The 72089-nt window shown below is 46.3% G+C and overlaps 1 protein-coding gene across 1 annotated transcript; it reads left to right on the top strand.

Moving 5' to 3' along the window:
- The first annotated feature begins 2742 nt into the window (after positions 1-2742).
- LOC149470667 (uromodulin-like) lies at positions 2743-58551 on the top strand. Its single transcript, XM_089661613.1, has 18 exons — positions 2743-2854; positions 9058-9135; positions 10059-10214; positions 11084-11322; positions 18457-18579; positions 20384-20561; positions 23450-23587; positions 26667-26681; positions 31545-32333; positions 36513-36605; positions 38970-39178; positions 41548-41711; positions 45241-45483; positions 47627-47789; positions 50602-50695; positions 52235-52255; positions 54740-54763; positions 58093-58551. The coding sequence occupies exons 1-18, from the start codon at positions 2770-2772 to the stop codon at positions 58152-58154; spliced, it is 2874 nt and encodes a 957-aa protein (XP_089517739.1). The 5' UTR covers positions 2743-2769; the 3' UTR covers positions 58155-58551.
- Positions 58552-72089: the final 13538 nt, after the last annotated feature.

The following is a 72089-nucleotide window of genomic DNA, read 5'->3' on the forward strand; positions in this document are numbered from 1 at the left end:
TGATCTGGCACAGCGGGGCCACTCCTCCACAGTAAAACTGAGGTATGCGGTACTTAAGCAGTTAATAAACCATTGGAAGATTTTTACTTGTACATTATATTGCCCAAAGTATTGCCCCCCCCCCCCAATCATGTGATTCAGATGCTCCAATCCCCTCCATGGACACAGGTGTATACAATCAAGCCCCTAGGCATGCAGACTGCTTCTACAGACATTGGTGAAAGAATGGGTCGCTCTCAGGAGCTCAGTGACTCCAAGCGTGGTCCCGTGATAGGTGGCCACCTGGGCAATAAGTCCATCCGTGACATTTCCTGGCTACTAAATATTCCACCAACTGTTAGTGGGATTATAACAAAGTGGAAGCCACTGGGAACAACAGCCACTCAGCCACCAAGTGGTAGGCCACGTCACATGACAGAGCGGGGTCAGCGCATGCTGAAGCGCACAGTGCGCAGAAGTCGCCAACTGTCTGCAGAGTCAATAGCTAAAGACCTCCAAACTTGGTGTGGCCTTCAGATGAGCCCAACAACAGTGCGTAGAGAGCTCCATGGAATGGGTTTCCATGGCCGAGCAGCTGCACCCAAGCCTTCCATCACCAAGTGCAATGCAAAGCGTCGGATGCCGTGGTGTAAAGCATGCCGCCACTGGACTCTAGAGCAGAGAGGACGTGTTCTCTGGAGTGACCAATCACACTTCTCTGTCTGGCAATTCGATGGATGTGTCTGGGTTTGGTGGTTGCCAGGAGAACAGTACTTACCTGACTGCATTGTGCCAAGTGTAAAGTTTGGTGGAGGGGGATTATGGTGTGGGGTTGTTTTTCAGGGGTTGGGCTTGGCACCCTAGTTCCAGTGAAGGAAACTCTTAAGGCGTCAGTATACAAAGACATTTTGAACAATTTCATGCTCCCAACGTTGCGGGAGGAGTTTGGGGATGGCCCCTTCCTGTTCCAACATGACTGCACACCAGTGCACAAAGCAAGGTCCATAAAGACAAGAAGGAGCCAGTTTGGGGAGGAGGAACTTGACTGTCCTGCACAGAGTCCTGACCTCAAACCCATAGAACACCTTTGGGATGAATTAGAGTGGAGACTGCGAGCCAGGCCTCCTCCCCCGACATCAGTGCCTGACCTGACAAATGTGCTTCTGGAAGAATGGTCCAACCTTCCCATAGACACCCTCCTAAACCTTGTGGACGGCCTTCCCAGAAGAGTTGAAGCTGTTATAGCTGCAAAGGGCCAACTTAATATTGAACCCTATGGACTAAGACTGGGGGGCCATTAAAGGTCATGTGCATGAAAAGGCCGGCGGCCCAATACTTTTGGCAATGTGTGTCAGGGTCCTGTCCATGGCAGGAGTTCTGGAAGATCTGGCATTTCTGCCAGTACTCTACATGGCCGTAGAAGTACACATCAGCCTCAGTGTGGTGCCAGATGGCCTTTATAAGGAGGCTCATCACTTCCCCTGGTTGCTGGATGATCTCTAGCTCCCCGTGCCCTGTTCCTGTTTCCTGTGGTTCTGACCTGTGATTTCCTGTTACCGACCCGGCTTGCTCCTGGACCCGTCTACTCTGCTTTACCCCTGATCTGACCTCGGCCTGGCTTATGGATACTCTCTCTCTCTCTCTCCTCTGTGTATGACCTCGGCTATCCCATCTGACTACGTCTGCTCTGATTCCTACCTGGTACCTGACCCTGGCTTGAACCGACCACCCAGTAAACATCCAAATCCCGGAAGGGCTTGCATACCACGCACAGGCACCTCCTGTCTGCAGACCTATCTCCGCGCACCAGCTGTGCTCCTGAGTGGACCACCAACCAGCCCTCCTACAGGCGACCTGTGCAACTTTGAGCCTGACTCCCGCTGTCCCACTCTTAGGGGAGTCTGGAACTTAGCCACAAGGGAAGCCCTCTCTCCATTGGCCTCCATCACCAGGCACGTGATAATGTGTTTGATCCTGCCAGTGGTATTTAGCAAATGTCACTAGACAGGGCTGACACCACTCCATCCCTAAAAACATTGTGTTGTCAGCCCACAACAGGACTTGGGATCTGAATGCATTTATGGCAGGTCAACGGATAATTTCCATACTTGCAGGGCCTTTAGAGGGAAGAAACACAGTAAATATACATGTATTGAAGAGATTTATTATATATTATTTTATTCCTTTTTTTGTGCATTAACATATGTTTTTAGTCAAAATGGAATAGTTTGTTTTGAAATGCCAGCAGGGGCACGGCTCTTCTGATAAATAGTTTAGTCTGGGCTTCATGGTTTCCGGCATTCAGAGACTGCTGGACCATCCTTCTTGCTGCCTCTTTATACCAACAGGCAAATAAAATGCTATTTTTTGCAGCCTTTTTACTTTATAGAGGTCACAGCCTTTCTTCTTATTGTGGCCATTTACAGTAAACAGAGACAGTCTATTCAGGAATGGCACCTAAAGGATAATCTGACAACTATAAACTCTAAACAACTTTACACTTTCAATAGATAATCAAAGGCAATAAACACCCACATTGGATGGAAGGCAACACTTTACCACATGGAGATAAAAATAGGGGAAATCATATTTGGCAATAAACACGATCAAATTTTTTCAGGTTATAAGATGAAAAATGGAACTTACGTGAGACTGTAAACGTGGTCATCAACATCAAGTGACCTGAAATTTTACTTCCTTCTAAAAGGATATATAAAGGCTGGGTGAGATGAAGACATTGTCATATTGGCACCTCGCGAAAGGGAAGACGCTCCAGGTTCCAGAACCACCATGTGTAAGCCTCTCGTGATCTTGCTGATCTTGTCCTGTACATCAGTGGTGACCTACACAGCAGACCAAGCAAACGAACAGCATGGTATGTAACCTACACATTATATAAAGGGATTACCTAAACCTGTTCCAATGCAGTTCTGTGTTTTCTGGTGTCTCCTACCTACCTTGCTTTATATTTGTCCCTTGGATCCTCAGCCCAGGCTTTACATGGGGCCTGGAATTTTGCCAAGGGATGAATGCAGTGGTTTTAATTAAATAGATTAGGTTTTTGGCAAAATTTCACAAAATTGGTTTCTCTTTTTGGTGAAGAACAGGTCCAAGAGAGGTGAAAGGAGCTTCCCTACCCCTTCATGAACCATTAAAGCTACTTTGGCTGCACAGTTCGTACTGCACTCCTGTGACCTGTTTTCTGTTGGGTGAAACTCTGCTGTTGGGTGAAACTCTGCTGTTGGCTGATGTCACTAAGCTGGCCCAGGCTCTGAAAAGATCCTGACCAAGAAAAGATCCTGACCAAATGGTCAGAATCCACCCAGAGGCCTGGACCGGCATCTAGCACCTGGCTTCAATGAGAGCCTGAGCCGGTCGTTCTGCCCCCTCCACAGCCCAGCTCTCCATTGAGTACTGGAGGGGCAGAGCAGAGAGCCTGAGACTGACAGTCACTGCCTTCAGCTCAGAGTGGAGGGGACAACTGAGCAATCAACGGTGTTTGATCGCTCAGCTCTCACTGCAGAGCTGGAAAGGGACAGATGCAGCATCAGAGAGTATCATTTTTTTTTTTAAGTCCAAACTTCTCTTTTAATACTAATAATCCCTCTACGGACCACCCAAAACCCCGCCTTCATTTTGCCTTTCCTATTGACTCTTATTCATTGCGCCAAAATGGCCAGATCCCTTCATTTTTTCTGGAATTTCATGGAAATGGAAACTCATTTCACTCACCCCCATATCTGACTGAGTAAAATGAATTCCCATTGATCTTGGAACCCTCATCATTCTACTGTCAAATGCCAGAACTTCAGTGGGCCGTGTAGGCTCTGGAAATGAATGGCTGAATGCTAGGGGGGGGGGGGGGGGGTGTATGTCAACTTGGAGGTTGGGGCTTCATGTACAGCCTGGGTCTAGGATTTAAGGGACTCCACTGAGACTCCTAATTTATCATTTCTCTTTTTTTCTTTTGTTCCAATAAAGTTTTATTGAAAAAGAGCACAAAGCAGTTTCGGAGTAAACAAAGAAGCAATTGACAATCAGGGAGACATGGTTACAGCAGGTGGTTTGAAGTGGTGAACTGTTGCAAAGGGTCTTCAGGAAGATATATGGAGTGGATGACAGAGACCGGGTCTGTAGAAGGGGCAGATACACAGCAGTGGAAACATTTAGATGTATGAATTCTGATTGTAATACATTTCAAAGGGTGTCTATGCAAATGTGATTAATAATCAATAAGGAGGGGTAGCCTGACTTGTCAGGGATATATAGCCAGGGCTAGGCAAGGTTTCAGTTGACTCAATTGGGAAGGGAGGTGTTGATTACTTGGGTAAAGGAGAAGAGTAGAAGATGATGGAGGGGGGGGAATCATTTCTAAATATTGTTAGATATACTGTACATGTGGAAGTGATCACTTTATTGTATAGAATTGTATCAATGCTCTCATGTCCCTTCACATACGGTATATTCATCACCAGATAGAAATGTATACATAATCATAGCATATTAGTAGTGCTGAGCAGGGGCGGACTGACCATTTGGAAATTCGGGCACCGCCCGAGGGTCCGGGGTCAGTAGGGGGCCCCATGAGATGCCCCTGGTGCCTTTTTCATAGGCTTTTTTGAGTTTGGACAAGGACACAGGGGCCCCATGATCCCCTATTGCCCGGGGGCCCCATGAGTTGTCAGTCCGCCCCTGGTGCTGAGCAATGGATGCACCTTGCTGATCCTCCTGCACACCCACCAGACAGATTAAAATGAATGGCTTCCCACAGTCTCGAGACATTTGAAACACATAACATTTCAGCTATCCAGAGACCATGTGATCTTTGACAAGCTGCGATCACATGTTTCATGTTTTCTATACCAATGTTTTGCCATATGGAACTTTCCCTTCAACTTCTCGCAGATCTAACAAAGACATTCTCATATGCGTCTCACCTTCTTTCAGAGCTTTTCAAACTTTGGCTTTGGAAGTGGTTTTGCTAGAAGTTTCACAGTTTTCAAGCAAATTTTGTTCCATGAGGTCTCTGAGGTATTGAAACTCAACATCAACGTGCTTGCTTATGGCATTGATCCTTTCAGTCTTTGAAAGCTTTATACATCTTTGATTGTCTTTATATAAAACTGTTGGGCGAGACATGGGTTCTCCAAGATCTTCAGTCAGGGCCATTGTGGTTAGGTGATTTCAGGTAGGGCCATTGTGCTTAGTTTATTGTGGTCAGGGCCATTTTGGTTAGGTCATTGCAGTTAGGACCATTGCGGTTAGATTATTGCAGTTAGGGCCATTGCGGTCAGGGCCATTGTGGTTAGATTATTGAAGTTAGGGCCATTGCAGTTAGATCCATTGTGGTTAGGTCATTGCAGTTAGGGCCATTGTGGTTAGGTCATTGCAGTTAGGGCCATTGCAGTTAGAGCCATTGTGGTAGGTCATTGCAGTTAGGGCCATTGTGGTTAGGTCATTGCAGTTAGAGCCATTGTGGTTAGGTCATTGCAGTTAGGGCCATTGCAGTTAGAGCCATTGTGGTAGGTCATTGCAGTTAGGGCCATTGCAGTTAGGGCCATTGTGGTTAGGTTATTGCAGTTAGGGCCATTGCGGTTAGGTCATTGCAGTTAGGGCCATTGTGGTTAGGTCATTGCAGTTAGGGCCATTGCAGTTAGGGCCACTGCGGTTAGGTTATTGCAGTTAGGGCCATTGCAGTTAGGGCCATTGTGGTTAGGTGATTTCAGGTAGGGCCATTGTGCTTAGTTTATTGTGGTCAGGGCCATTTTGGTTAGGTCATTGCAGTTAGGACCATTGCGGTTAGATTATTGCAGTTAGGACCATTGCGGTCAGGGCCATTGTGGTTAGGTGATTGCAGTTAGGGCCATTGTAGTTAGGGCCATTGTAGTTAGTTTATTGCAGTTAGGGCCATTGTGGTTAGGTGATTGCAGTTAGGGCCATTGTAGTTAGGGCCATTGTAGTTAGTTTATTGCAGTTAGGGCCATTGTGGTTAGGTGATTGCAGTTAGGGCCATTGTAGTTAGGGCCATTGTAGTTAGATTATTGCGGTCAGGGCCATTGTGGTTAGGTGATTGCAGGTAGGGCCATTGCGGTCAGGGCCATTGTGGTTAGGTGATTGCAGGTAGGGCCATTGAAGTCAGGGCCATTGTGGTTAGATTATTGCAGTTAGGGCCATTGTGGTTAGGGCCATTGGTTGCACATTTCTGAGCATGGGATCATCTGCCCAATATCTTAAGAGTTCTGGGTCACCATTTGTATATAATCTCAGGTGCATGTCTTGAATATGTTCTAGGTGCTCAATGGGGGATTCGGTGGAGCAACTGTTTTCTCCTGGTGGGGGGGGGGGGGGGGGATAAGGGGGCCATCCGTGCCGGGAAAACACAGTGATTACTGCTAGTGGCTATAATAGCCTCTAGTAATAATCACATGTACAATCAAATAGGCTGGTTGCACCCACATTGTACATTCAGCCTGCCCATACATGGTCCGAATCTCTGCTGGTCCCTGCTGAACCAGACAAAATGTATGGCCGGCTTTCGTGTAGTAGATGCTACAAAATGTATGAAAACAGCAACAATTAGCAAGTCACATAAGGATGAATGTAAAATGCTTGTCGTCACAGTCAGGAAGGGGTCTAATCCAGAAAGGGGCAATAGGTGGAGTAGGAACACTGGCAGGAAAGACACCTGTAGTAACTGGGAAGACAGCAAGAGGGCACCAATCTAAGTGCAGTGGATAAGGGAAGTAAAGTCACACCCAGGGGCGGACTGACCATTCAGGCACTCGGGCACTGCCTGGGGGCCCGGGGTCAGTAGGGGGCTCCATGAGATGCCCCTGGTACCTTTTAAAGGCTTTTTTGGGTGTGCTTTGAGTGTGGGCAAGGACACAGGGGCCCCATGATCCCCTATTGTCTGGGGGCCCCATGAGTTGTCAGTCCGCCCCTGGGCACACCAAGCAATTGGCAACTCACTCTGATAGTGTAAGAACAGCTTGTATGTAGTCCTATGAAGGTTTTGTCCTGGGTCAGTCTGCTGCTGCAGTTTCTGGATCCAAGGAGGTAGCACTGCTGCTGGGAAGTGGTGGCATGGTGTCTTAGGAGGCCAGGAAGACTTGGGTAGGAACTGCCTTGTCTTCTAGGACACCATGCCACCACTTCCCAGCAGCAGTGTTAACCCTTTGGATCCAGAAACTGCAGCAGCAGACTGACCCGGGACAAAACCTTCATAGGACTACATACAAGCCATCTTTACACAATACGAGTGAGTTGCCAGTTGCTTGGTGTGAATTTACTTCCCTTGTCCACTGCACTTAGATTGGTGCCCTCTTGCTGTCTTCCCAGTTGCTACAGGTCATTCTGCCTATGTTACTACTCTGCCTATTCACTGATGCCCCCTCTGGGTAAGACCCCTTCTTGACTGTGACGACAAGAATTTTACATTAATCCTTTTGTGAGTTGCTAATTGTTGTTGTTTTAATTAATTTTGTAGTATCTACTGCTGTCACGCTTACCCCTAACACAGGTGGTCAGACACTATAACTGGATTCTGTGTTCTTCACCTATACCAGCCCCCTTTCCCATAAGGCAAGCAGGACTACCAGTACTCGATTGACCCCCAGGACTAATACAAAATGCTATTGTTCCTGGCTACCATGCTGGAGCAGGTGCAAACTGAGCAGAGCAGATAGGTACTTGCAGCTGGCAGACAGTCAGAGTGGTCCAATGACAGTCCAGGTACAAGGCAGGCAAGGTTCAGGATAGTCAGAGTCAGATCCATAGTCAAAAGGCAGGCAGAGTTCAGAGAATAGTTGAAATGCGATCCGAGGTCATCAATGAGGGAATCCAAACAGCTGAGCAGCGAGGACACACAGGGAGCTTGCAGCATGTTTTACAAATGCAATATCACAAGTATGAGACTGCAGGCTTGGCTGGCTTAAATCAGGCTTGGTCTCCACCCAGAGACTGGCCACATCAATCACCTTGAAGGTGGACAGACAGACAGGGATGCAGCATAGTCAAAACTTGGATGCAGGAATGAGATCATCAGCTGTCAAAGAACAAGAACGTTTACACGCTCCTGAAAACTACACTTAGTCTGCGCACTTTACTGTGTTGACTTGCTCTTTTAGAGAAGTGTGCTGGATGTATGACACCATGGGCTTTACATTACAATCTCAGTTTCAGAGAACCATGTTTGGTTCCTTTTCCCACAGTACTGATGGGGCTGCTTGCTCAGGCTGTTATTCAGGTGGTGCTGACTGTGTCACTTCATGAGGCTTTTGATACATTGTTTCATTAATAATTACACTGCTGCCAATTGTTACCTGATTGGTGTCTGGATATGGAATTCTGTAACTATTTAGAGACTCACCTTAGCTTACAAATATAACTTCCTTGGCTCAGGTTTCCATTTGTGCGATTTTCTTTAGTAACACTTTGGAAATCTTTGCCTACCAAGATTTGAATGGTTTTCAGGTCAGGTTTCCTTTAATTCGGGGTTGCCTACCCTACAACTTTTTTTCCTGACAAAACCTGGAAAATTTACTAACAGATACATTTTTTTCCTGATAACCTACAATAAGTGAACTGCCTTGTATTATCATTATTCTACAAGATACATACACTCACCAGCCACTTTATTAGGTCCACCTGTTGTTCAGTCCTTGGTAACACAAATTGCTGATCAGCCAATCACATGGCAGCAACTCAATGTATTTAGGCATCTAGACATGATGAAGACAACTTGCTGAAGTTCAAACTAAGCACCAGAATGGGGAAGAAAGGGGATTTAAGTGACTTTGAATGTGGCATGGTTGTTGGTGCCAGGCGGGCTGGTCTGAGTATTTCAAAAACTGCTGATCTCCTGGGATTTTCACACACAACCATCGCTAGGGTTTACAGAGAATGGTCCGAAAAAGAGAAAATATCCAGTGAGCGGAAGTTGTGTGAAGAGCCACACAACTGGAGAGCCCAGGGCAATCAAAATCTAACAGAAGATGCAACCTTCTATTACTTCAAGCAAACTAGAAAAAAAAAACAGTTTTGGGTGAATTTACATTTAGATGTTTTGTATCTTTATAGGTCAGGACGGACCTGATGGACCAGATGGACCTGATGGACCTGATGGACCTGATGGACGTAGTACATGCATCAAAGAAGGTAAATTCCTGCTGAGAGAGAAAGAAAGAGAGAGAGATAGAAGGATGGAGGCAGAGAGGAGAGAGAAGGAGGAGGGGGAGAGAGCAGGAGATAGAAGGAGAAAGAGAGAGAGAGATATAGGGAGAGAATGGGAGATAGAAGGAGAAAGAGAGAGAGGGGGAGGAGGGGGGGAGAGAGAGAGGGAGGAGGGGGAGAGAGGGGGGGGGAGAGGAGAGAGACGGAGGGGGGGGGGGGGGAGAGAGAGAAACAGAGAAAGAGAGAGAGAGAGAGAGGGAGGGAGGAGATATAGGGAGGAGGGGGAATCAGAGCTGGAGTCAGAGAGGAAAGTACAGAACTAGAAGAGATATTGAAGGGGAGAGAGAGACAGGGAGGGGAGAGAGAAGAGGGGAGTGAGAGAGGGAGGAAGGTAGAGACAGAGAAAAGGACAGCAAGAAATAGAGGGGGGGGATGAGGGAAAGAAAGGTGAGTGAGACAGAGAGAAGAATGAGAGAGAAGAGAGGATAGAGAGAGGAAGGAGGAGAAGAGAGGGGAAGAGAACGAGAGAGAGAGAGAGAGAGAGAGAGAGGGGGGGGTCAGAGAGAGAGCAAAGTAAAGAACTAAAAGATATATTGAAGGGGAGAGAGAAGAGGGGAGTGAGAGAGGAGAGAGAGAGAGGAAGCTGGAGAGAGAGACAAGGACAGCAAGAAATAGAGGGGGGAAAGGGGGGGATGAGGGAAAGAGAGGTGAGCGAGACAGAGAGAAGAATGAGAGAGAAGAGAGGATAGAGAAAGAGAAGGAAAGAGCAAGAGAGAGCAGTAATGGAGGAGACAGATAGAAGGAGGGGGACAGAGAAGTAGTAGTCAGAAAGGGACTGAGTACACCGGAATAAAACACAAGGATCACTTTTTGGATAGTCTTCCACTTGAAGCTTTTCTTTCCCCCAGAGTCTCCCTCCTTGACCTATGCAGTGGACACCACAGGAAGCATGTACGATGACTTCATGGAACTTAAAATCGTGAACAAGTGGCTACTTGAACGTGTGAATCTCAAATTTCCATGTGGTTTCCGGCAGTATACCATGGTGGAGTTCAATGATCCTGGTATGACTTTATTCTTCATATCATAACCAACAGAAGCAAAACATTATCAAAGATCCCTCCCAAATGTACTATTTTGCATTGAGAAGAGTTAGATTAATGTTTACACTTACCCTAGGTATGGACTTACCATAGGGGTCCCCTTTGCGAAAAGCAATTCTTCTCTTCTTCCCACCCCCACACTCACGATGCTCTTCATTGGTAGTTACAGTATTAGCACACATGGCCTCTTAGCATTGTGCCAATCAAAGTCTTTATCTGTCAGAACGTTCACAGCCTTATATACTTACAAATACAGCCATCCAACTGGATTGCTCCCAACTAAAGCCCGATATTCAGCACTCCACTTACTCCAGCTGCACGTAAATGCCACAATGCCCAGCACCATCTTCTGAGGTCACCATCACAAGTGGACCAAAGCCATTAACCCATTAAAGTAAGAATACACTCAGTACACAGTGTCCCAACGACCCCTCCAGCCCTTCTGATCATATAAATGCCAAGGCCTTCCCTGCCCCAAGCTTCAGCTTGGCCCACAACCCTTTAGTGGCTCTACTCCCCCAATAAATGGAAGCAGCCATAGAATTGAGTTTTCTAAGACTGAAGAAACAATAGAGACCATCTATTCAATTAGGAATGAACCATGCAGGGGGATTCTCACCGTTGAAAGATGGGGAGTTTCCGGATGAAATTGATCTCAGTGGATGAAGGTGGAGGTCAAACTTGATGAATAAATAGGGAAGACAATTCCCATTACGATCGGAGTCTGCACACTCCACAACAGCTGGTTCTAGCCGCTTATTTAATAGAAGTGTTTTAGGTTCTTTATATCTCGGTACAGAACTAAACTGATTGATATTTCATTTTTTCAGATGTGGGACCGGTCAGGATCACTAACTCAATGGCTGAATTTGGTCATTTCTTTGACAATCTGGAAGCCATAGGCGGTGGAGACTGTCCGGAAATGTCAGTAACGGGAATCAAGCTGGCTCTCCAGTTCTCCCCCGACCAGTCATTCATCATTGTACTAACAGATGCATCATCTTTAGATTATACAAATACAACCCTGGTGAAGGAAGTCTATTCACTGCTATCGGCCACAGAGTCCCGGGTATGGAACTCATTTATTATTATTAATATAATACAGGATTTATATGGCACCAACAGTTTGCGCATCGCTTTACAATATAAAGGGGGGCGGTACAATTACAATACAGTTCAATACAGAAGGAATATCACGGCCCTGCTCATGGAGCTTACAATCTACAGGGAGGGGGAGGTCATTTATTAAAGCTGACAAATAGAGATGAGCGAATTATTCAAAAATTCGATTCGGCTGATTCGCCGAATTTCAGGAAGAAATTCGATTCGATGCGAATTAATTCGCTACGAAGTTAACTTATAAAAAGGGTTTCTAGGCTTCAGAGAGCCTTTAAATTAGTGCAGAACACTGTACCTTTAATTTAAATGCCCTTGGAGATGAGGAAGGAGAAGGAGAAGGATGAGAAGAAGGAGAAGGATGAGAAGAAAGAGAAGGAGAAGGATGAGAAGAAGGAGAAGGATGAGAAGAAGGAGAAGGATGAGAAGAAGGAGAAGGAGAAGGAGAAGGAGAAGGATGAGAAGAAGGAGAAGGAGAAGGAGAAGGAGAAGGATGAGAAGGAGAAGGATGAGAAGATGGAGAAGGAGAAGGATGAGAAGAAGGAGAAGGAGAAGGATGAGAAGAAGGAGAAGGAGAAGGATGAGAAGAAGGAGAAGGATGAGAAGAAGGAGAAGGAGAAGGAGAAGGATGAGAAGAAGGATGAGAAGAAGGAGAAGGATGAGAAGAAGGAGAAGGATGAGAAGAAGGACAGTTCTGTGACAGTTTCTGTCTATTTCTGACAGTTCTGTGACATTCACTCCATACAGCGGTTGAAACATTGTATCTATTTGTTTCCATAAATTGATCCATTTATGGAAACAAATAGATACAATGTTTCAACCGCTGTATGGAGTGAATGTCACAGAACTGTCAGAAATAGCGGAGCTCTGCAGATACACTTTTTGCCGGCTTGGAATTATTCTTATTTTCATCCTACTTCTTCTTCTTCTTCATCCTCATCCTCAGAAGAAGAAGAAGAGGATGAAGAGGAATAAGAAGAAGAAGTAGGATGAAAATGAGAATAATTCCAAGCCGGCAAAAAGTGTATGTGCAGAGTTCCTCTATTCTGCAGATACACTTAGAGAAGCTCTGCAGATACACTTAGAGGAGCTCTGCACATACACTTTTTGCCGGCTTGGAATTATTCTTATTTTCATCATACTTCTTCTTCTTCATCCTCATCCTCATCCTCTTCTTCTTCTTCCGAGGATGAGGATGAGGATGAAGAAGAAGAAGAAGAAGAAGTAGGATGAAAATAAGATTAATTCCAAGCCGGCAAAAAGTGTATCTGCAGAGCTCCTCTAAGTGTATCTGCAGAATAGAGGAGCTCTGCAGATACACTTTTTGCCGGCTTGGAATTCTTCTTATTTTCATCCTACTTCTTCTTCTTCTTCCTCTTCATCCTCATCCTCATCCTCTTCTTCTTCTGAGGAGGAGGAGGATGAAGAAGAAGAAGAAGTAGGATGAAAATAAGAATTCCAAACCGGCAAAAAGTGTATGTGCAGAGCTCCTCTATTTCTGACAGTTCTCTGACAGCTTCTTCACATGTACAGCGGTTGAAACATCTGTATCCTAAATGGAAACTAACAGATACAATGTTTCAACCGCTTTACATGTGAAGGAACTGTCAGAGAACTGTCAGAAATAGCGGAGCTCTCTGCAGGAACACTTTTGCCGGCTGATCGGCAAATTTTTTCCTGAAATTCGTATCGAATTCCGGTTCACCTGGTTCGATTCGCTCATCTCTACTGACAAACCTACCAAGTTCTAGTCAGTAATTCATTTAAAGTGATATTAACCCCTCCCCCTCCAGAGGATTTACCCCCCTTAATGACCACGCCTCTTTTTGCTACTCGGCGCTGCACTAATTCAACTGATAATTGCGCGGTCATGCAATGCTGCACCCAAACTAAATTTACGTCCTTTTTATCACACAAATAGAGCTTTCTTTCGGTGGTATTTGATCACCTGTGCGCTTTTTATTTTTCACGCTATAAACATAAAAAGGCCAAAAATTTTGAAGAAATACAATATTTTTTACTTTCAGCTATAAAAAATATATAGTAAACTCAAAGTTGGTTATAAATTTAGGCCAAAATGTATTCTGCTCAATGTTTTTGGTAAAAAAAATCCCAATAAGTGTATATTGATTGCTTTGTGTTATAGCGTCTACAAACTATAGTATAAATACTGCAATTTACGCCATTTTTCTGCTATACAGCGCTGCGCTAGTTTAACGGACAATTGCGCGGTCATGCAATACGGTACATAAATGAAATTTACAACCTTTTTTCCCCACAAATTGAGCTTTCTTTTGGTGGTATTTGATCACCTGTACGGTTTTTATTTTTTGCGCTATAAAAAAAAAGGCTGACAATTTTGAGGAAAAAAAACAATATTTTGGACTTTTTGCTATAAAACATGTCCAGTAAAAAAAAATGCAAAAATCAAATTTAGTCATAAATTTCTGCCAAAATGCATTCTGCGACATGTCTTTGCTAAAAAAAAAACCAATACGTGTAAATTAATTGGTTTACATGAAAGTTATAGCGTTTACAAATGGCGGGAAAGATACTGGGATTTTTAGGGTTTTTTTTATACTAATAATGGCGGCGATCAGCGAATTATGATGGCGATCAGTGACTTATGGCGGCGACCAGCGACTTATGGCGGGACTGCGGCGGACATTCTGACATTGGGGGGTACTGACTTGGGGTCACAGACATTCCCAAAAACACTAATACAGTGATCAGTGCAAAAAACTGACACTGTACTAATGGCACTGGGGAGGAAGGGGTTAACTTTATTTTGCAGGGAAGGGTTATAGGAGTGAGGGGGAGTGTTTTACTAGAGGGCGGAGCGGGGGTGTACTGGGCGGGACAAGGCTGATCGAGAAAGAGAAACTCTTCTTTCTCGATCAGCTCATCCTCGAGCTGTCAGGGAAGTGACAGACAGCACAGCTACTGCAGCTGTGCTCTCTGTCACTGTTTGCCGCCGATCGCCGGGACATAGCCGCTAAGGAGCAGCTGTGACCCGGCGACTGACATCTGCGACGCAGGACAAATGGGGCGGCGGCGCGCCTCATGCGCGCCCCCTATTTGTTTAAAACGTGGTTTTGCCTGTGAGTGCCGCCCTGCCGCCGTATATGTACAGTGGCTGGGCGGAATGCGGTTAAAAGCTTATTATTTTTTTTAAATAACAAACATATTATGCTTACCTGCTGTGTGCAGTGGCTTTGCACAGATTCCCTCCCCAATGCTCTTGGCCCCTTCTTCCTGTTAGGTGCCCCCACAGCAAGCAGCTTGCTATGGGGGTACCTGCTGCTCCAAGTATCCATTCACACACAGAGCTGAAGCGTGGCCCTGCCCCTTCTCTCTCTTCTCATTGGCTTACAGGCTGTAATTGGCAGCAGGAGCCATTGGCTGTCTCAGACAATGAGGAGAGGGAGTCCCGGGATTGCTCATACTCCAGTGCACATCGCTGGATCGAGAGGGGGCATAGGTGAATATTAGGGTGGCTGCTGCACAGAGGAGGTTTTTTTTACCTTTAGGCATAGAACGCATGAAGGTAAAGAAACCATGAGCCTTTACACCAACTTTGAGTTGATAATATACCTGACAGATGCAAAACACATGGGGTACTGGAGCAACAGAAAGGCTCACATAGGACATTCTGCTTGTTGACAAGATTACTGTTAATGAGCCAACATGTGAGCATGTCGGCGACACGGATCACACAGAGTAAAGAAGTAAAAAGAACCGTCTATTGTAGAATGTCCCAACAAGGTACAACCAGGTCTGGTGGGTGAGGACAACCCTTCGGAGCCACTTACAGGATCCTTAGCAGATGTTCTGTAGCTTGAAATGCTGCCAACATCCTCTGCTACATGGACCGGGAATGTGGCCTGGCTGGTCTGACCCAATTGAGGGGCTTCCTAAGTGGAGATAGCATAGCCCCTGCACTTTTCCTATTCCTATGGAACCTCTTCCTGCTACTAAGTGCTGTCCCTGTCAAAAAGGGGGTACCTGTCCCTACACGAACCACTCACAAAATGCGCTCCAAATCAGGGGGCCAGGGGCTTAAAAAACTCTGCCTTCACTCAGGATGGCCATGGAGGTCCCAAGGAGCACCAATGTCCAAGCGGACAGCTGTTCTCCTGGTGACCACAGGAAATCATAGAGGAACTAAGTTCCTCACCACTTCCTTCCCCTTCTTTATTGCTGTTTTGGTCTAGCGCCACCTACAGCAGGGAGTACAGGCTGCACCTGCCTACACACACATTTCAGGGGTTATACGGAACCCCTATATCAGTGTAGTAAACATTGGGGATGTGGAAATACTCAAAGTGTTGGGAAGTCAGATAACCTTTAACAGAAAGTAGCTTTGATCCAGCAACTAGTTTGTTAACCAAATGCTTTCACCATGAGTGACCATTCTTTGGGGAACATTTCATCAGAAAGTCTAATAAAGGTACTCCGGTCATTACTCTACCATCAGATAAGCATCATGGGCAACATCTAGCTAATCTCCTCCTTCCCTCACCCTAAGGAGGGGACGAACACTGTCATTTCAATGAGTTGATGGCTAGTGGATGTAGTAAAATTGGCAGGCACCGGTCTCTGGGGGTGTTTGTATTGCCTTCGTATCTCTAACCACACTTACATGTTCCTTATACCCAGGTATAGACCTGTTGTGGTCCACAGACTCAGCACCTACAATGTTGATAGATCTCTTCATCCTTTCCCAGGAAAGCTATGTTTATGGATCTATTGATTCATCCTTTGCCAGCAACCATGAGACACATGTAAAGAATTCAATTTAACTCATCATTCATATAGCACCCCCCCCCCCCCCCCAACATTTCTAGCTGCCGCCATCTTGAGTTAGGGCAGAGGATTCATGTAGCCACTACTTCCTTAAAACCATCTGCCCTTAGCTCAGGCATGCAGGCAGGAGGGTGTGCTTAGCTGAGAAAGCCCCTCCTCCCACTGCCATAAAGACACCTGAGATGCATGACATCATTACTCACTAGGGAAAGAATCTTTATTATTGTTAAAATTCTGAATTTTATTGCATTTACTTGTAAATGTAAATATTATCAAGGACATTTTGGGGAAAAAAATAAATGTACTAAATATTCGGCCTGCTTCCCTATGCATACCTTTATCAGGCCCTTGGGGCACTATTCCTCCCACTGACACCAATAATGGGGCAATGATTCCTGCACTGACACCAACAGTATGACACTATTCCTCCCACTGGCACTAGCAATGGGGAACTGGATCCTCTCACTGATTCCAGTGAAGGGGCATTATTCTTCCTACAGATAGCAATGATGGGGCACTATTCCTCCCACTGACACCAATGATGGGGCACTATTCCTCCCACTGACACCAATGATGGGGCACTATTCCTCTCACTGATACCAATGATGGGGCACTATTCCTTCCACTGACACCAATGATGGGGCACTATTCCTCCCACTGATACCAATGATGGGACACTATTCCTCCCACTGATACCAATGATGGGGCACTATTCCTCCCACTGATACCAATGATGGGACACTATTCCTTCCACTGATACCAATGATGGGGCACCATTCCTCCCACTGACACCAATGATGGGGCACTATTCCTCCCACTGATACCAATGATGGGGCACTATTCCTCCCACTGACACCAATGATGGGGCACTATTCTTCCCATGGATACCAATGATAGGGCACTATTCCTTCCACTGATACCAATGATTGGTTACTATTCCTCCCACTGATACCAATGATGGGACACTATTCCTTCCACTGACACCAATGATTGGTTACTATTCCTCCCACTGATACCAATGATGGGACACTATTCCTCCCACTGATACCAATGACTGGTTACTATTCCTCCCACTGATACCAATGATGGGACACTATTCCTCCCACTGATACCAATGATTGGGTACTATTCCTTCCACTGATACCAATGATTGGGTACTATTCCTTCCACTGATACCAATGATGGGACACTATTCCTTCCACTGACACCAATGATTGGTTACTATTCCTCCCACTGATACCAATGATGGGGCACTATTCCTTCCACTGATACCAATGACTGGTTACTATTCCTCCCACTGATACCAATGATGGGACACTATTCCTCCCACTGATACCAATGATTGGGTACTATTCCTTCCACTGATACCAATGATTGGGTACTATTCCTCCCACTGATACCAATGATGGGACACTATTCCTCCCACTGATACCAATGATAGAGCACTATTCCTTCCACTGACACCAATGATTGGTTACTATTCCTCCCACTGATACCAATGATGGGACACTATTCCTTCCACTGATACCAATGATGTGTCACTATTCCTCCCACTGACACCAATGATAGGGCACTATTCCTCCCACTGACACCAATGATAGGGCACTATTCCTCCCGTTGACACCAATGATGGGGCGTTATTCCTCTCACTGACACTAATGTTGGGTTACTATTCCTCCCACTGACACCAATGATGGACACTATTCCTCCCACTGACACCAATGATGGGGCACTCTTCTTCCCACTGACACTAATGTTGGGTTACTATTCCTCCCACTAGCACTGACAATGGAGTAATATTTCTCCTATTGTCACCAAGGAACCAAGGATTTTTCCCACTAACACCAAGGCACTAATGCCAGGACATTTTCTACTCCCACTGGTCACAGTCCAGCCAGAAACACAGTAAACTGGCTCTTTGTTTAGGAAACTTTGGAGACCCCTGTCCAAGAGGATAAAAAAACAAGTTTTCTTTGTTGGAGCAAATTGATCCATGCTTGATAAGGTTTGTTTTCCTTCCTCTGGATTGAGTGCAGATTTAGAGTTCTGTGGATGCAGGTTTCATTTATTTATTTTTGTCGGATTTGATGAACATAGACGTCCTGTCCTGGTGCCTACATTGTAAGAAATAGATCCTGATGGGTGTCCCACCTGATCCCTACTCCAGAACCAAAGGTTTGGGGTGGCTGAACACATTGAATACCAGCCGGTACTAGAAAATATCTTTTCAATGTTGTCACCCTTTAATCATTACCTACATTGTGTTTTCTTCTCACTGTAGGTACTTATCCTTGCCACTGGAACGTGTGGAAGTCAGAGCACTCCCGATTACACCATATACCGGGAGATCTCCTCACGAAGCTTCGGACATGTGTTCAGACTTACCCTCCCTGATCTGAATAAAGTAAGTCATTTACCAGGTCAGTGTCATCACACAACATACCTATGAGAACCTTCCGGCTCTGTAGTTCCCTCAAGGGTTAGATTTTTACATCTCTTCAGCACCAAGATATGTCTACCAAAAATTCCCTGTCCTGTCCAACTGTCACTGCAAAATCATAGTATGGCCTTATTCCTCTCCACTGAGTTCTCCATCATTAATAATAAGCAAATAACAAAGGAGTCCGGCTATGGAAAAACAATACAGTTTTTAAAGGAGGAGTATGGCCAAATCTCTTTTGGTCATACTTCTTCTGTGGGTCACAGGCTTGCACTTAGTTCTGCACTCCCATGATCCAGATTCAGACAAAAACAGGATAAAACCTGCTATCAGCTGATGTCACAGAGCTGGTCCAGGCTCTGCTGGGATCCTGACAATAATGTCGGGATCTGCCTAAATGGCTGACTGGGAGCTGGCTCAGGCTCTCAGTGATGCCAGTTGATCCTGCTTCCTCCACTCCAGTGAGTACTGGTGGGGCAGAACAGAGAGCTGGTGACTGACATTCACCTTTAACAGACATCTTCATTTGGAGTATATTTCCTCTACTGTGCATTTCTTATAGTAACAGCTTGGTGAATACTCTTTTCTATTCCATCATGACTGTACCCCTGTGTACAAAACCACATCCAGGAACTCAAGTTTCCTGCACAGAGCCCTTACTTGAACCCTACCAAGGACCTTTGGGATGAATTGGAACCCCAACTGTGAGCCAAGTCTTCTCATCTAAGATCAGTACCTGCCCTCAACCCTACTGAAAAGCTTTGGGATCAGGTCTTCTCTTCCCTAAGGCATTCAATAGGTTTGAGGTCATGGAGGAACTCAAGTGTCATGTACAGAGCCCTGACCTGAACCCTACAGAGCACCTTTGGGATGAATTAGAACCCCAACTGTGAGCCAAGTCTTCTCATCTAAGATCAGTACCTGCCCTCAACCCTACTGAAAAGCTTTGGGATCAGGTCTTCTCATCCCTAAGGCATTCAATAGGTTTGAGGTCATGCAGGAACTCAAGTGTCATGTACAGAGCCCTGACCTGAACCCTACAGAGCACCTTTGGGATGAATTGGAACCCCAACTGTGAGCCAGGTCTTCTCATCCAAGATCAGTACCTGCACTGAACCCCACTGAAAACCTTCAGGATCAGGTCTTCTCATCCCTAGGGCATTCAATAGGTTTGAGATCATGGAGGAACTCAACTGTCGTGTACAGAGCCCTGACCTGAACCCTACAGAGCACCTTTGGGATGAATTGGAATGCCAGTGGGGATCCAGGTCTTCTCATCCAAGATCAGTACCTGCTCTCAAAACTACTGAAAACCTTCAGGATCAGGTCTTCTCATCCCTAGGACATTCAGTAGGTTCGAGATCATGGAAGAACTCAACTGTCGTGTACAGAGCCCTGACCTGAACCCTACTGAACACTTTTGGGATGAATTGGAATGCCAATGGTGATCCAGGTCTTCTCATCCAACATCAGTACCACACAAATGGGCACAAATTCCCACAGACACCCTCCAAACTTGTGGAAAATGTTCTCAGAAGAGTGGAGAATGTTATTGCTGTGGGAGGGACACATCAGGTCCTCTAACATTTGGCCATTCATTCTATAGACAATGCAGGGAGAGCTATAGCATTGGATAATATCTAATATAATTTGACCTAAAGGCAAACTATTATATTGACCAGGAAAGTTTAGTCTAAGTTCCTTAGACAGACAACCCCTCCAAGGAAGATACCGTATACTGTATATGTAATTTATTTTTGCATTCTAGGCATTTCATTACTTGGATTACACCCTTTCCATGGCAGTTAACAGTTCAAAGCGCCTCTTCTCTGGCGACTATACAGACTCTGTTCACAGTGAATATTTCTCAGTCGACGATGTTTTCTGGTCACTAATGATCACCACAGATGGCATGATTAACTCTTTCCAGCTTGAAGGACCTGGCGGTAAGTCAACAATTTTCTTTCATTATCAGGATACCCGGGGGAGGGGGGAGGGATATATGTACATTTGTGGGATAAAGCACATGACGTGTATTGTTGAGCACCCATAGTCTTTGGTTGAAACAATTTGTGATGACATTTTCACACATTGACCTTCATGTATTTATATATATGCATGGTCTTTCCCCCTCCCCTGGACTCTCGTTATTACGTAACAATTTTATACTGTGTACATATGTGAACTGTCAGGTTTTAAAAGCTAAACAGCACTACTCAGAGGAAGGCTCTCCACTGCTGCAGACACTCTAAGTGCCAGCAAAGGTGCCTGACCATTACACAACCCCAAGGATAGGATGGACCATGGGCAGGGCCATCCTGTATCTTGTTAGGCTTTTAGAGACTGAATAAAGGCCTTCGAAGGAGTTACACATCCCTAACAAACTCAGATTTCCCAGCACACTTACCAGTCGGCTTGCAAAAAAACTAATTGACCCTGTCCAACAATTCATGGTTAAAACAGAGGGTTCAGTTGCACAGATTTGTACATACATGTATAAGCCGCAGTGCCTATATCAAGGCACCTCTGCCTACTGTGATCCCAACTCTATAAATTTCAGAGTCTCCCAAGTTAGAGCACATATAGGAGTGGATTGATTAAGGGCAAGTTTGCCTGGAGGAAGCCCACCCCTCCTAAAAGGCACAGGGAAGCATGGGAGGCCCAGCAAGAGCACAATGGTAGCTGAAGGTATCCCATGTATCCCTGCATCCAATTCATCCAACTGTGCAAACAAGTGGCAACCACCCAAACCTATAATCAACCTTTGCAGTAAGGTGTCCCTGTGCCTTTAAAGAAGGGAAGGGCCCCCTCCAGGGAAACCTGACCTTAATCTATCCACTGCTATATGTGCTCCAACTTGGGAGACTCTGAAAATGACAGAGTAAGGACCATAGTATACAGAGGAGCCTTGACATAGGCACTGCAGTTTACACATATATTTGGAAATGTGTGCAAACTAAACCCTGCTTTCAATGTGAATTGTTAAATAGGGTCAGTTTGGATTTTCTTTGCAAGGTGACTGGTAAGTGTACTGGGAAATTTGTATTTGTTAGAGATGTGCATTGCCCTTCCATGTGCACCTTACTACAAAGGCTGGTTATAGGTTGGGGCGGTTGCCATGTTTTTTGTACAGTTGGTTGAATTGGATGCAGGGATGCACTGGATGCCTTCAGAGACCATTGTGCTCTTGCTGGGCATCCCCTGCATCCCTGTGCCTTTAAAGAGGGGTCAGCTCCCTTAAGGCAAAAGTGCCCTTAATCTATCCACTGCTATATGTGCTCCAATTTGGAAGACTCTTAAAACCATAGAGAAAGTAAAGTAAAGTGTGCTGGGAAGTTTGAGTTTGTCAGAGATGTGCATTGTTCTTCCATGTGCACCTTGCTGTAAAAGCCAATGATAGGTAGTTTTTTGTAGTTTGAAGGGGTTGACCTTATCAGTGTGCAACACTTAGGGATCTATTTGTAGCTCCCTCTAGTGTACTGCAGGTAAATCTATTGTGTATGACTCATGGTACCTGTGTGAGTCTGTAATTAGGTCAGGTTACTGCAGGACAGGCTGGATGGCTTAACAGGCTGGGACTCTATCGCCTCCACCTGGCTCTGGAGGACCATGGAACCTTCCAGAAGCCAGTGGGTGGAAGGGGTGGAGACCTAATCTGCATGTTTTTTGGAGTCTAACCAATCCCAGGTTTGGAGGCACTTATAGAGTGGTGAGACCAACCCATAAATGTGGGAGAACCAGGCTAGCAAGTGGAAGATGGAATGCTGAAGAGGCTGTCAGTGACCTGGGAGAGGTTCACTAAGTCTAGGGTGAGCTTGGCCTCCAGGCTGGGCTCAACATGGCTCAGGAAGATACATTCAGCATCACGGCATGAACATGATCAAGGCCTAGGAGCAATAGGAGCAAACAGGAGAGAGTGAGTAGATCAGCACACCCAGGGATTTACAAGAGGGAGCCTCCCATGTGTAGCAAGCTTTCTAAGGACAGCTCTGGGCTCAATCCTTTAACCTTGTCCTGGGAGATCTTCAGAGCAGCCAGGAGGGCTGGTAGTGTCTGCAGGCTGTGGAGCTGGGAGCAGTTCTACAGGGTAGAGGAGATACTTCTGCACGTAGTTTGCAAGAAACTAAGCTGATTTTCGAAGGGGCTGCGAGTCCCTGTCCTGTAAGGGGCTGTCCACAGAGACTGACCACATTCAAGGAGAAGAACAGTCCTGGATCTGTTTCTGTAAATAGGAAGGAAGTTGTCCCGGTGCATTGATTCAGTCAAATTGGGCATCCCATAATCCCTATCACCCCATCCAAGTTAATTCCCCTAATAAATAAAAAAAACCAAGCACACGGACTGTTTACTGACTGCGGATGCAAGTGTGGAAAATGCGTGTTGCCTGCCTGTGCAGAGCTTAGGGGGACCTAGAAACACAGAGGCCCTCACAAGGGTAGCGCTACATATTTCTTAGGATTCACATATTTATTCCTAATTGGATTACATTGAAAAATGTGTGAATCTTAGGTGAAAGTTGTGTTATTGATTGAAAGCATGAAAAAAATTGATTAAAAAAACCTCTTAAAGTTAAAGCAGATTTTAGTCTATTTTCTCCATACCTAGAACCTGAAGAATGTTGGTGATAAAGCCATTAGGGTACCAAAACAACCACTGACCAAATTTTGTCAAACTTTTTGTTAAACTCAAATGTAAAAATGGCCTGTGGGATGATGGGAGACAAAGAGCAGAATTATCGAGATATTTGGCTTGAGAGAGAAGAGCTGGAGACTTGGCCAGCATCTAGGAGCAGACGGTTGGTTTCATGATATTGATCCCTTTGTTTTTGGCGCAGGTTCTGTTCTTGGCCTGGAAGAGCTGGTGTCAGAGCACTGGGGCTCTATGCATCTCCTGAAATATCCTGTAAAAGGAAATTATACAATTACTATAAATGCAGGAGGCGTTCATGCAGTTCGCATACAAGGATTCATAGGTAACAGCACTGGGCTACCATTGCCCAAAATATCAGATGTTGATTCATGTTTTCTTTTTTTTTAGGTTCATGGTTTGTACAGTAAGTTGTAATTATGATTTATACTATTTATTAATATTATAAATAAACATTTTAAACAGGCAGAGTATGCTAGGCTTGCTAAGAAAGCCCAGCACGTCCTTCACAAGAAATGGCAGACTTGTGTACAGCTGACTAATCAGAGATTAGAGGGGAATGAAGTGTGTTCTTCCTTCGATTCATTTAGCTGTGTGTCAGTAACACGATGTCCTGCTTTTCAGGTCTAGGCACAACAAAGGCAGTACATAAATCAGTGGACCAGCATGGATCTAGGGGGGTGCTGGGGTGGGCCACACCCCTCCAGATTTCACTGCACCCCCAGGTTACGTATGATGCTGTGTGGTGCTAAGTGCTCCTACACCTTCATATGCTGCAGATCACCTCACTGCAGACCTCCCCTTAGACTCAGGAACATTGCTAGCTTTGCAATCCAGACCACTGGACCAACACACCTAGGCAAGGGGAGTGGGTACCCAATGCTACCCCCCAAAAAAATATGTGTCAAAGATGATGGGGGAGGAGGTGGAGGAACAGCGGAACTTCCTCTTTTGGATGAAGCTCCATTTTACTTGATGGGATATTTGGTTTTAAGATCCCAGGGCTGCATACCTGCTGTAGCCATTAGGAGGGGGTGCAAACTTTTGCTCAGTTGTAAATGTATCCTATAATATGTAGAATAGATCAAGAGGACCCCCCCCTTCCTTTCCCAAGGCAGGGCACCTCAGAGTCCAAGGTAGGCTGGAACAATGCAAGGGACTATGGCTGATGTCTTGGCTCATGGCAGATCTCTTGTAGCAGGGTAGACTTTCACTACTTCATAGGGGGACAGAATCTAAGGAGAGCCTGTTTGCCACCTTTGAAGAGGGTTATAAATGTGGCTCTGAGGCCCCTTTGGTGACAATCAGGAATCAGGAGACAAGTGGCAGAGACCTGGATAGTGAAGCACCTGATTTCCAAAAGCTGTTACAATTTGCCCCCTTAAGGAGGATCATCGCCCTGTAAACAAAAATCCTGTTGCTGCTGAATTTTAATAACACACACTTTCCTGTCTCTGGATCGAGTGATGTCCTCACCTGACCCATCTCTTTGCCGGTCTTTGGATCCAGGTACTGGGAACTTACCTGTGGGCAGCCAACTGTGACTCCTTGCAGCTTCCCAATCGGCTGCCCACTGCTCTTGCTTGAGCCACGCTGCACCCGTAACGTGTCCCAAGAAGCCACAGGGGAATGAGGGGAGGTGAACCACCGCTCCAATCAACTAGGTGGTCAAAGTAGAAGTGTCAAAATCAGGTACCTGCTCCCCCCCCTCCATGGTCCAAACACATTGATAAAAAGAAAGGAGCTGCTGAGCACCCATGATGTCACTGTGCTCAAGGATTATTAGTCTCTACGACTAGGCCCCATTGGATGAACACATTACAGGGGAGGTCCTTCAGGCGGGGACTGTTATTGTGGTTGTCAGTGCACAGTAATGTCATTGGTGCATGGTGGCTCCTCCTTTCTTCTTCTTTTTATATTCAGATCTACAACATTCATTAGAGTATTTCAAAGCGCCTTGTTGGTGTCGCTGCAATGCCAACGGTGACCCATCACAGTGCGAAGTCCATCATTGCCAAACTCATTGTTGTATGCGATGTGTGTACTTTTTGGTAGATTTTAGAAGACTTCATACATTCCATCTTCTGTTCAGCTTTAATAACACTGTTCAACAAATTTTTATTTTTTGCCAGTTTTGGAAACAAAAGGATCCATTTCTTAATGAATTTCACATTCTGAGTTCAAATATAACAATGAAATTTGTCAATTGGCTCTAGTTTTTCTGTAAACGGAAAGTTTTCTACTATAGGCGTAATGACTACATAATGCACAATAATTCTATAGATAGATGTCTTTCCACAAATATAAAGCAAGTGATATTGACTACATAACAAAGCCTAAATGGCAGAATATATTGCATAGGATTACCAAGAAAAATTATAGCCATAAGCTAAGTTGAATCATTTTAATACTTAGGATTCTCACTAGTTTTGTCTTCAGTTTGTGTCGGTTTTGCTTCTCTTGGCTTTTCTCTTGTATTCGAGGAAAGGGCTATCTCTTACAACTGCACGTGACTACACGCTTCAGGTTCTTCCTCACTTGACTCAACCACGAAGGATTCTGGTGCTTTAGGAATTGGTAGCCCCTCTCCATGAGGAACTGGACGTATTGCCGATGGAATATTTGGATAGTGCACAGATAACTTTTTCTTCTTATTTAGCCCTTTTACAATTGGAGGCACCATACAAAAGTAACAATTACTAACATGATCTGTTGGCTCTCTCCAAATCATTGGCACAGCGAAAGGCATAGATGCCTTTTTTCCATTCAACCATTGCTCCAGTGCCGTCCCACAAGAATTGCAGCATATATGTGGTGCCCAGCTCTTGTCCTGGTCTCCTATCTTGCAGCCAAAATACAAGTTGTAGGCTTTCTTAATCATTCCTGTTATCCTCCTTTTTTGTGAGATAAAAGTTATTTCACCGCAGATATAGCAGAAATTATCTGCTTTATTCACACAAGTTCGAGGCATTACTGAGTAGCCTATATAAGCAGAAAACGAAATGTAAAGACGAACTACAATCAGCTACAGATACTGCAGCTTTTATGCAGTGAAGTGATGCAATTAAAGGCTAATATTGCATCATCTCAGTATACATGACATTTTCTATTGGTCACCAGTATCAATTGCGCAATATGCAGCTGAAGTTGCATCATAATTTTGAATGGCTTACGTCATTAGATGGGTGAATATATCATGGAAACTAGAGCCAATCAACATTTTTTAGGGTCATTTTCGTTTTCAGCACCCCAAAATTATGTAAGATTAGCTAATTTTATGCCCAAAACTTTTTACCTGTTGAACAGTGTTATCAGTATTCTGATGAACAGGGAAAATGTGTAAGATTAATTGTAAGCCATGTATTTGTCTTTCGATTAATTCCATTTTTCTTCTTTTTTTTCAGACACAGTTATCACACGTAAGTATTTTTTGTTGTTGTTATCAGACCACACTGAATAAAGTTTAAATTTAATGATTTGTTCCCCCCCTTCTTCTGCACATACCACCATCTTGACCAACATTCAGTCTAGAACCATAACATTATGGGAACGATATATCTCTGACGGTATCTTGCCATTTCCTCCAGGAGGGATACTTTGATCTTTATACATTCTCTCCTGACCATACACAGTACATGGGATGTCCAGCCATTTTCAGTGTTATGTGTATGGCAGCATCACGTGTCTGCTGGTCAGTTGCTGTGAAGGAGAACGAGCAATTATACACATTTAAAATTTTGGTCATCTTGTCCACCCTGAGATAAGTGGTGGAAGGAACATCTGGCCTTCTTCCTTCCTCCCTGGACACGGACACATACACTCAGCTACACGTTGGGTAGTAGAGCAAATGAAACAAAGACAAGATGGACAAACAAAGACCCCATAGAGCATATGGAGCATGCATGGAGTCAAATTTCCCTACTGAACCCATTGGCATCGCTAAATGTCCAATGTTGGCTCTTTGCTTTTCTGTGGACACACACCTAATTAGAGAACTGTCCCCCACAGTACTTTTCCCCCACAAGATGTCCTCAGTTTTCAGTGTTGAAAGATGTCAAGGATCATTTTACTCCCTTTCCTCCTAACCCTGGGCTGTCATGGACCCACCTCCAGACTGTGAATAGACAGTGAAGGAGAAGCAGTTTTGTAATGATCATATCACTCTGCTTTCTCCTCCTATCAACAGGCATATTGTTAGCACAGGAACTGACCAGCTTCTTGTGCTGCTTCTACCTCCTCAAGTCTGAGCCCTGCCTTACAGGGACACAAATCCAGGCACTCACACTACTAGCATTTAAAAATACATTTAAGGTTTTATTGTACTTAAGGACATGTTCACCTTACATAGTAAAATAGTTACATAATTGGTAAGGTTGAATAAAAACACCAGTCCATTCAACCTGTATGCGTGTTCATGTCAGAATCATTGTCCATACCCCTGTGTACTGTGTTCATCAAAATACCCATTCAACAGCTTTTTTTTAAAGCTATCAATGCTTCCTGTTCACACCACCAGTTGTGGAAGTGAGTTCCACATTCTTACCGCCCTGACAGTGAAAACTCCCTCCGCAATTTAAGGTTAAACCACTTTTACTCCAATTTCATTGAGTGGCTGCGTGTCTTCTTACACTCCCTGAGCCCTAGTAACCCGTTTTCTATCCATGAACAAATTCTGTGGTCTATGGCTACAGACTTCAGTTTGTAAATTAAGTGTTTATATGGAACTGTATCAAATGCCTTTGCAAAATTCAGATAAACCATATCCAACGGCCTTCCTTTATCTAGATGGAAGTTCACTTCCTCATAAAATGTTAACAGATTTGTTTGGCAAGAATGACCTTTTCGTAAATCCATGCTGATTACTACAAATTATACTGTTTTCCTCAGTAAATTCTTAGATATAGTCCCTTATTATCACCCCAATTAGTTTACATACTATTGATGTTAGACTGACTAAATTCTATGTTACAACTGTGTTCAGGGTGTAACAAGTAACATGCTACTCATGCAGCAGACCCCTCCTCCCCCCCGAGCCCTCATTGTGACAGCAGGTGGGGGATCTTCTCCCTACACCCACTATCACAATTTTAAATTCTGTGAATGGGAGAAATACAACTACTATCAGCCATTGCCGCTGATGGCTTGTAGTTCTCAATGAACTACCAAGGCACTAACGTGCAGTCTAGGTAGTTCATTGATCCTCTTTGTCATTCATTAACTTCCTGCCCATATGGGATGTAATCCTTTTTGTCAATCATTAACTTCCTGCCCATATCGGATGTACAGGCAGACAGCTACACTGGCAGTCTACTGATCGCAATGCTTTACAGGCTCCTAATTTAAAAAAAAATAAAAATAAATGTACATTTTTTTTACCTGCAAAATATGTGCATTTATTATAAAGTAAATATAAATCACTATTTATACCCAATTACTTTTAAGCACACTTCACCTCTACCCTTAGAGGTGCACAAATATTAACATAAATATGCTCAGTGAAAAAATAATAAAAAACCCTTCATTAAATTATAACCATAATAATTTCCAATTAAAGTCCAAAATATAAAAATTAAAAACCAAAACCAAAAAGTCCAAAAATATATATCCAATGTCCCTCTTAAAAATTTAAATAAATAAATACGTGTTGTCCAAAATTGATATGTGCATTTATTGTTTTTTCCTTAAGGAATATAGAGCTTCATCAATGTGCATCTTTTTATCTGCCTGGAGTTCAGCTTTAAGCCTTCATCAATGCATACGATAACTGCTCAGATCTATTTTTAAATAGCTTAGAAAAGGTGCAGCAGGCAGTAAAGTGATCAACACATAACTTACCCAGCAAGCATTCCAGCTGGGAATCACAAAAATATTCAATATTTAGGCAAAAACAAAGATTTTTGTTGCTTGCATTTGCAAATACATGTGAAGCCACACTGTTGCATCAAGACTCTTCTTCAAAGCATGGAGCTCTACCCAAAAGGGGAAGTTCTGCTTTAAGGACTGCTCCCCATTAAGAATTGGAGATCGGAAGCTGAAGGTGTCCTCCCTCCTTCCCTCCCACCCTGTAGTCTTTTGGGACACGTGACAGGTCCCAGAAGACTACAGGACCATTCATGAAGCACAGTGCTAATCGCGCATGTGCAGTGGGTGCCCGGCTGTGAAGTCACAAGTTATCCCAGCCGGGTACCCACACTGAAGATGCTGGCCCCCTGAAACACAGGACAGCCGGTGAAACGGGGTGCAGGGGACACACTGCGGGACCGAGAGACAGGTAAGTGGCTGTTTTTTGAAAGTCAGCAGCTACAGGACAGCAATTCAGAGCACATCAAAGGACAATCAGCAGGTATAAAAGGTGGTATCATGGTGACATGTAACGTCAGAAGGGTACATCCAGAGGCTCAAGGTAGCAATGACAGGGCAATAAACTAGGGCATGGCACGGATGAACAATAAAAGAGTAAGTCACAGGGAATCAATAACAGGGCAGCAGTCCAGAGCATGACAAGGGACAATCAGCAGCAATACAGGGTGGAAATATGGAATATCAAATGAGCATGTCTAAGGTTGCAGGGAAGCAATCACAGAGCAACACTCTGGGCACAAAAAGGTCACAGGGCAGCAATAACTGACTTATAATTGAGGAAATGGCAAGAGGGAATCTGCAAGAGGGTACAACATAGTGAGAAAGGCTTACTGAGGGCATTTGAGAGGATGGATGGAGATCCACAGAGGTGGTCAGCAGAGGAGAAGATCAGCAAATCAGAGAAAATGGCCAGCAGATGACATTAGCAGTGGATTAGGTGCTCAGCAGATGAGATGGTCAGCAGCAGAAATGGTATACAGAGGAAGGTCCAGTGGAGCACTTCCAGGGCCCTGGGCTGGGTGAAGGTACTGGGTGACCTGACTGCAGCTCAGGCCCACATAGGCAGCAAAATTGAAAAAGGGCAGGAGAAACACTGTTACCTGGCCTCTGGGCAGGTATTTACACCTGAGCTGGGGGGGGGGGGCATTTCTGTGGCCAGGCAACCTGAGCTCTACCTCCCCTGGCCAAGCCACATTCAGGAGCCAGAACGCCTTTTGTGTCAGATGTAAAGGTAAAGTCTGCATCCTGCACATGGTAGATCCACATGTAGGAACATCAGAGGATCCAACTGCTTGACACCTGGCCAGGGAACTGGGTGGCTATCTTGACACCTAACAGCACCAGGGGACAAAAGGTCACAGCTGGTGGTCATACTAGCCAACACTCAGTGCATAGGAGGTGCAGAGTGATGGGATCTATATGCAGGTTCTGGGAATACAAGATGGTGGCTTACCTCCCCGAATGTAGGTGGTGGGTTATGTGGTACATCCACATGTAGGAACATCAGAGAACCCAACTACTTGACACCTGGCTAGGGAACTGTGTGGCTGTCTGGGCAGCTCACAGCACCAAGGGACAGAAGGTCACTGTTGATCATATTACCCGGCATTCAGTGCATAGGAGGTGTAGAATGGTGGGATCTATGTGCAGGTTCTGGGAATACGGGATGGCGGCTTATCTCCCAAATGCAGGTCATGTGAAGTGGTGGGTTATGTGTGGGGAGCAAAGAGAGACCGTGCTGGGTCATGAAGATAATTGGGGATGGTGTGGTTTGTAACACATGCATTTGCAAATATATGGAGAGAAACCTTCTGCATTTGACTTAAAATGATAAAACTTCAAGTGCTTATACCAAAGCCAACCCTGACCTTTCTATTTGCTTTTAGGGCTCATTCATAGGGACATAGACACCCTATGGTCAGATTAATACCACACCCAGTTTTATATAGCTCAGCATGCAGCAGTATTGTGTGCTATTCAGTGTTAGCTGCATAAAGCATAACAAGAAATGACTGTTCAATGTCCAGTTTTAATGAATTTTATGTATTTCACATTTGGCCAAAAGTTTACATGTGTACCACATAAATGTACATAGCCTGCACCATCACTACTGCTTGCTGAATTCAGGGCCAGGGAGAGATGTAAACATAAATAATGTGTAGTCAGCAATGATGGTGGCCCAGGTGAAGAATGACTGAAGGGTGAGGTGATTCTGTATTTGCACCACCACTTTTGCCTATGAATGACTTACTCAGGGCCGGGGGTGACACAGAATGATCTGCTATGTACAGCTTTGTTTTTGGCATTTGTGAAGCCAGAAGAAAGCCGTTTGAGAGGGGAGCAGATTTTAGGATGAATTATGTTGTTTCCAGTCTGTTTATTGATTTTTTTTTTTCTTCACTTTATTTCTACAACTGCAGCAAATTGCTCGTTATGTCATTCAAATGCTGTTTGTGACACCTATTCTGGCAACGTGAAATGCGTTTGTAAGGACGGCTTCATTGGGAATGGATACAACTGCATCGATATTGATGAGTGCGCCTACTCCTGGACACACAACTGCTCTGTCGGCACTTGTCAGAACACGGTTGGCTCTTATATCTGCCTCTGTCCAAGTGGTTACATCCATTTAAATGGATCCTGTGTTCCCATCCGGTGTGACAATCCTAGCCTGAACAAATGTCATCCTTTAGCAATATGCAAAGACGAAGTTGATGGATATTCCTGTCATTGTCCATATGGATACTATGGGGATGGGTTCCATTGTGAAATTGATGAGTGCCAGAGAGATTATTGTGGCTTTGGAATGGACTGCACCAAGTCCCTTGGCTCCTATTCCTGCCTTGATCCCTGTGTAAGTCACACAGTGCTGGATGAGCCCTGGAGAGGCACAGACAACATTTTATCCTCAACCAAGAACTGTGATATTTCCAAGAATGGATGGTATCAGTTTGTCGGCAATGGAGGTGTTCGTATACCAGAAAACTGTGTAGACGAAGGTAGATGTAGTACAGATTCTCCAGTGTGGATGAATGGAACACATCCAGTCATTAAAGACGGCATCGTGAATCGCACTGCTTGCGCCACTTGGGGGAAAAACTGCTGCCAATGGACATCAACAATCCAGGTTAAGGCTTGTTCCCTGGGATACCATGTGTACAAATTAATTGGAATTCCAGGCTCAGCTTGCACACTGTCCTATTGTACAGGTAAGAGATACATTTCCTTTTCCTAGTTTAAAAAAAAGTGTCATTATACCTAATGAAGTTTAAAATCCTCCAGGTCGGGGAAGATCCAAAAGTCGAAAATCAAAATCAACTAAACTTGATGAATATTCTTGAAGAAATGTTTGATTTTGTCTAACTAAATGAAGTAATTATTGCACCTAAAGCTGACAATTATTTCTTAATAGATCCAGGAAGGTTTAGAAGCCCTATCAAGATTTAATTTTTTGAATGTTTAAGGCAACCTTTATCATCCTTTTTTACCTTGGAGGATCCCTTGAAATAAAATATTGGTGTGCTAACATTGGTGTAGGACTGATCCCCTTGCATTAGTGGTCAGTAGAGGTGGAATTCCCACTGCTCACTGCCCAAGGAACTCCTTATAGTTAGGAGAAACTCTAGCATTCCCTGGATCCGTGGCTGGGAAAGACTGGTGTAGGAAGACAAAAGCACTGATAAAGGTTTTAGAAGGTCCAAGAGTATTTGCTTCATCAGAAAAGTCCAAAGACGGCAAGCCAACATGTTTTAAGTGCTATAGGGCTTCTCCTTTTTAAGGGTTTAAAAGAAAATTGCGGGTTTCTAAAATAACAATCTTACTCCACTATATGGTTACAGCATGGATCCGAGCCGTAACTGTCCTCCACCAGATCTACACTGAAAACAGAGTTATTAAAGATCACTGATGGCTCAGTTCTTGATCTTCAGTGAGCAGAGAGCCAGTGACTGTCAACCCCTCCAGTGCTCGCTGGAGAACCGGGCAGTGGAGGGAGCGGGGGTGGCTAGTGTGAGCCAGCTGTTGTTATGATCCGCCAGGTGGTGCCTCAGGCTGCCAACTGACAGACCTACTCAGAGCGTGGGGTCTAAGCCCGGGCTGTGCTTTCACCAGGGCCCCTGATGGTGGGGATGGACTTGAAACAGTCCCGGGCCAGGTCACGACCTCCGAGCAGACCCACCAGTGGCTGAGGAGGTCTCCGGGGACAGGTACCAGGAGAGCCAGATGTGAAGAGGATGGCGGCCCCAGCAGGGTAGCAACGGATCGTGGGCCCGTGAGGGTAAGCGGGGTACAGAATCGGTTGGCAAAGAGTAGTCGGGTCACATGCAGGATCAGCAGGGTAGTCAGTCCGTAGAATGGTCAGGGCAATCCGGGTCAAACACAGGAGCAGGCAGAATAGTCAGGACAATCCGGGTCAATCACAGGAGCAGGCAGAATAGTCAGGACAATCCGGGTCAATCACAGGGGCAGGCAGCGTAGTCAGGGTCAATCAGGGTCACTAGACGGGTGCAGGAACTCAGAATCACAGAAAGACCTTGCGGCAATCTGTGACAGTGCAGGGCATCTTTAAATAGTGCGCCCTGCACTGTCATTGGCTGGCTAGGACGCGCCCCCGGCTGTCATTGGACGCCTGAGGTGCGCCCGCGGATCCTACTGCGCATGCGTGGCGTCCTGTCAGCCGCGGCTCGCCGGGACCTAGTGCCTGTGTCCCGGCGCGATCTGCTGCCAATGCGCATGTGCGGGGGACAGAGCCGCGATCGTGGACCACGGAGCCGAGATCCCTGACATCTGTCATCAGGCATCTGGGCAGATCCTGCGGAGCCTGGACTGGTTCTGTAACACCAGCAAACAGTGGGCTTTACAAACAAATGGCAACTGCCACAATCTATAAATGGCCTTTGCAGCAAGCAGCACATGGATGGGTGACGCATGTCAAACAACAACAAAGAAATATGACTAGCTCAACTTTCTAACTAGCCTGCAACCAACCTAATTGTCCTGTCGAACAGTTCATGTTAAAAACAGGGGATTAGTTTGCACACATTTGCAAATACACGTGTAAGCTGCAGAAGCTCTTACGGCACCCCAGTATTCTGAAGTTCTTATCTCTATAAATTTGGAGAGCCTCCATAGTAGGACACGTATCATAATGGATAGACTGAGGGCAGGTAAGCCTAGAGGAAGCCCATCCCTCTACAAATGCACAGGGGTGCACTGGGCCAGAGGTGCATTTACCACAAGGCAAACAAGGCAATTGCTTAGGGCGGCATTTTTCAGGGGGGGCAGCACTGCCCCTTGGAAGAAGGGACAGAAGAAAGGACACACGTGGCATTGAACCTGGTGGGTTCCGAGAGATGCTGTGGGTTTCATGATAATGTATGCACAGCCCGACTCTCGTTCCTGGGGATGTCCGGAGCTGTGAAGGTGAGTATCTTTGTCTCTCTCGCTATGGGAGATGGTGGCTGGTGTATGGGGGGGAGTGGTAGTGGAAGGCTTGGGTGGAGGGCAGGGGTGTTCTTGGTTAATGTCAAGCTCCTTCCTTGGGGTGGGGGGGAGTGGTGGCACCACGTTTTGTGTTGCCTAGGGCAGCACAAAACCTAAATACACCACTGTACTGGGCACCCAGCATATAGCACAATGGCATCCAAGGTGTCCAGTGCTCCCCTCAATGGTATATCAACAGTACAAATAAATGGCCACTGCCCCAGTCTATAATTGGCCTTCCCAGCAAGAAGCACATGGAAAGGCAATGCAGCCCACTGTCAGCTAAATATGGGTCACCGGAGTGGAGAACAAGGTGCCCTCCTATAACTGACAGGACAAGCATGGCCAATAGAGTTTTGGCCATATTTCTCCTTCAAACTGCTGGTTTGTATAAAATGTTGGACATGGATGGGTTAATACAGATATCCTCTGCTAACCCAAGCATGTACAACACTTTCTACTCATCAGCGGTTTAAACTCAATGGCTCATTGTCTGTGGACTTCTAAGATGAAAAAAAATACTTTTGGACTTGTAAGCCTTTGGTGTTGGGCTTGTTTTCACCCGACACCCTCCCGTGTCTACCCAAGCTGGCTTTGGGGCCCCTCACCACTAGATGAATGCCTAACCAAAGTTATTGTACTCTGCCATACCAATTTATTGTAACAAACCTGCAAATCTAAACTAAAAAGTTTGGATTCAGCACTTCTAACACTTTTAAGGGCTTTTGTTTTAGTTTGTTACCCTTTGGAAAAAGTTGGCCTCATCTTTGTGGTTACAGGGTCGGGAAGTAAGTAAATCCTCTCCAAAAGAGATAAAAGCAACAACTCTACTCTAGGAAGAATTCTGTAGAACCTTTGAAAAGTTGTGTCCTTGTCTGGGAGATTTCTCCTCGATTCCCATGTGGTCACTGGGACAGATAATGAAGTGATTTTTTTTAATCTTTTAGTCCATTTTTGCAGGGCTCCTCTACAAGTCTTTGTTACATTTTGGGCATGTTTTTACAAGCTTCTTTTCATTCAGCGATTTCCTTCTTGGGTTTATAAATTGCACAAAACGTAGCACAGAGATTGGGTTTAAACAAACAAGCCCCCAAAGTCGCCTGTTGTTTGACCAAATTAGCGATGTAAACGAAACAAAATGGTGCAGCGCAACAAATAATACATCAAAAATAGCCCATCAAGGTGTCCATTAATCAGTGCTTGAAACCAATATATTGATATGTTGATAAGAGGGGGGCATTTGTACTGTCCTGACAATTGTAACATCATAACATTTGGGGGCAATTAGTGCCGTCCCAACCTCTGGGGGGATTTGTCCTGTCCTGACATTTGGGGGGGGAAATTGAGATCGGCCATCAGTACTGGTTTTCAAATATATATATATATCCCATATTTGTAGACTCTATCACTTTCACACAAACCAAATTAATTTACATGTGTTGGGATTTTTTTTTTGCCAAAGCCATGGAGCAGAATACATTTTGAGGTAAATGTGTGATGATTTTTTTTCAGTTGGATATGTCTTGTAACAGAAACTAGTAAATATTAATGTTTTTTTCAAAAGTTTTGGTCTTTTTTCCTTTATATATAAAATACAAACAGCGGTGATCAAATACCACCAAATGAAATCTCTATTTGCGTGAAAAAATGCTATAAATTGTGTTTGGGTTCAGTGCTGCATAAATAATTGCCAATTAAAGTGAAAACAATGGTCTGGTCATAAAGAGGCTAAAACCTTGCGAAGGTCAAATGGATGAATAATTCCCAGTTTGCAGACTGAATGGGTTTCCAGACGGGTCACCCATCCTACGATACATATATTTCTCAGTAAGTCTTTAGAGTACCTGATTTATCAATGTGCCCCGGAAATTTGAATGGCGCTCATCGGTATCCTCTGCTCTCTTTAGATGCTTCAACACAGACATGTAAAGTGGACGAGGAATGGCAGCAGAGGGACACAAAATATGGATGTTTTTGCAAAGCCCCACATAATATCACCGGTATGTATACAAGAATTCGAGGAGACACCCCAGATTTTACATTTCCTAGCTGAAGTCGTCTAACATTCCATGTACTAATAACAAACCAGTGGAAGTTTGACCCCAACCAAAACGTTTTATTTTAGCTTTGGATTTACTCAAGATTAGCAAACATGTCAGTTGTGTTTTTATCGCTGCTCGTGACACCACTGGGGAGTAGAGATGAGAGAATTTCTGGAAAGTTCCATCAGTTGTTTTTTGTATAAAGTTTTTATAAAATGTACAAACCAAGAACTCTCATTGAAGTCAGTAATTCAGTAATCCAGTCTTCAGAAAGGTTGTATTACAGAGAGGTACATGATGAAAGTTAGGCAGAATAGGTTGGGAAGCTCCTAGTGGTTCCATTAGATGGGATGATGAGGACAAAACACAGTCTGAGCCATGCCCTTTAATTTAGGTTATACCAGGGGTTCCTAGATAAAAGAGGGGTGCCTGGGGGGACTGCCAGTCAAGCTAAGGAACGGTGCAACCTAATGGGGATAGCAGTCAATATAAGGAAGGGTGGGGACCTGATAGGACTAGAAATCAGTCTAAGGAAGGGTGGAACCTGGTGAGGCTGGCAGTTAATCAAAGGAAGGGTGGGAGCCTAGTGGGACCAGAAATCAGTCTAAAGAAAGGTGGAACCTGATTGGGCTGCCAGTCAATCTAAGGAAAGGTGGGGACCTGATAGGACTAGAAATCAGTCTAAGGAATGATGGAACCTTATGGGGATAGCAGTCAATCTAAGGAAAGGTGGGGGCCTGGAGAGGCTGGCAGTCAATCTAAGGAAGGGTGGGGACCTGATAGGACCAGAAATCAATCTAAGGAATGATGGAACCTTATGGGGATAGCAGTCAATCTAAGGAAGGGTGGGGACCTGATAGGACTAGAAATGAGTCTAAGGAAGGGTGGAACCTGGTGAGGCTGGCAGTTAATCAAAGAAAGGGTAGGAGCCTAGTGGGACTAGAAATCAGTCTAAAGAAGGGTGGAAGCTGGTTGGGCTGTCAGTCAATCTAAGAAAAGGTGGAGACCTGATGTGACTGGCAATCAATCTAAGGAAGAGTGGAACCTGGTGGGATTGGCAATCAATCTAAGGAACAGTTCAATCTGATGAGACTGGTAGTTAATCTAAGGAAGGGTGGAACATGGTGGGACTGGCAGTCAGTCTAAGGAAGGGTGGAACATGGTGGAACTGGCAGTCAGTCTAAGGAAGGGTGGAACATGGTGGGACTGGCAGTCAATCTAAGGAAGGGTGGGAGCCTAGTGGGACCAGAAATCAGTCTAAAGAAAGGTGGAACCTGATTGGGCTGCCAGTCAATCTAAGGAAAGGTGGGGACCTGATAGGACTAGAAATCAGTCTAAGGAATGATGGAACCTTATGGGGATAGCAGTCAATCTAAGGAAAGGTGGGGGCCTGGAGAGGCTGGCAGTCAATCTAAGGAAGGGTGGGGACCTGATAGGACCAGAAATCAATCTAAGGAATGATGGAACCTTATGGGGATAGCAGTCAATCTAAGGAAGGGTGGACCCTGGAGAGGCTGGCAGTCAATCTAAGGAAGGGTGGGGACCTGATAGGACCAGAAATCAGTCTAAGGAATGATGGAACCTTATGGGGATAGCAGTCAATCTAAGGAAGGGTGGGGACCTGATAGGACTAGAAATGAGTCTAAGGAAGGGTGGAACCTGGTGAGGCTGGCAGTTAATCAAAGAAAGGGTAGGAGCCTAGTGGGACTAGAAATCAGTCTAAAGAAGGGTGGAACCTGGTTGGGCTGTCAGTCAATCTAAGAAAAGGTGGAGACCTGATGTGACTGGCAATCAATCTAAGGAAGAGTGGAACCTGGTGGGACTGGCAATCAATCTAAGGAACAGTTCAATCTGATGAGACTGGTAGTTAATCTAAGGAAGGGTGGAACATGGTGGGACTGGCAGTCAGTCTAAGGAAGGGTGGAACATGGTGGGACTGGCAGTCAGTCTAAGGAAGGGTGAAACTCGATGGGTCTGGCAGTTATTATTAGGAAAGCTGGAACCTGGTGGAACTGGCAATCAGTCTAAGGAACAGTCCAATCTGGTGGGACTGGTAGTTAATCTAAGGAAATGTGGAAACTGGAGGGAATGGTAGTTATTCTATGGAAGGGTGGAGCCTGACCCATCTGGGGGCCGGACATTATCCTGTAGCAGACCAGATTACCTCACATTTTCAATCTTTGTAGCTCCTCCTTCATAACCCCAAAACCCCTTTTCCATTTAGTTATGGTGTCATGGGAATCCTTCATGTTGGTTGTCATTTTTGGAATACCTGATGGGGCCCCTGAAAGATAATAAAACATATTCTTCTTCCATTGAAAGCGTTGTCACAGGTGGTTCCTGACCTGACCTGCGGCCTGTTTGAGATGAACGCCACCTTCCACAAATGTCAGTTCAATGATGTGAACATTTACTTCAATGACAGTCATGTGAAGGATAAAACCTGCCTGACATTCCAGGACAATCCCATGGAAAATACCTTCTCAATCCTCTCCCCCCTACAAGTCACCAAATGTGGGGACCTGACCTATGTAAGTGTTCTCCCATGCTGCTCCTATTATTGTTTTGGTGTTAGGGCGCCCCCTGCCCCCCGAGGCTGCACACACACCTATAGGCTGCAGTAAGCCAATTCATGTGAAAACATGGCCTTGTGTGCCCTGTGCCGTGAGCCGTGTGCCGTGAGCCGTGTGCCGTGTGCCGTGTGCCATGGAGCTATTCATCCAGGGTGGCCCCCTCATCATAAAAGCACAGCAACTGGCAATGCACATTCCACAGAACACTACAGGACACATGCTGTGCTCCCATTCTGCAGAACACTACAGGACACATGCTGTGCTCCCATTCTACAGAACACTACAGGACACATGCTGTGCTCCCATTCTGCAGAACACTACAGGACACATGCTGTGCTCCCATTCCACTGAACACTACAGGACACATGCTGTGCTCCCATTCTACAGAACACTACAGGACACATGCTGTGCTCCCATTCCACTGAACACTATAGGACACATGCTGTGCTCCCATCCTACAGAACACTACAGGACACATGCTGTGCTCCCATTCCACTGAACACTATAGGACACATGCTGTGCTCCCATCCTACAGAACACTACAGGACACATGCTGTGCTCCTATTCTACAGAACACTACAGGACACATGCTGTGCTCCCATTCTGCAGAACACTACAGGACACATGCTGTGCTCCCATTCTGCAGAACACTACAGGACACATGCTGTGCTCCCATTCTGCAGAACACTGCAGGGCACATGCTGTGCTCCCATTCTGCAGAACAGTACAGGACACATGCTGTGCTCCCATCCTGCAGAACACTACAGGACACATGCTGTGCTCCCATCCTACAGAACACTACAGGACACATGCTGTGCTCCCATTCTACAGAACACTACAGGACACATGCTGTGCTCCCATTCTACAGAACACTACAGGACACATGCTGTGCTCCCATTCCACTGAACACTATAGGACACATGCTGTGCTCCCATCCTACAGAACACTACAGGACACATGCTGTGCTCCTATTCTACAGAACACTACAGGACACATGCTGTGCTCCCATTCTACAGAACACTACAGGACACATGCTGTGCTCCCATTCTGCAGAACACTACAGGACACATGCTGTGCTCCCATTCTGCAGAACACTGCAGGGCACATGCTGTGCTCCCATTCTGCAGAACAGTACAGGACACATGCTGTGCTCCCATTCTGCAGAACAGTACAGGACACATGCTGTGCTCCCATCCTACAGAACACTACAGGACACATGCTGTGCTCCCATCCTACAGAACACTACAGGACACATGCTGTGCTCCCATTCTGCAGAACACTACAGGACACATGCTGTGCTCCCATCCTACAGAACACTACAGGACACATGCTGTGCATCCATTCCACTGAACACTACAGGACACATGCTGTGCTCCCATTCTGCAGAACACTACAGGACACATGCTGTGCTCCCATTCCACTGAACACTATAGGACACATGCTGTGCTCCCATTCCACTGAACACTACAGGACACATGCTGTGCATCCATTCCACTGAACACTACAGGACACATGCTGTGCTCCCATTCTGCAGAACACTACAGGACACATGCTGTGCTCCCATTCCACTGAACACTACAGGACACATGCTGTGCTCCCATTCTGCAGTACATTCTGCAGGATCAGCTACTTGTCTAAGTCGAGACCAAAATCGGAAGTGGCAAAATCCTTGTTGCTTCCAGTTTCTGATGTCACACAGTGGGAGATACATCAGTTCCTCTCATTGTGTCCCAGAAACTAGATGGCGCGGGTCGCATGTGAAAGCCTAGTAAAGGCGGTTGCGGTGGGACAGAGGTGGTGGGACCCTCTTCCTCCACCTGTAAAGTAATCCAGTGTCTTCTTAGCCACCAGGATTACCTTCAAGGGAATCAATGGTCCTAAAAAAATGATATCTCCGTCATCACTGCAGCTGACCAAAATCTCACCCTTCCAATCCAGCGGTGTACCGGTACGGCCCTGGATGGTAAGCGGTTAAAATGGTGGGTGAGGGACCCGTCCTGTGGTGGCTCTAGAGGTGGACGAGGCTGGGAAAGCAGATGACGAGCTGGTAGAGATGTAAGAATTTGATCCAGTTCACATGTCTCATGGAACACATTTTTGAACATGAAATTGCGCCATTGTTCAAAAAACACAAAAAATGTATACACAAAAACAAAACAAAAAAATCCCTTTAGACGGGTGTGAAAAGTGAAATCCCATAGTTCAAGTTTGCCGGTGTTTGTTTGGCATTTGTGTGGCGGCTGTGGATGGTGACGGGAGAGGAGGATATAGATGCCGGCACTATCTATTATTCTAATTATTATTATCTTTTGTTTGTTTCTATAAAGGAAAAAAACAATAGTCATGTGACGTATAAGACTTTCATCAACATTACTGTGGAGCAACCCGGGGCAATAATCATACGGAAGAACACCCTGAACATCACCCTGCTGTGTGCCTATAAGTTGGATATGATAGCCAGTCTGAACATCGCTCTGCATCCCATCCTCAGGTAAAAAAATATCAAAAACACCAAAATCGTGAGTCTAAGGTGAATGGAAAATGTCTAGATATAAAAGAGATGTGAGTGCTCTAAAAAATCAATAAAAGCCGCTATGCACAAAGGTAACCAAAAACCCTTAATAAAAACAATATAAGATAGGTGCAGCGCTAAAAGTAATGAATAAACCTAATAAAACAAGTGTGTTTCCACAATTCCAGTTCACAAACAGTTCAAAGAAGTGATTATAGTGCTCTTTAAGGTGCTTGTTTCCTGGAAACCGGTGTCTGTGCAATAATGATAGAGAATGCGCACTCACCAGACGCGCATATATAATGCATCTGTATCAGTAACTCCAAAGAACATCAAGCCAGGAATAGGGATGTCTTCCCTCTAAGGGATGGATGGTCATCAAAGGGATCCCAAGGTTCTTAAATGGTGATCCACATCAACCAGAGTTCCCCCCCAAGGGGTTAAATGAGTGCTGCTCCCTGGATGAGAGATCCCCTCTCTGGACTGAAGATGGCTGGGTGTCTGAAAATTAAAACTCCCCCAGGGAGGTAAATCAGGGACATACCCAGAGTGTAGTAATATTAGAGAAGAATTTTATTCCAGCAGAAATTAAAACGGTGCATCAGGGTACAAAGCATAACAGCAAGTGTGCAGGACTAACCATCCAAGTTCTAAGATGGCCGCCGGAGCTCCACGTTGCTCTGGCGGCGTGACGTCATGGCGTGATGTGGCTCCTCCTGCTGGAATAAAATTCTGATGTAAAGGGGCACTCTGATGGGCACACCTGATGTAAAGGGGCACTCTGATGGGCACACCTGATGTGATGGGGACACCTGATGTAAAGGGGCACTCTGATGGCACACCTGATGTGATGGGGATACCTGATGTAAAGGGGCACTCTGATGGGCACACCTGATGTGATGGGGACACCTGATATAAAGGGGCACTCTGATGGGCACACCTGATGTGATGGGGACACCTGATGTAAAGGGGCACTCTGATGGCACACCTGATGGGATGAAGACACCTGATGTAAAGGGGCACTCTGATGGGCACACCTGATGTGATGGGGACACCTGATATAAAGGGGCACTCTGATGGGCACACCTGATGTGATGGGGACATCTGATGTAAAGGGGCACTCTGATGGCACACCTGATGTGATGGGGACATCTGATGTAAAGGGGCACTCTGATGGGCACACCTGATGTGATGGGGACACCTGATGTAAAGGGGCACTCTGATGGGCACACCTGATGTGATGGGGACACCTGATGTAAAGGGGCACTCTGATGGCACACCTGATGTGATGGGGATACCTGATGTAAAGGGGCACTCTGATGGGCACACCTGATGTGATGGGGACACCTGATATAAAGGGGCACTCTGATGGGCACACCTGATGTGATGGGGACACCTGATGTAAAGGGGCACTCTGATGGCACACCTGATGGGATGAAGACACCTGATGTAAAGGGGCACTCTGATGGGCACACCTGATGTGATGGGGACACCTGATATAAAGGGGCACTCTGATGGGCACACCTGATGTGATGGGGACATCTGATGTAAAGGGGCACTCTGATGGGCACACCTGATGTGATGGGGACACCTGATGTAAAGGGGCACTCTGATGGGCACACCTGATGTGATGGGGACACCTGATGTAAAGGGGCACTCTGATGGCACACCTGATGTGATGGGGATACCTGATGTAAAAGGGGCATGCTGATGGGCACACCTGATGTGATGGGGACACCTGATATAAAGGGGCACTCTGATGGGCACACCTGATGTGATGGGGACACCTGATATAAAGGGGCACTCTGATGGGCACACCTGATGTGATGGGGACATCTGATGTAAAGGGGCACTCTGATGGGCACACCTGATGTGATGGGGACACCTGATATAAAGGGGCACTCTGATGGGCACACCTGATGTGATGGGGACACCTGATGTAAAGGGGCACTCTGATGGGCACACCTGATGTGATGGGGACACCTGATGTAAAGGGGCACTCTGATGGCACACCTGATGTGATGGGGATACCTGATGTAAAGGGGCACTCTGATGGGCACACCTGATGTGATGGGGACACCTGATATAAAGGGGCACTCTGATGGGTACACCTGATGTAACGGGGCACTCTGATGGGCACACCTGATGTAATGGGGACATCTGATGTAAAGGGGCACTCTGATGGGCACACCTGATGTGATGGGGACACCTGATGTAAAGGGGCACTCTGATGAGCACACCTGATGTGATGGGAACACCTGATGTAAAGGGGCACTCTGATGGCACACCTGATGTGATGGGGACACCTGATATAAAGGGGCACTCTGATGGGCACACCTGATGTGATGGGGACACCTGATATAAAGGGGCACTCTGATGGGCACACCTGATGGGATGGGGACACCTGATATAAAGGGGCACTCTGATGGGCGCACCTGATGTGATGGGGACACCTGATATAAAGGGGCACTCTGATGGGCACACCTGATGTGATGGGGACATCTGATGTAAAGGGGCACTCTGATGGGCACACCTGATGTGATGGGGACACCTGATGTAAAGGGGCACTCTGATGGGCACACCTGATGTGATGGGGACATCTGATGTAAAGGGGCACTCTGATGGGCACACCTGATGTGATGGGGACACCTGATCTAAAGGGGCACTCTGATGGGCACACCTGATGTGATGGGGACATCTGATGTAAAGGGGCACTCTGATGGGCACACCTGATGTGATGGGGACACCTGATCTAAAGGGGCACTCTGATGGGCACACCTGATGTGATGGGGACACCTGATGTAAAAGGGGCATGCTGATGGGCACACCTGATGTGATGGGGACACCTGATATAAAGGGGCACTCTGATGGGCACACCTGATGTGATGGGGACACCTGATATAAAGGGGCACTCTGATGGCACACCTGATGTGATGGGGACACCTGATATAAAGGGGCACTCTGATGGCGCACCTCATGCGATGGGGATACTTGATGTAAAGTTGCACTCTAATGATGACACCTACTGTAAGGGGGCACACTGATGGGCACACCCTATTTGGACCTTGGCCAGAAGAAAGTTTTAGTGACCGGACCTCCTTGAATCTTCGTTCAGTACCCCTGGTCTAGATTTCTTTCGACTATTTCCTCTTGTGTTTTATGCTGAGCAGTAGTAAAATAGCGGATTATAGACACTGGATGGAGCTGAGGAGTGTAGGAAGTACAGAGAGATACTAGACACCTAATTCCTAGAAGATGCCAATCATTGGAGCGCCCTTTGCCTTCTTCTAGGTAGACTTGCACCCAATGAAGGGACTCACTGAGCAGAGAGTGGGACTGTCAGTTGAGCCCATGTACTGCTTTCTTGTCTGTAACTAGGACTACGCCTTTCTAATTTCCCTCCATCTATCTTCACCATTTGGTACCTCTTCACCTTTTAGCTGCCATTGAGGTTATTAGGATTGTACGTTTCATTTATTTCATGTTTATTTTTCTCTTTGAAATGCAGCTCTATAACTATCACCGTTTGGGGGACCGGACAGTTCGAGGTCATCATGGCTCTATACCAAGATAGCGGCTACACAACTCCATACACAGGCACCTCCGTCACCCTGTCTACAGACGATTACTTGTATGTCGGAGTCTTCGTTAATGGAGGCACATCGAATTTTGTTCTGGTGATGAAGAACTGCTACGCCACCCCAAGGAATGATATAAAAGACTCCGTGAAATACGACCTCATCCAGGACAGGTACATTTAGATGTAATGAGATCCACCTACTGAGGCCTGGTATTTCCTTCCCGATGACCAGGAGTGATGGACGGGGGCTCGGTAAACCAAACTTGGCTCACTCCCATAAAACATGGGCAGCAGACTGGGACCCCCATAACAGATGAAAAAGGAGGAAAATATTGGAATCGTGGGTGCAGAGATCTTTCTACCAGTTTCCAGAGACAATAGAATCTGCTGGATGGTTCATTCCACCTGTGTCCAGCCAGAACCAAAGTCCCAGATCTGTTAGGCCTTTCCCTTTAACTGCTTCCCGACCTCCCTATAGCAGATATACTGCTACAGGGCGGCACGGGTGCACAACATCACACATATATATATATATATACACACACGTGATTTTGCATTCCTGGGTAGGGGGCGTGCGAGGTGAGCGCACACCCTACCCGCGCCACCATTCGCAGCCATGGCTGTCAATCACTGGGTCCCGGCTGGTGATTACTTGCCAGCACCCGGTGATTACCGAGGATCTCCGACGGGGAGGAGGACTGTTTTGTTTACTCCTCCCTGTCAGCTCGGGCACACAGCACAGCACAGCTATCCAGAGCAGTGTGATTACAGTGAAGCACACAGATCCCGCCCCCTAGTAAAACACTCCCTACCAGGCGTGGACTGACAACTCATGGGGCCCCCGGGCAATAGGGGATCATGGGGCCCCTGTGTCCTTGCCCAAACTCAAAAAAGCCTATGAAAAAGGTACCAGGGGCATCTCATGGGGCCCCCTTCTGACTCTGGGCCCTCGGGCAGTGCCCGAGTTTCCAAATGGTCAGCCCGCCCCTGCTCCCTACATACAGTTAACGCTTTGATCTCCCCCCCATGTTAACCCCTTCCTGCCCAGTGCCACTAGTACAGTGTCGGGGGTTTTTATTAGCATTGATCACTGTATTGGTGTCACTGGGGTGTCAGTGACACCAAGTCAGTTCCCCCCCAGTATTAGAACGCCCACCGCAGTCCCGCTATAAGTTGCTGATCACCGCCATTACTAGTAAAAATGAAAAAAAAAAAAAAGAAAAATCCCCGTATCTTTCCCGTCAGTTGTAAACTCTATAACTTTCACGCAAACCAATTAATTTACACACATTGGGATATTTTTTTAGCAAAGACACGGAGCAGGAGACATTTTGGCCTAAACTTTTGACAAATTTAATTTTTACTTTTCTTTACAGGACACGTTTAATAGCAAAACGTCCAAAATATTGTTTTTTTCTCAAAATTGTTGGCCTTTTTTTTTTTCATAGCGCAAACAATAAAAAACGCACAGGCAATCAAATACCACCAAAAGAAAGCTCAATTAGTGGGACAAAAAAGATGTAAAGTTTCTTTGTGTGCAGCGTTGCATGATTGCGCAATTGTCAGTTAAAGTAACGCAGCGCCTTAACGCAAACCGCTTCTGTAACCGCTTCCTGACCGCCCTATAGAAATACTGCTACAGGGCGGCACGGGTGTGCAAAATCGCATATATATATATACACAGGGGCGGACTGACAACTCATGGGGCCCCCGGGCAATAGGGGATCATGGGGCCCCTGTGTCCTTGCCCAAACTCAAAAAAGCCTATGAAAAAGGTACCAGGGGCATCTCATGGGGCCCCCTACTGACCCCGGGCCCTTGGGCAGTGCCCGAGTTTCCAAATGGTCAGTCCACCCCTGTATATACATGATTTACGATCCCGTTGTTTTCACGCCCTTCCCAGATAGCGCCAGAAATGTATGACGAAATTTGATTTTTTTTATTTTTTTACTGAACATGTTTAAAAGCAGAAAGTAAAAAATATTTTTTTTCTCAAAATTGTTGGCCTTTTTTTTATAGCGCTAAAAATAAAAAACGCAGAGGTGATCAAATACCACCAAAAGAAAGCTCAATTCATGGGGGGGAAAAAGGGTGTAAATTTCGTTTGGGTGCAGTGTTGCATGACTGCGCAATTGTCAGTTAAAGTAAAGCAGTGCCGTAACACAAAAAACAGCCTGGTTAGGAGGGGGGGAAGCCTCTGGAGGGAAAGCCATCATGTACATTGTTAGTTTTCTGAATAAAGTTTTTTTTCTTGCAATGTGTATACGATGATCATCTCTAAACTGTCCTTTTATCTCCTTTCTATTTTCTGTAGCTGTGCTAACCTGCAAGACGGAACTGTCACTGTTATAAAGAATGGAGAGTCCAGAGAAGGCCAGTTCTCGGTGCAGATGTTCAAGTTTGTTGGAAACTACGAGGAAGTGTTCCTGCACTGCGCTGTGAGCCTCTGCGACTCCTCCACTGGAGACTGCAAACCCGTAAGTCGGCTCCCAGCGATAAAATGGCAGTTAGAGCAGATAAAGAGGCTGGCCGAGTCCCATCACTAGGATGCCTGCAGCAATGAGGCACACACTCAGAATGATGGCCTCCTCCCCACATTGGTGGCTTTTGTTGTCTATGTAGTGGACGTGAGCACAACAAAAACATTTCCTTCGTTCCATTTCCGATCGATTCGTAAAATTTAGTTTTGTTGCGTTCATAACCAAATTTGTTTTGTTTAATTTTGTTTATCCTTTTTTTTTGACCAGATTCAATTTTTTTCCAATGTATTTGAAGTATTAGAATCAAATTCAAATCGAAAATATCAAATTGATCCAAATTTGTTGTGAAGAATAGTTGGTTCTCTTCTATTCAAAATTGAGTTTTGGAAGTTGGTTATATTCTTTTTATACTATACTATTCTATTTTTTTTCTATTCTATTATTTTCTATTATATTCTATTTTTTCTATTCGATTTTATTTGAATTGTTTCCTTTCTATTCTATTCTTCCCAAAATAAAAAGTTTTGGAAGATGGCTATATTCTTTCTATTGTATTCTATTCTAATCTTATTATTTTTGGTTCTATTATATTCCTTTATTTTCTATTCTATTTTAGTCTATTTTATTATTTAAAATAGACTAAAATAGAAATGTCCCCCTTTGTAATGTACAGCGCTGAGCAAACTGTTGGCGCTTTATAAATACTGTATAATAATATATTAATTATTTATTTTCCACTCTATTCTTTTTTATTCTTTTATTCTCTGTTCTATTCTGTTCTTTTCTATTCTATTCTGTTTTTTTCTGATCTATTCTTTTTGAAATTCCACTTTCAGAAGATGGCTATATTCTAATACACACAGAGGAGTTGGTTTACTAAAACTGGAGAACTCAGAATCTGGTGCAGCTGTGCATGGGAGCCAATCGGCTTCTAACATCAGCTTGTTCCATTAAGCTTTAGCAATAAAACCTGGAAGCTGATTGGTTTCTATTATTATTATTATTCAGGATTTATATAATGCCAACAGTTTGCTCAGCACTTTACAACATGAGGGCAAACAGTACATTTACAATACAATTTCATACAGGAGGGATCAGAGGGCCCGGCTCTTTAAAGCTTACAAACTAAAGGTTCAAGTGATGAAAAAAGGTAATAACTGTGGGGGATGGGCTGATGGGGAAAATACATGTACAGTTGTTAAGTAGAGGAAGGATAGGCTGCTCTGAAGAGAACATTTTCAGAGATCTCCTAAAAGTGGACAGAGTAGGAGATAGTTGGACAGTTTGGGGTAGGCAATTCCATAGGATGGGAGAGGTCAGGTGCTGATGTTGGATGAGGAGACCTGGCTCACCATTATTATTCCAATTCATCCCAAAGGTGTTCAGTAGATGTGAGGTCAGGGTCAGGGTTCTGTAAAGGACACTCAAGTTCTTCCACACCAAACTGGTCAAACTATGTCTTTATGGAGCTGGATACACTCTTCTAGGAAGGATTTCCACAAAATTTAAAGGGTGTGGGTGGAAATTGGTGCCCATTCGTGAGGTCAGGTACTGATGAGATGGATGAGGAGACCTGGCTCACCATTATTATTCCAATTAATCTCAAAAGTGTTCAGCAGAGTTGAGGTCAAGGCTCAGTACAGAGCATGCAAATGCCTCCACACCAAACTGGTCAAACCATGTCTTTATGGAGCCAGATATACTCTTCTGGGAAGGCTTTACATAAGATTTTGGAGGGTGTCTGTGGAAATTGGTGCCCATTCGTGAGGTCAGGTACTGATGAGATTGATGAGAAGACCTGGCTCACCATTCGTATTCCAATTCATCCCAAAGGTGTTCAGTGGATTTGAGGTCAAGGTCAGGGCTCTTTACAGGACACTCGAGTACCTCCACACCAAACTGGTCAAACCATGTCTTTATGGAGCTGGATACACTCTTCTAGGAAGGATTTCCACAAGATTTTAAAGGGTGTCGGTAGAAATTGGTGTCCATTCGTGAGGTCAGGTACTGATGAGATGGATGAGAAGACCCGGCTCACCATTATTATTCCAATTCATCCCAAAGGTGTTCAGCAGAGTTGAGGTCAGGGTTCTGTACAGAGCACACACGTTCCTCCACACCAAACTGGTCATCCATGTCTTTTTGGAGATGCATACGCTCTTCTGGGAAAGCTTTACAAAGGATTTTGGAGGGTGTCGGTGGAAGTTGGTGCCCATTTGCGAGGTCAGGTACTGATGTTGAATTAGAAGACCTGGCTCACCATTCTTATTCCAATTCATCAAAAAGGTGTTCAGTAAAGTTGAAATCAGGGCTCTGTATAGGACATGTAAGTTTCTCCACACCAAACTGGTCACCCATGTCTTTATGGAGCTGGCTTTGCACAGGGGGCAGTCATGGGGAACAGAAAAGGGTCTTCACCAAACTGTTACCACAAGTCTGGAAGAGCTCAATTGTCTCCAAAGTCTTTGTATGATATAGAATTAATGACATACAGATATAGCATTGCCTTCTTAGAAGGTATTTATACATCCCCACAAAAGGAGCTCAGTCTCTGCTTATGGGTAAGTGGGTGGTGCCATGTAAACCATCCATGATTTGCATGAATCCACTAATGTACCCACAGATGTATATGGCTATAGAGTGCACGACATTTCCCAGTAACCTTCTACACATATGAAAGTGATAAGACGAGGACCTGTGCTCCGTCCGGTCAGCTCTGTGAATGCTGTAATGACTTCATATGGAACATCGTATACTGATGACCCCGTGTCGCCCGTCCCGCAATGTTTAATGACCGTGTTTGTTTTAGGACTGCCCCAAGTCGAAGAGTCGAAGTGATGGAACTAGAACTGCTACAAGTTTTGATGGTACTCTGTCGATTGGACCAATCAGTCGATCAGGAGGTAAACTTGTGATTGGATACTTGCATTAATGGTATACTTGATGATTTTTATTTTTTTCGCTGGAATATGCTCCAAATGATCCCATAGAACCACAACTCCTTCTAGAACAGGTTTTATACCAGGATAAGAGGTCTTGGAGGTTGTCGTATATCTCCTGGACATCACCGCTTCTCTACAATGTAAAATAGATGAGGGCATAGACCAATCAGTGAGCAGGAAGGGACAGGAAGTATAGTTTAACCCTTATCACTGAAACTTTGTCCCTGACCTGATCATATTGAATCTATTTAAAAATAAAATGTCGCCTTAAGTCAGTAGTGTATTTAGGTTTTGTGCTGCCCTAGGCAACACAAAAATTGTCTGCCCCCATAGACATCGATCAACACCAACCCCCCTTACTCCTCCCACAGAGAAAGCCTGACATTGACCAACAACACCCCTGCCGCCACCTAGGAGAACCCTCCACCTCCCCCCGCGGTGATAGAGAAAAAGATACTCATCTTCATAGCTCCGGACATCCCCAGGAACAAGAGTAAGGCTCTACATACACCATCAAGCAGGACGCAGCCTCTCTCCGATCCTAACTGGTTCCTATGGCACATGTGTCCCTTCTTTCATCCCCTCTTCTGGGGGGAGGTGCTGCCCCCTGAAAAATGCCGCCCTAGGCTGGGGCCTTGTTTGCCTTGTGGTAAATACGCCCCTGCCTTAAGCGTTAATCCGGCCAGAGATGGAGTTATTTTCTTTCCTGCAACCATGAGTTGTAGGAAAGAAAATGGTTTGATTCCCCCATCAACACAATCCAGTGTGATGCCCAATCTCTCCCGCGGACCCATTGTGTTCTCTCGGCAGGAGGGCTAGGCAAGTCCTCCCACCAGGAGGACACAGTGCTTACTAACAGCTGCCATAAAAGCCTCTATCAATAATCACAGGTAAAACCCGACAGTCTGGTTGTACCCAAGTTAATCGATCAATCAACTTGGGCACATTCAGCCTGTCCATACATGGCTTGAATCTCAGCTGGTCCCTGCTGAACTGGCTGAGATTTGAACCGTCTTTGGTCGACTTTGGACACGGTAGGTCGCAGAGGGCAAAGGGGCACTGGCATACCTGAAGTTGGCCAGCATGGCTCGGGCACAGATCAAGAAGAGAGGAGTCATTTTTCACATGAATAGCAAGAGTGTGTAAGTCCTACGATAACCATCCCATATAAAACATCGGTTTTAGTGCTACTTTACCTTTTCCTATAGTTTAACCCGAATCACTGGAACTTTATCCCTGACCTATTCCTATTCAAACCATTTATAAACAAATTGTCACTTTAAGTGTTCTGGCCAGAGAAAGGACAAGAGAATGAAAATTGTTAGGGAAGGGTTAAAGTTGGGGGGCCATGAGGGCCTACAGTGAATGTCACGTTTGTTTCGATCCCAAGTACCCAGCCCCACATTTTAGACATCCAGAATGGACATACAAGTAACAATGAAGCATGTCAACGTTTGTGTTTAAATGAAATAATTTGATACAATTTGTTCTGTTTTGCAGGTCAGATTCTCACCACGCCCAGTAAGTGTTTTATTCTTCTCTCAGATCACAATGGTGGAAGTCCTGTGGATGATTTCATACCTGTACTATGTATTGTGATGCTCATATCACTGATTGGTTGCTCTTGGCTCATATTATGTATGGCGATGAGGAAACCATCTAAGAATCCGTACACTTTTGTCCTTTTTTTGTCCCTCTAGAGAAGTTCCTTTATATGGAATATTCTTGGGGATAGTGTGATCTGTACCGATATAAAGACTCACGTACCTTGCAGAGACCTCGTGAAACCTCATGAAACCCCCAACCCCAGGTTGCTCTAATAAGCCAATGTCTACAAGATCCTGGATCTGAACACGTAGCCAACTTTTCTCTGCCCCTGCCAATTGGTTGATGAAGATTGCCTTTCATACATATGAGCCAATAAGACGTAAGAGGCAGGAATGAACAGCCATGAGCTCTGAACCACAGTCACACGTCATCATTTATAACAAAACTCGGATACTCTGCAAGGTATGAGAGATACATTGAGGTCCAAGGAGCTATCTGGGTAAAATGGGATGATGTCCCTTGTGCCAGATAAACAGTATCAGTCCTCTCTCTTAGTGTTCCTGAAACATTCTATATGTAACAACCTCCTCGTTAGCTTGATATAGTTGAAGTCAATTTCGTTTTTGGCTTCCCTGTAGTAGGGGAACAGCGCTCAGTTGCTTTTGGCTGTTGTGGGCTTTGCTGGCTCAGGTGCAACTACTTCCCCCTGCATGGGCAGTACAGTGGCAAATTGGTTAGCAGTTCTGCCTGGCAGTACTAAGGTCATAGGTTCAAATCCCACCCATAGCACCACCTGCCTGGAGTTTGCATGTTCTCCCTGTGCCTGCGTGGGTTTCCTCCCACACTCCAAAGACATGCTGGTAGGTTAATTGGCTCCTGTCTAAATTTCCCCTTGTATGTGTATGTATGAATGTGAGTTAGGGACTTTAGATTGTAGGCTCCTCGGGGGCGGGGACTGATGTGAATGTACAATATATATGTAAAGTGCTGCATTCACAGCTTTATATAAGTACCTGAATTAAATAAATAAAATTGCAGTTATGGAATATAGTGGGTGGGAGAGGTAGACCCTTCCCTGAGCATTCATATGACCTAATCCAATCACTGGTTAGGTGAATGACCAGCAGGGGGCTGGGGGGAGTATAAATAGTCTGGGACCTAGAGCAGCACTCTCTTGTTCCTGGGGGAACAAAATCCAGGCCCCTGGGCTGTTGGCTGCAGGACAACAGAAATCCTGTTTGAGGTCCCAGCTCCATCCACAGCTCAGGGACCCTCATCAAAAGCATTCTGAGGTGTTACGGAAGATCCAGGTCGGAGGCATCCAGTACAGAGGCTGGCTGGTAGTACAGAAAGGATAGAGTACCCAGGGGGCAGTGAGTACGAGCCGCAAGGATCCTAGAGACTGTCCTTGACACCTTTGGGAGAGCTCATTGCAGTTTTTGTGACTCAGGTTATGCCTCTGTTAAGGGTCTCCTGCATTGTAATTCCAAATTCAAGAGGGCGGTTACACCCTAAAGAAGCAGATTAGGTAGCAGTGTCCTCTATGGTATTTCTTGGTTTTGGGGTATCCCAAGGCTCACCCCATCCAAGGTAAACCAGCAAACAAACTGCAAAAAGACACGCATGGCCTGTTTTCTTATTTGACTACTTTGTGCCTGGTTGCCATGGAATGGAACTTGGGGTCAAACATCCAGCCCAGTCCAGGCGTGGGGGGCTGTTCTAAATACATAAGAATTCCCTTTTTTTTCTTTTATGGGCGGGGGGGGCATCTAAAAGTGCAGATACTTTATAGCCATTGACAATGGTGGTAGGTTTGTCTAGTAATGAGCAGACATTATTACATAGTTATATAGTTACATACAGGGGCGGACTGACAAGTCATGGGGCCCCCAGGCGGTAAGAGATCATGGGTCCCCTGTGTCCTCGCCCACACTCAAACAACACCCAAAAAAGCCTCTCATGGAGCCCCCTACTGACCCCGGGCTCTCGGGCAGTGCCCAAGTGCCCAAATGGTCAGTCCACCCCTGGTTACATAGTTAGTCTGGCTGAAAAAGTCCATCTAGTTCAACCATAAAAGGGAAAAAAACAATTTGAAGCCTATACCCAGAGGAAGGCAAAAAAAACCCAGCAATGCACGATCCAATCTCCTCCTGCAGGGAAAAAATTCCTTCCCGATCCCTCGAGAGGCAATCAGATATTCCCGGGATCCACTTTTTTTCTTTTATGAGGGGCCCCCAAAAGTGCAGATACTTGGTAGTCATTGTCAATGGTGGTGGGCTGGTCTAGTAATGAGCAGACAAGTAATTTCTTGACTGAATCATAGAGCCAGCCTTACTCCCGTCATTGAAAACGTGATGAGTTGGACTGATCGATGGAGTACTGATAAATACTCATGCTTTTAAAGATTGCAAACAATACAATTTATACACCACTGACATTTGTTTTTATTCTCTACAGAATCCGGTTCTTCCACCATCACGGGTAAGTTTCATATTTTTTTTTAATTGTTATTATATATAAGGATGAGAGGAATGAACAAATGCTTTGTTATTTAGGCTAAATGCATTGAATTCCTGATGATGCTTCCATAAAGGTCCTTGTGCAGACACTTCCTCTTACAGGGTGACAACTGTCTCCAAATTGTGCTCCTGAGTTGTCACCGTCACAAGAAATTCGGAGGTAGAATTTGGTGTACGTGAGATAATCAGTGAAAAGCAGGTGATCGGTTATTATCATGATAGTCCCTAGCGAGGTGCTCAGTAGGAATGAGATTTGGCCAATGTTGAATTTGGCTTTTTGGCAAACAGGTAAACTAAATAGGGTGCACGTCAGACCAGGGGCTGACTGACAATTTATGGGGCCCCCGGGCAATAGGGGATCATGGGGCCTCTGTGTCCTTGCCCAAACTCAAAAAAGCCTATGAAAAAGGTACCAGGGGCATCTCATGGGGCCCCCTACTGACGCCGGGCCCTCGGGCAGTACCCGAGTTTCCAAATGGTCAGTCCGCCCCTGCGTCAGACCATAGAGCCCAACCTCCGATTGAAGAGGGAAGTTGGACATTTAGAACCGATGATAAATGTGACAGCTTTCTGCTCAGGGCTGCTGGTCACCGGGAAGACAGCAGTCGCCAACGTCCTAGCAACCAGAGGCACAGCAACCTTAAAGTGATTGTAAAGGGTTTTTTTGTAAAATAACAAACATGTCTATACTTACCTGCTCTGTGTAATGGTTTTTCACAGAGCAGCCCAGATCCTCCTCTTCTCGGGTCCCCCATCGGCTCTCCTGGCTCCTCCTGTCTGTCGGGTGCCCCCACAGCAAGCAGCTTGCTATGGGGGCACCGACTGTTCCCTGTGTCCATTCACACACAGAGCTGCTGCTTATCCCCACCCCCCTCTCTCCTCATTGGCTGACTGGCTGTGATTGACAGTCATTACGTTTAAATATAAGGAAGCAAACCTTACTTGATTGTATCTATGGAAAAAAGACATAAAACGGGGAGATTTACTAAAAGATGTGCACTCAGAATCTGGGGCAGCTGTGCATGGCAGCCAATCAGCTTCTACCTCCAGCTTGTTCAATTAGGCTTTGACAATAAAACCTGGAAGCTGATTGGTTTCTATGCAGAGCTGCCAGATTCTATGTGCTCCAGTTTAAGTAAATCTCCCCCAAAGGAGGAAGTTATAATCAATTTGAGGTTTATTTACTAAACCTGGAGAGTGCAAAATCCGGCTCACTTCTCCATGGCAACCAATCAGCTTCCAGGTTTTATTGCCGAAGCTCAATTGAACAAGCTGAGGTTAGAAGCTGATTGGTTTCTATGCAGAAGTGAGACGGATTTTGCACTCTCCAGCTTTAGTAAATAAACCCCTTTGCATTTATATAAGAACAGCATGAATACAAAAGGAAAAAAACAAAATACCACAATGTGACCACTAGGTGGGGCTAAAACTAAAAACAAAGTATATCCTATGAACATCAGCTCCATCTAGTGGCCCTAGTGAGGTATTTTCCTGATTTACTCTATTCTGTAACAATGAATAACATCTAACCTGAAGAGAGGAAGAGATTAGCGCCTCGTAAGATCCAGCTTTGCTTGCAGTCACTTTTGCAGGATAAATAGCTCTGATTTTTTTTTTTCAATGAATACACCCCTTGTCTCCTATGATGTGTAAAAGAACACGAGGTGTGAAAGAGTGAAAGAGGAAAAAAAGAAAAAAAGAGAGAAAAGTGTCAGGAAGCTGGGTCACCTCAAAGCAGGGGCGGACTGACAACTCATGGGGCCCCCCGGGCAATAGGGGATCATGGGGCCCCCTGTGTCCTCACCCACACTCAAACCACACCCAAAGAAAGCCAATAAACGTACCAGGGGCATCTCATGGGGTCCCCTACTGACAGTGCCCGAGCGCCCAAATGGTCAGTCCTCCCCTGCCTCAAAGATGGCTAAGATAGAAAGAAATCCAGAATTGGGGTCAAGGTGAATCAAGTGTGATCTAACAAAGGAAATCTAAGGATTCCATTCCTCGACAATTTTTCAATGAGCCACGGTCCATTCAAATTTTTTTCTTGCTAGTAGATATAGAAATGGAAGATATCTTCCAGGACCGTGCTATTGATATTTTTGTAGCCAGCTTTATATAAAGAACACAAGGGTCCGAGAGTGTTTACGGAGGCTGGATACCTTGGATGAAGGTTTCTTTAGAAGAACATACTATTCATTTTTATATCCAAGACCTTGTAGATGAGATTATCCACCTATTCCCAACGATTTGCAACCCGAGTGCAAGACCACCAGATGTGATACATGTCCTAAGAACTTTGAATTATTATCTTTGTTTATATTTTACTACTGTATGCAAGGGCACAAGTCTGATATCTTCTTATGTCTCCATGTAACGATTAAAGGAACCACTTTATGGAGTTAAATATTGGCACTCGACCTCATGGAGATTCATCCAACATGGCGGCCAACGTAGACTAGACTCTGCCGCAGGTTGTCTTAGAAACAGAATTGGAAATTGACGTTGTCTTCCAGGTCCATGCTATTGAAATGTTTGGGGCCAGCTTTATAAAAAAAACAAAACAAGGGTCAGGTAGATAATCTCATCTCAACACTCGACCTGACCCAACACTTGTTTTGTTTTTTTTATAAAGCTGGCCCCAAACATTTCAATAGCATGGACCTGGAAGACAACGTCAATTTCCAATTCTGTTTCTAAGACAACCTGCGGCAGAGTCTAGTCTACGTTGGCCGCCATGTTGGATGAATCTCCATGAGGTCGAGTGCCAATATTTAACCTCATAAAGTGGTTCCTTTAATCGTTACATGGAGACATAAGAAGATATCAGACTTGTGCCCTTGCATACAGTAGTAAGATATAAACAATGATAATAATTCAAAGTTCTTAGGACATGTATCACATCTGGTGGTCTTGCACTCGGGTTGCAAATCGTTGGGAATAGGTGGATAATCTCATCTCAACACTCGACCCATTTCCAAAATGTTTCCACATGAGGATAAGACCACCATATGTGAAACATATCCTAAGATGTATTCATTGTTCTATTATTATTATTATTATTATTAATAACAATTAGTAGTATTATAATTATTTATAATATTAATATAAGCAAGGAAACATACCTGATACATTTTTATTTCCCCATGAGCTAATTAAATGAATAGCTTTATGTGTGTAAATATTGACACTTGACTTCACGGAGATTCATCCAACATGGCGGCCAACGTAGACTGGATTCTGCTGAAGGTTGTCTCAGAAAAGGAAGATAACATGAATGTGTTTCTTCTTCAGGCGCTCACATATTCTGGACTCTCCTCATCCCGGCTCTGATCATCCTGACACATTCTTTGTAGTCGGCACCCAGTACTCGATGTCCCAGGATGAGATGGATGGAACCATTATCGGTGTTATTTTACTTTTTTCTAAAAGGAAGGCAAAGTCCTGCAATTTGTAAAGAAATATTTCAATGCCTTTGTATAATATAATTTACTTTGATTTTATTTCTAAATTATTCCGTGCAAATTTATAGGAAATAAAATGTATTAGTCTGTTGGGTCTGCAAACTGATTCCTTACATGCTGTTTTGGACTTGGACTGAACCCATTTCAATGTTATTTTTGAAAAGTTATTTATGAAAAGTCCTATTCATTTTTGGAAACATTTCAGTTTGTTTGTATAATATGATTTACTTTGATTTTGTCTCTAAATTAGTGTTTACAAATTTATGGGAAATAAATATCTCATATTCTGTTGGGTCTGCAAATTCATTCCTTAGGTACTGTTTGTAACCCCAGCAATTACTCCATAGTCACCTGTACTTATAATGAAGGGTGTGAAAATTTAATCTTTTTTAATGATACATAAGTTCAATCAATCAGCGCTGAGCAAACCCTTTGGCGCTATATAAATACTGTATAATAATAATAATAAGTTTTATATTTATTTTATATTTTTTGTGCTCGGAGATAGGCTTTAAAGACCTGTCTGACCATGTTTCATGTTACACCCATATTTTGTAATGCCCCCTTTCATCACAATTATGGGGTCTTCATACAGTGTCCTTTTCTATTTAATTTGATTTATTTTTGGTGTGGTGGTGCAGTTGTGTCATCCATTCACAGACCTATTTACAGAGATATCGGCACAATAACCCCTTCACCTCTATTATCCAATTGTAGGTGATCTGTACATTAATTCTTTCATTGTCCTCCCTCTATGACCTGATGTGGTAATTCTAGTGCACCATTACTGCTCCATGTTTTAACCCCCTCAGTACCAGGATGTTTTTTCATTTCCATAAATTTTGAGAAGAAGAGGGGTTACCTTGGTTAAAAAAAAAGTCAACTGGGGATCACATTGGGGTGACTACTTTCCAAAAACAGGTCCTTTTGTGTGTGTGTGTGTGGGGGGGGGGGGGGGGTGGGTAATACTGTGCTGATATTTTTACTTTAACAGAAAGAGTTTCTTTTTTTTTCATTTCTGGTCTTTTTTCCCCTTGTAAAGTAAAAAAAAAAAAAAAAAAATATATATATATATTAGAGATGAGCGAATCGAAGTATCCGAAGTGGAATTCGAGTCGAATATCGGAAAAATTTCGATTCGTGCCGAATCCGAAAAACAGCCTAATTCGGACGCGCAAATCGAAATTTTTCCGAAAATGGCGGCTGACATGTGCGGCGACGGAGCGGGGATGTCGGGGAAGGCGCGCAGACAAGGCGCGCTGCCCCATAATGCATTCCTCAACGACATGTGATCGCATCAGCCAATCAGCAGCCAGCCAGCCAGCACTGTGTAATGGTCGAGGTATATATAGCGGCCATTTTGGAAATCTTCATTTGCCTGCAGTCATTGAACAGAGGCAGACCGCTCTGTACTAGGGACAGGGACAGAGTTAGGGCCACAGAAACGAGAATTGGGGACAGAGAGAAGTTACTTAGGGACAGAGAACCATTACTCAGGGACACAGACTTGTTAATGAGGGCCACAGAATCGTTATTTAGGGACAAAGAAACGCTAGTTAGGGCCACAGAATTCATACTCAGGGACAGACAGAATTGTTACTCAGTGCCAGAGAATTGTTACTTAGGGCCACAGAAACGTTATTAGGGCCACAGAATTTTTACTCAGGGACAGACAGAATTGTTACTGAGTGCCAGAGAATTGTTACTCAGGGACAGACAGAATTGTTACTGAGTGCCAGAGAATTCTTACTCAGGGACAGACAGAATTGTTACTGAGTGCCAGAGAATTGTTACTCGCACAGACACAAAATTGTTACTTGCACAGACACAGAATTGTTACTCGCGCAGACACAGAATTGTTACTCAGGGCCACAGAATTCATACTCAGGGACAGACAGAATTGTTACTGAGTGCCAGAGAATTGTTACTCAGGGACAGACAGAATTGTTACTGAGTGCCAGAGAATTGTTACTCAGGGACAGACAGAATTGTTACTGAGTGCCAGAGAATTGTTACTCAGGGACAGACAGAATTGTTACTGAGTGCCAGAGAATTGTTACTCAGGGACAGACAGAATTGTTACTGAGTGCCAGAGAATTGTTACTCGCACAGACACAAAATTGTTACTTGCACAGACACAGAATTGTTACTCGCGCAGACACAGAATTGTTACTCAGGGCCACAGAATTCATACTCAGGGACAGACAGAATTGTTACTGAGTGCCAGAGAATTGTTACTCAGGGACAGACAGAATTGTTACTGAGTGCCAGAGAATTGTTACTCAGGGACAGACAGAATTGTTACTGAGTGCCAGAGAATTGTTACTCGCACAGACACAAAATTGTTACTTGCACAGACACAGAATTGTTACTCGCACAGACACAGAATTGTTACTCAGGGCCACAGAATTCATACTCAGGGACAGACAGAATTGTTACTGAGCGCCAGAGAATTGTTACTCAGGGACAGACAGAATTGTTACTGAGTGCCAGAGAATTGTTACTCAGGGACAGACAGAATTGTTACTGAGTGCCAGAGAATTGTTACTCAGGGACAGACAGAATTGTTACTGAGTGCCAGAGAATTGTTACTCAGGGACAGACAGAATTGTTACTGAGTGCCAGAGAATTGTTACTCGCACAGACACAAAATTGTTACTTGCACAGACACAGAATTGTTACTCGCACAGACACAGAATTGTTACTCAGGGCCACAGAATTCATACTCAGGGACAGACAGAATTGTTACTGAGTGCCAGAGAATTGTTACTCAGGGACAGACAGAATTGTTACTGAGTGCCAGAGAATTGTTACTCGCACAGACACAAAATTGTTACTTGCACAGACACAGAATTGTTACTCGCACAGACACAGAATTGTTACTCAGGGCCACAGAATTCATACTCAGGGACAGACAGAATTGTTACTGAGCGCCAGAGAATTGTTACTCAGGGACAGACAGAATTGTTACTGAGTGCCAGAGAATTGTTACTCAGGGACAGACAGAATTGTTACTGAGTGCCAGAGAATTGTTACTCAGGGACAGACAGAATTGTTACTGAGTGCCAGAGAATTGTTACTCAGGGACAGACAGAATTGTTACTGAGTGCCAGAGAATTGTTACTCGCACAGACACAAAATTGTTACTTGCACAGACACAGAATTGTTACTCGCACAGACACAGAATTGTTACTCAGGGCCACAGAATTCATACTCAGGGACAGACAGAATTGTTACTGAGTGCCAGAGAATTGTTACTCAGGGACAGACAGAATTGTTACTGAGTGCCAGAGAATTGTTACTCAGGGACAGACAGAATTGTTACTGAGTGCCAGAGAATTGTTACTCGCACAGACACAAAATTGTTACTTGCACAGACACAGAATTGTTACTCGCACAGACACAGAATTGTTACTCAGGGCCACAGAATTCATACTCAGGGACAGACAGAATTGTTACTGAGTGCCAGAGAATTGTTACTCAGGGACAGACAGAATTGTTACTGAGTGCCAGAGAATTGTTACTCAGGGACAGACAGAATTGTTACTGAGTGCCAGAGAATTGTTACTCGCACAGACACAAAATTGTTACTTGCACAGACACAGAATTGTTACTCGCACAGACACAGAATTGTTACTGAGTGCCAGAGAATTGTTACTCAGGGACAGACAGAATTGTTACTGAGTGCCAGAGAATTGTTACTCAGGGACAGACAGAATTGTTACTGAGTGCCAGAGAATTGTTACTCAGGGACAGACAGAATTGTTACTGAGTGCCAGAGAATTGTTACTCGCACAGACACAAAATTGTTACTTGCACAGACACAGAATTGTTACTCGCGCAGACACAGAATTGTTACTCAGGGCCACAGAATTCATACTCAGGGACAGACAGAATTGTTACTGAGTGCCAGAGAATTGTTACTCAGGGACAGACAGAATTGTTACTGAGTGCCAGAGAATTGTTACTCAGGGACAGACAGAATTGTTACTGAGTGCCAGAGAATTGTTACTCGCACAGACACAAAATTGTTACTTGCACAGACACAGAATTGTTACTCGCACAGACACAGAATTGTTACTCAGGGCCACAGAATTCATACTCAGGGATAGACAGAATTGTTACTGAGTGCCAGAGAATTGTTACTCAGGGACAGACAGAATTGTTACTGAGTGCCAGAGAATTGTTACTCAGGGACAGACAGAATTGTTACTGAGTGCCAGAGAATTGTTACTCGCACAGACACAAAATTGTTACTTGCACAGACACAGAATTGTTACTCGCACAGACACAGAATTGTTACTCAGGGCCACAGAATTCATACTCAGGGACAGAAAGAATTGTTACTGAGTGCCAGAGAATTGTTACTCAGGGACAGACAGAATTGTTACTGAGTGCCAGAGAATTGTTACTCAGGGACAGACAGAATTGTTACTGAGTGCCAGAGAATTGTTACTCGCACAGACACAAAATTGTTACTTGCACAGACACAGAATTGTTACTCGCACAGACACAGAATTGTTACTCGCACAGACACAGAATTGTTACTCAGGGCCACAGAATTCATACTCAGGGACAGACAGAATTGTTACTGAGTGCCAGAGAATTGTTACTCAGGGACACCTAATCGTTGAATTAAATAGTATGTCAGACAACATGCAGAGGAGTGGCAGAGGAGGCAATGTTTTAGGAGCGAGCAGACGTGGCAGCAGAGGAAGGGGTCGAGGCAGCAGTATTCGCAGCCAGAGGCCAGTGCTCCCGGTGTCATCCAGCGGTCGTGTCTCCACCGACAACCCTGCCGTCATTGATTGGTTGGCTCGGTCGTCTTCCTCTTCCCAGGTCACCTCTGACACCTACAGCCAACGGTCGGTGGGTACGTCAGACACAACCGTTAGTTGGCATGGCCCGGGACCAAGCCCACTGAAATCACGTGTCCTCTACCTGCCCCTGTCCTTTGCTGTTCCCTCACCAAGCGAAGTATCGCATGCTGTGGGCTCAGCCCCACTGTACAGTGAGGAAGAGCTAACAGAGGGCGGTCAGGAACGGGGGGAGACATCGGCCTTTTCAGCAGCCAAGCGAACAAGTACTGGCGAGGAGAGTGGCTCGGTAGCCGGTCTAGAGACAGGTCTGTCTCCTGACCCAGACGCAGCCGAGGGGGCTAGTAGTGAGGCGGAGACCCTACTTGATGATGAGGAGGTTGATCGCACTTGGCAGCCTCGTCGTCATCAGGCAATTTCTTCCGCATCATCAGGAGAAGAGGGTGGCAGCTTGGCAGCGAGCAAAACAGTCGGTGGGTTGCCCAGGAGACAGCAGCAGGGTCGCATCAGTGTCAGTGGAGCCAAACGTCCACGGAGTAGAGCACCAGCTCCACTGCAGCCTACCACCACGGCCAGTAGTGGTGCCGGTGCGCACGGAGGAAGTAGCAGTCAGCCAGTGAAGAGTAGCGGGGGCAAAGTTTCCTACTCGGTGGTGTGGCAATTTTTCCTCAAGCCGCCCGAGGAAGTAAACGTAGCCGTATGTCGACTATGTGGCCAGAAATGCAAGCGTGGCCAGGGGGCCCATGTTGGGACTACAGCGTTGCGTCAGCATATGCAGCGTCACCATTCGGTGGCCTGGGAAAACCGTGATAAACATACGGCGGTTCTGCCTGCCCCAGCCCCCGCTCCATCACCCGCTCCGTTACTTGCTCCGTCACCCGACGTCGTCAATCGCCCTCTATCAGCCAGTCAAGGCTCCAACACCTCTGCTGAGGGGAGTTGTCGCTCATTGGCATCTTCCGCTCGTTCAGATGCTCCTTCTCCTGCTACTCCTCTTCTCGGATTCCGTCAACAGTCTTTCTTGGAATCCGTATCCAAGAGACAACAGTTTGCGAGCACGCACCCGACGGTGCAAAAGCTGAACGTCCTCCTGTCCAAGTTGCTGGTGCTGCAGTCCCTCCCTTTCCAACTGGTGGACTCAGCACCTTTCCGAGAAATGATGGCTTGTGCCGCGCCGCGGTGGAGAGTGCCAAGCCGTCATTTCTTTGCCCAAAAGGCAGTGCCAGCCCTGCATTCACATGTAGAAGAGATGGTGGGCCAGTCTTTGAGCATGTCGGTCTCTGCCAAAGTGCACGGCAGCGCCGACGTGTGGAGCTGTAACTACGGTCAGGGACAGTACATGTCATTTACGGCCCACTGGGTGAACGTGGTGCCGGCACAGCCGCACCAGCAACTTGGACAGGTCACGACGCTTTTGCCTCCACGTTTGCACGTCCTTGGTCCAGCAAGCATGTCCGCCTCTACCACCTCTTTTTCCGCCGTGTCCTCAGCCGCCACCCCCGTGCCAAGTCCCATTACCCGACCGGCATATCACATGTGCAGGGCGCAACGGTGTCACGCTGTGCTGCACCTGGTATGCCTTGGCGAACGTAGTCACACAGGGGAGGAACTGCTGAGTGTAATGAACAGAGAAATCGACAGATGGCTGTCTCCGCGCAAACTAAAAATCGGAACCATGTTGACTGACAACGGAAAGAACATGGTGTCTGCTCTGCGTCAAGGAAGGTTGTGCCATGCGCCATGCATGGCTCACGTGTTCAATCTGGTTGTCAAGCGGTTCCTAAAATCCACCATCCCACTGCAAGACATCCTTAAAATGTCACGTAAACTGTGCATGCATTTCAGCCATTCCTACACCGCAAAGAACACCCTCATTGAGCTGCAGCGGCAGAACGGAATTCCACAGCATCGCCTGATCTGCGACGTTGCAACAAGGTGGAATTCAACCCTACACATGTTAGACCGCCTTTACGAGCAGCGAAAGGCCATCACCGATTTCCTGATGTTACAAGCGGATAAAGGTACTCCCCTGTGTAACTTAGATGTCAGCCATTGGCAGCTCATGCGTGACACCTGCCGCTTGCTCAGGCCCTTTGAGGAGGCCACGCTATTCGTGAGTCGGCAGGACTATGGGATGAACGACGTCATTCCTCTGTTGCACGTCCTGGAACAAATGCTGTTAACAATGGCTGGTCAGGGTGCGGTAGACGTGGCGCACAGATCTCAACGCCACATGACCCCTGTGGGGGCAGGACAGGAAGAAGAGGAGGAGGTAGAGGAGGACATTTGTGCTCAGGAATTATTGAGTGAAATGGGTGGTTTTTCCACTCAGCGGACAGGAGTGGAGGAGCAGGAGCATCTGGTAGAGGAGGAGGAGGAGGAGGAGACAGAGGACCCAGACGCACCGTGGCAGTATGCTGTGGAGATGGAGGCAGGGAGTCCCTCGCATTCCTTGGCACAAATGGCCCATAGCATGCTCGGTTGCTTGCGTAGCGACAGCCGAATAATAACCATCAGACAGAGGGATGACTTTTGGCTGTCCACCTTGTTGGACCCTCGCTACCGGTCCAAAATGGTGGCCTTTTTCACACCTGCTGAGAGGGAGGCCAAAATTACGTACTATAAAAACCACCTATGTAGTCAGTTGGTCTCTGCCTTTGTGCGCCAACGTCCATCCTCAGACACTGTGGGCCCTGTGCGCTCGCGTTCCGCTGGCATGGCAGCAGGGGAGGGGTGGGGTGGTAGGAGCAGTGGCAGCTCCACCAGCAGCGGCTGCCTCAGTCTGCAGTCGATGATGAGTAGCTTTCTTCACCAGCGCAGTGAGGAAACTACTAACCAGCCGCAGCAGCAGCAGCAGCATCAGGTGGACCTGGAGCAGGAGCTCAAACAACAGGCTTGGGCCTACTTGGACAGCACCCTGCCAACCGAGGTAGACAATCCCCTTGACTACTGGGCAACGAAACTTGACCTTTGGCCCCAACTAGCTGAATTTGCCCTTGAAAGGCTGTCATGCCCGGCCAGTAGCGTGGCATCGGAGCGCGTGTTTAGTGCGGCAGGAGGTATTGTAACTCCGCGGAGGACACGACTGTCCACCCAAAGTGTGGAGAGACTCACGTTTGTGAAAATGAATCAGGCGTGGATTAGTCTGGATTTCAAACCACCAGTTCCTGACACAACTGACTAAATCCGCCATGAATCATGCCTCAAACATGTGCCACTTTCAGGTCTCCTCACACTGCTGGTGTGTTTAATTTTTTGACATAGGGTGCTGGCAGATTACGGGCCTCCTATAGCTGCTGCCAGGCCCCTAATCTGCCATAGGCCCCTATATACCGCCTCCTCATGCTGCTGCTAGGTCCAGAGTCTCTCATGGGTCCCTGTACGGCCTCCCATTGCTGCTGTCTCCATCGCCACACTCTGCTGCCATGTGCCACTTTCAGGTCTCTTCACACTGCTGGTGTGTTAAATTTTTTGACATAGGGTGCAGGTAGATTACGGGCCTCACATAGCTGCTGCCAGGCCCCTAATCTGCCATGGGCCCCTATATACCGCCTCCTCATGCTGCTGCCAAGTCCAGAGTCTGTCATGGTCCCTGTACGGCCTCCCATTGCTGCTGTCTCCATCGCCACACTCTGCTGCCATGTGCCACTTTCAGGTCTCTTCACACTGCTGGTGTGTTTAATTTTTTGACATAGGGTGCAGGCAGATTACGGGCCTCACATAGCTGCTGCCAGGCCCCTAATCTGCCATGGGCCCCTATATACCGCCTCCTCATGCTGCTGCCAAGTCCAGAGTCTGTCATGGTCCCTGTACGGCCTCCCATTGCTGCTGTCTCCATCGCCACACTCTGCTGCCATGTGCCACTTTCAGGTCTCTTCACACTGCTGGTGTGTTTAATTTTTTGACATAGGGTGCAGGCAGATTACGGGCCTCACATAGCTGCTGCCAGGCCCCTAATCTGCCATGGGCCCCTATATACCGCCTCCTCATGCTGCTGCCAAGTCTAGAGTCTCTCATGGGTCCCTGTACGGCCTCCCATTGCTGCTGTCTCCATCGCCACACTCTGCCATGTGCCACTTTCAGGTCTCTTCACACTGCTGGTGTGTTAAATTTTTTGACATAGGGTGCAGGCAGATTACGGGCCTCACATAGCTGCTGCCAGGCCCCTAATCTGCCATGGGCCCCTATATACCGCCTCCTCATGCTGCTGCCAAGTCCAGAGTCTGTCATGGTCCCTGTACGGCCTCCCATTGCTGCTGTCTCCATCGCCACACTCTGCTGCCATGTGCCACTTTCAGGTCTCTTCACACTGCTGGTGTGTTTAATTTTTTGACATAGGGTGCAGGCAGATTACGGGCCTCACATAGCTGCTGCCAGGCCCCTAATCTGCCATGGGCCCCTATATACCGCCTCCTCATGCTGCTGCCAAGTCTAGAGTCTCTCATGGGTCCCTGTACGGCCTCCCATTGCTGCTGTCTCCATCGCCACACTCTGCCATGTGCCACTTTCAGGTCTCTTCACACTGCTGGTGTGTTAAATTTTTTGACATAGGGTGCAGGCAGATTACGGGCCTCACATAGCTGCTGCCAGGCCCCTAATCTGCCATGGGCCCCTATATACCGCCTCCTCATGCTGCTGCCAAGTCCAGAGTCTGTCATGGTCCCTGTACGGCCTCCCATTGCTGCTGTCTCCATCGCCACACTCTGCTGCCATGTGCCACTTTCAGGTCTCTTCACACTGCTGGTGTGTTTAATTTTTTGACATAGGGTGCAGGCAGATTACGGGCCTCACATAGCTGCTGCCAGGCCCCTAATCTGCCATGGGCCCCTATATACCGCCTCCTCATGCTGCTGCCAAGTCTAGAGTCTCTCATGGGTCCCTGTACGGCCTCCCATTGCTGCTGTCTCCATCGCCACACTCTGCTGCCATGTGCCACTTTCAGGTCTCTTCACACTGCTGGTGTGTTAAATTTTTTGACATAGGGTGCAGGCAGATTACGGGCCTCACATAGCTGCTGCCAGGCCCCTAATCTGCCATGGGCCCCTATATACCGCCTCCTCATGCTGCTGCCAAGTCTAGAGTCTGTCATGGGTCCCTGTACGGCCTCCCATTGCTGCTGTCTCCATCGCCACACTCTGCTGCCATGTGCCACTTTCAGGTCTCTTCACACTGCTGGTGTGTTAAATTTTTTGACATAGGGTGCAGGCAGATTACGGGCCTCACATAGCTGCTGCCAGGCCCCTAATCTGCCATGGGCCCCTATATACCGCCTCCTCATGCTGCTGCCAAGTCCAGAGTCTGTCATGGTCCCTGTACGGCCTCCCATTGCTGCTGTCTCCATCGCCACACTCTGCTGCCATGTGCCACTTTCAGGTCTCTTCACACTGCTGGTGTGTTAAATTTTTTGACATAGGGTGCAGGCAGATTACGGGCCTCACATAGCTGCTGCCAGGCCCCTAATCTGCCATGGGCCCCTATATACCGCCTCCTCATGCTGCTGCCAAGTCTAGAGTCTGTCATGGGTCCCTGTACGGCCTCCCATTGCTGCTGTCTCCATCGCCACACTCTGCTGCCATGTGCCACTTTCAGGTCTCTTCACACTGCTGGTGTGTTAAATTTTTTGACATAGGGTGCAGGCAGATTACGGGCCTCACATAGCTGCTGCCAGGCCCCTAATCTGCCATGGGCCCCTATATACCGCCTCCTCATGCTGCTGCCAAGTCTAGAGTCTCTCATGGGTCCCTGTACGGCCTCCCATTGCTGCTGTCTCCATCGCCACACTCTGCTGCCATGTGCCACTTTCAGGTCTCTTCACACTGCTGGTGTGTTAAATTTTTTGACATAGGGTGCAGGCAGATTACGGGCCTCACATAGCTGCTGCCAGGCCCCTAATCTGCCATAGGCCCCTATATACCGCCTCCTCATGCTGCTGCCAGGTCCAGAGTCTCTCATGGGTCCCTGTACGGCCTCCCATTGCTGCTTTCTCCATCGCCACACTCTGCCATGTGCCACTTTCAGGTCTCCTCACACACTGCTGGTGTGTTGAATTTTTTGACATAGGGTGCTGGCAGATTACGGGCCTCCCATAGCTGCTGCCAGGCCCCTAATCTGCCATGGGCCCCTATATACCGCCTCCTCATGCTGCTGCCAAGTCCAGAGTCTGTCATGGGTCCCTGTACGGCCTCCCATTGCTGCTGTCTCCATCGCCACACTCTGCCATGTGCCACTTTCAGGTCTCCTCACACACTGCTGGTGTGTAGAATTTTTTGACATAGGGTGCTGGCAGATTACGGGCCTCCCATAGCTGCTGCCAGGCCCCTAATCTGCCATGGGCCCCTATATACCGCCTCCTCATGCTGCTGCCAAGTCCAGAGTCTGTCATGGGTCCCTGTACGGCCTCCCATTGCTGCTGTCTCCATCGCCACACTCTGCCATGTGCCACTTTCAGGTCTCCTCACACTGCTGGTGTGTTGAATTTTTTGACATAGGGTGCTGGCAGATTACGGGCCTCCTATAGCTGCTGCCAGGCCCCTAATCTGCCATGGGCCCCTATATACCGCCTCCTCATGCTGTGACGTTGCAACAAGGTGGAATTCAACCCTACATATGTTAGACCGCCTTTACGAACAGCAAAAGGCCATCACAGATTTCCTGAGGTTAAAAGCAGATAAAGGTACTCCCTGTGTAACTTAGATGTCAGCCATTGGCAGCTCATGCGTGACACCTGCGCTTGCTCAGGCCCTTTGAGGAGGCCACGCTATTCGTGAGTCGGCAGGACTATGGGATGAACGACGTCATTCCTCTGTTGCACGTCCTGGAACAAATGCTGTTAACAATGGCTGGTCAGGGTGCGGTAGACGTGGCGCACAGATCTCAACGCCACATGGCCCCTGTGGGGGCAGGACTGGAAGAAGAGGAGGAGGTAGAGGAGGACATTGGTGCTCAGGAATTATTGAGTGAAATGGGTGGTTTTTCCACTCAGCGGACAGGAGTGGAGGAGCAGGAGCATCTGGTAGAGGAGGAGGAAGAGGAGACAGAGGACCTAGACGCACCGTGGCAGTATGCTGTGGAGATGGAGGCAGGGAGTCCCTCGCATTCCTTGGCACAAATGGCCCATAGCATGCTCGGTTGCTTGCGTAGCGACAGCCGAATAATAACCATCAGACAGAGGGATGACTTTTGGCTGTCCACCTTGTTGGACCCTCGCTACCGTTCAAAAATGGTGGCCTTTTTCACACCTGCTGAGAGGGAGGCCAAAATAACGTACTATAAAAAACACCTATGTAGTCAGCTGGTCTCTGCCTGTCTGCGCCAACGTCCATCCTCAGACACTGTGGGCCCTGTGCGCTCGTGTTCCGCTGCCATGGCAGCAGGGGAGGGGTGGGGTGGTAGGAGCAGTGGCAGCTCCACCAGCAGCGGCTGCCTCAGTCTGCAGTCGATGATGAGTAGCTTTCTTCACCAGCGCAGTGAGGAAACTACTAACCAGCCGCAGCAGCAGCAGCAGCATCAGGTGGACCTGGAGCAGGACCTCAAACAACAGGCTTAGGCCTACTTGGACAGCACCCTGCCAACCGAGGTAGACAATCCCCTTGACTACTGGGCAACGAAACTTGACCTTTGGCCCCAACTAGCTGAATTTGCCCTTGAAAGGCTGTCATGCCCGGCCAGTAGCGTGGCATCGGAGCGCGTGTTTAGTGCGGCAGGAGGTATTGCAACTCCGCGGAGGACACGACTGTCCACCCAAAGTGTGGAGAGACTCACGTTTGTGAAAATGAATCAGGCGTGGATTAGTCTGGATTTCAAACCACCAGTTCCTGACACAACTGACTAAATCCGCCATGAATCATGCCCCAAACATGTGCCACTTTCAGGTCTCCTCACACTGCTGGTGTGTTCCATTTTTTGTCATAGGGTGCTGGCAGATTACGGGCCTCCCATAGCTGCTGCCAGGCCCCTAATCTGCCATGGGCCCCTATACCGCCTCCTCATGCTGCTGCCAAGTCCAGAGTCTCTCATGGGTCCCTGTACGGCCTCCCATTGCTGCTGCCTCCATCGCCACACTCTGCCATGTGCCACTTTCAGGTCTCCTCACACTGCTGGTGTGTTCCATTTTTTGTCATAGGGTGCTGGCAGATTACGGGCCTCCCATAGCTGCTGCCAGGCCCCTAATCTGCCATGGGCCCCTATACCGCCTCCTCATGCTGCTGCCAGGTCCAGAGTCTCTCATGGGTCCCTGTACGGCCTCCCATTGCTGCTGTCTCCATCGCCACACTCTGCCATGTGCCACTTTCAGGTCTCCTCACACTGCTGGTGGGTTCCATTTTTTGTCATAGGGTGCTGGCAGATTACGGGCCTCCCATAGCTGCTGCCAGGCCCGTAATCTGCCATGGGCCCCCGTACCGACTCCTCATGCTGCTGCCAGGCCCGTAATCTGTCATGGGCCCCTGTTGTCGCTTGTTGGCATATTCCGCTCGTTCAGATGCTCCTTCTCCTGCTACTCCTCTTCACGGATTCCGTCAGCAGTCTTTCTTGGAATCCGTTTCCAAGAGACAACAGTTTGCGAGCACGCACCCGACGGTGCAGAAGCTGAACGTCCTCCTGTCCAAGTTGCTGCTGCCAGGCTCGTAATCTGTCATGCGCCCCTGTACCGCCTCCTCATGCTGCTGCCAGGTCCAGAGTGTGTCATGGGCCCCCGTACCGACTCCTCATGCTGCTGCCAGGCCCGTAATCTGTCATGGGCCCCTGTACCGCCTCCCCATGCTGCTGCCAGGTCCAGAGTGTGTCATGGGTCCCTGTACGGCCTCCCATTGCTGCTGCCAGGCCCGTAATCTGCCATGGGCCCCTGTACCGACTCCTCATGCTGCTGCCAGGCCCGTAATCTGTCATGGGCCCCTGTACCGCCTCCTCATGCTGCTGCCAGGTCCAGAGTGTGTCATGGGTCCCTGTACGGCCTCCCATTGCTGCTGTCTCTATCGCCACACTCTGCCATGTGCCACTTTCAGGTCTCCTC

Source organism: Staurois parvus, unplaced genomic scaffold (genome assembly GCF_062004578.1).
Source record: "Staurois parvus isolate SC_StPar_1 unplaced genomic scaffold, SC_StPar_1.0 ptg000034l, whole genome shotgun sequence".
NCBI classification, from domain to species: domain Eukaryota; kingdom Metazoa; phylum Chordata; class Amphibia; order Anura; family Ranidae; genus Staurois; species Staurois parvus.

Coding starts and splice junctions, on each gene's coding strand:
- LOC149470667 (XM_089661613.1), top strand. CDS start 2,770: ATGTGTAAGCCTCTCGTGATCTTGCTGATCTTGTCCTGTACATCAGTG. Junction 20,562..23,449: donor CCAGCTTGAAGGACCTGGCG/GTAAGTCAACAA, acceptor TTTTTGGCGCAG/GTTCTGTTCTTGGCCTGGAA. Junction 47,790..50,601: donor CCACTGGAGACTGCAAACCC/GTAAGTCGGCTC, acceptor TGTTTGTTTTAG/GACTGCCCCAAGTCGAAGAG.